The 59,423-nt window shown below is 35.9% G+C and overlaps 3 protein-coding genes and 2 pseudogenes across 3 annotated transcripts; all 5 read left to right on the forward strand.

Annotated features, from left to right (window-relative positions):
- Positions 1-7,414: 7,414 nt before the first annotated feature.
- Positions 7,415-10,771, forward strand: LOC132162328 (putative LRR receptor-like serine/threonine-protein kinase At3g47570; annotated as a pseudogene).
- A 15,784-nt stretch (positions 10,772-26,555) lies between these two features.
- Positions 26,556-27,077, forward strand: LOC148583371 (pectinesterase inhibitor-like). The gene has a single exon (XM_088511384.1). The coding sequence runs from the start codon at positions 26,556-26,558 to the stop codon at positions 27,075-27,077; it is 522 nt and encodes a 173-aa protein (XP_088367510.1).
- Positions 27,078-29,009: 1,932 nt separating this feature from the next.
- Positions 29,010-29,531, forward strand: LOC132162331 (pectinesterase inhibitor-like). Its single transcript, XM_059572576.2, has one exon. The coding sequence runs from the start codon at positions 29,010-29,012 to the stop codon at positions 29,529-29,531; it is 522 nt and encodes a 173-aa protein (XP_059428559.2).
- Positions 29,532-31,451: 1,920 nt separating this feature from the next.
- Positions 31,452-31,973, forward strand: LOC148583372 (pectinesterase inhibitor-like). Its single transcript, XM_088511385.1, has one exon. It carries the CDS (start codon positions 31,452-31,454, stop codon positions 31,971-31,973), a length of 522 nt encoding a protein of 173 aa, XP_088367511.1.
- A 1,911-nt stretch (positions 31,974-33,884) lies between these two features.
- On the forward strand, positions 33,885-41,625 carry LOC132162333 (uncharacterized; annotated as a pseudogene).
- Positions 41,626-59,423: the final 17,798 nt, after the last annotated feature.

A 59,423-nucleotide genomic window follows, 5' to 3' on the forward strand; every position in this document is an offset into this window, starting at 1 on the left:
AAGGCAAAATCACCAGAAGGAGAAACCCATGAAGAGTTATCAGCTGCAGAGAGAGAATCTGCCATAGTAATGTTGGCATTAGTTTGAGCAAATGGCAGGAATCGGTAACAGAAGAAGTAGCAAGGTAAAGAGAGTTTGAGTGAGAGCAAAAGCCATTGCCAGAAGCAATTGGGTTCATACAATTACAAGTGGGTTAATTAAGATGGATTGCCAAAAAGTCTGCAATAATTCAAAATCAAGCAAAAAAGTATGCATAATTCAAAATCATGCAAAATGCATTGATTCTTGGTTAAGCTGGGCCAAAAACAGAGAGGAAATTAAAAACCCAAAAACAGAGAGGAAGGGGTGACTATCAGGCTAATAAAAAATTAAAACGCTTACGTGGCAAAATGATGCGTTTTGAGTGGGACTAACGGGTGGTACACAAATTTGAGAAAATTTTATGGTGAGGATTTATTTGACATTTCGATTAACTCAGCGAGTAAAAACTCTAAAAAATTAAAAATTAAAAATTAAAAATGAAAAATTAAAACTTAAGGATTTTACAGTTTTAGCGGGTTGACACACGGATTTATAATATATTTAGCCTTGAAAAAAAAAAAAAAAAAAAACCAGTTTGGTAAAAAAATTCAAAGCGCTTTTGAAGGTCAGAAAGCCAAAAAAATGACAAAAACGTATTTTTGGCAAAAGAGTAAAAATGAATTTTTTCAAAAAAAACCTTTTTTACTTTAAAGCGCTACTTCTCAAACACAATCTCAAACGTCCTAGGATCGAACCTTGACTCCGTCAATTCACCTCCCACGAGTTTGAACCCACACGTGAAGTTGAATCTTAAAGTAATGATTAAGTGATTAAATTTACCTCTTCCTATTAGCTTAAGCTTTTAAAACAAGTGTTATATAGGTTGTTGGAAAAACGCTACTAGAATATAAGATCATAATAAAACATTTTACTTCATATAGTACATAGAGTCCTATCCCACTTCAGTGTATGATTGTCCATAAAATACATAGATAGACAAAATTTCCATGGAATTCATCATATTCCTTGCAAATTGATTTGCTTTTGAAAGTGGACCGACATTTGTTGGTGAATTTCAAAAACGCAATTTTTACAATTTTTTAAAGTAGCGAAATTTCAATTTTAAAATTTTTTACAATTTTTACCAAACGTTTTTACAATTTAAAAAAGTTGCGATTTTAAAAACTTAATTTTTAAAAACACAATTTTTAAAATTTCACTTTTTGAAATGGCAATCTAATACGGGCCTTTAGTCTAGTCTTCACGCGCACACAACATGATCCAACGAAGTAATCAATTAGCGGGGAGAATTTTTATTTTTATATATTTTTGTGCAATCGGTCAATGTTGAAATCTCTATTGGTATCATAGCCACCAATACATCATAAACAAAGACCACTGAAGTATGTTTGGTATAGACCGGTTGTTAGTTATAGGTTTTACAGTAATTTTGGAGAAATTGGAATGTAAACAAAGCAAAACAATTAATTCTAGAAAACAATGCAAAACAATTAATTCTAGCTACTTGAGAGAGTTGGGCTACCTCAATTTTTCATACAAGATGAAAATAGTGGAAAATACTTTCCCAAAAATATATTTCACACGTTAGGTTTCACCTATTAAAAAAGAGTTTGAGTCCACATACGAGGGTGAGTGTTTGTGAGGGAAATGATATTCACTTCATTCAAAGAAAATGGAAATGTCGGCCTAAGCCTTACAAAGATAGAGCCGTTTGCTCTAAAAAAACAACATCTGAGATACAACTAGGAGACTCCTCCAACCACACGTGAGTTTCAGAACTTCTGATTGCATATTTAGCTAGACCATGGGCTGCCTGGTTTGCCTCTCTTCTTGCGTGCCTGATCTTCCATTTATTTAGAGACCTCACTCCCCATTTTATATCGTCAATGATCTGCCCATATCGTCTCCAGCTGTTTTGTGGGTCACTTATCGCCTGTACCACTTGCAGCGAATCCCCTTCAAGGAACACATCATTTATTCCCACCTCCCTGCTAAACTCCACAGCCCGTAAAGCAGCCATAGCCTCAGCTGCGACAGGTTCGTAGAGTGCCCCAATAGGTTGGCTTAAAGCTGCCATGGTATTTCCTTTTTCATCTCTGATAATAACCCCCACCCCCATTTTTTGCTCCCCTTCTGCTAAAGCAACATCCCAATTAATTTTAAAATAACCCTCCGGTGGGGCTTCCCATTTTTGTTGAATCAACCGTGATGGGCCAGGAGCATTCTGAGAATTCTCCTCATGTTTCTCACCTACCTTACGATATAACTGGAGATGATCACTGGCCTGCTTTGCTATAAGGCTTGGGTGTGAAAAAGCCTCCCCGTGCACCACCTTATTTCGTCGATTCCAAATTCTCTTAGCAACCATAGCAAACAGCTCCAGCTCTTCCTTCTGTGCCGTCCCCATCAGATATTCCACCAGCTCGCAAAAATTGTCCCCACCCGATCTACATTTTTGGAACCTCCTACCACTAACTGACCAGACGTCCTGAGATGATGGGCAATCCCAGAGTATATGGTGGGTGGTTTCGACAGCACTGCAGCAGAAAATGCAGGTATCATCCTCAACGACTCTCCGCTGCTTTAGATTATCTTTTGTCGGAAGAATTTTGTTGCAAGCTCTCCACAGGAACACTTGTGCCGAATGTGGGATCTTCAGACCCCAAATCATCTTCCATATGGCCTGCGTTCTCACCCCCAAAGAGCAGTCTCCCTTCAGTCTTTCTTGTCTTTCCTTCTCCAGGTGGTCTTTCTTGTCTTTCCTTCTCCAGGTGGTACGCACTTTTTACTGAGAATTCTCCTGATTTCGTCGCACGCCAAATCATTTTGTCATCATGGTGATAACTACTCAGCGGGATATTACATATTGTCATTGCTTCCTCCTCGCCAAAATGTTGGAAAATGTACTGCCTATTCCATTGGACCGGGTTTTCTTCTATTAAATCAGCTACCATCGCATCCTTCCCAATGAGAGGACTACACGTCTATGTGGAGTAAGTTATCGGCAAGGGAATCCATTTATCTCCCCTGATCCGAACTGATGAACCATTACCGATGCGCCAGATTGTTCCTTCTTCAAACAGCTCCCTGCCCATGAAAATGCTCCTCCAGGCAAATGACGGCTTGCTCCCCAATTTTGCAGACAATAACGACCCAGTGGAGTAATACTTGGCTTTGATTATCTTCGCTGCCAAGCTGTTGGGGTATTGCGTTAGGCGCCAACATTGCTTTGCTAGGAGAGCCTTGTTAAAACAATTGAGATCACGGAAGCCCAAACCTCCTATATTTTTTGCACGTCCCATCCTCTTCCAACTCATCCAATGTATCTTCTTGTCATTCTCCTTGTGACCCCACCAAAATTTCTGCATCAATTTGTTGAGCTCTTTACACAATCCTGAGGGAAGCAAAAAGATGCTCATACTATACGAAGGTATGGCTTGGATCACTGCTTTGATTAGAACCTCCTTTCCCGCCTGAGATAGAAATTTTGTCTTCCAGTCTGTCACCCTCTTTTGCACCTTTTCTATCAAGCTCTAAAATTCCCAGATTCTTGACTTGCCCACCAACGCCGGAAGCCCCAGATAAGTGTCGAATCTTTGTGAATTAGGGACTCCTACAGCCACCAAAATTCTATCTTTTGTTTCTTGGCTTGTATTTCTGCTGAAAAAGACAGAAGTTTTATCATTATTAAGCCGCTGCCCCGACGCTTCCTCATACACCCCCAAAACTCCCTTCAAGCAATTCCATTCTTGTTCTGTAGCCTTACAAAAAAGAAGACTATCGTCAGCAAAAAATAAATGGTTAATCCTCAAGCCTCTTGTGGAGGTTGGGACCCCCTTCAAACGTCCAGACCTTTCTTCAAGTGATAGTATTGTACTTAAGACCTCTGCACATAAAATGAAGAGGTATGGAGATAATGGGTCACCCTGTTTGATCCCCCTGGAGGGTTTAAAAAGCCCTACAGGTTGACCATTAACAATCACAGAAAAAGAGACAATGGTAACACATTTCATTACAAGTTGGACCCATTTGCTCCCAAACCCCAATTTTCTCATCACTTTTTCTAGAAAAAGCCACTCCACCCGATCGTAGGCTTTGCTCATGTCGAGCTTCACTGCCATATATCCTACCCTTCCATACATTCAAGTGCATGGTGTGGAGAGTTTCATAGGCAGCAAGGATATTGTCATAAATTAATCGGCCCGGAATAAAAGCCGATTGATTACTAGAGATGATTAAAGGTAATACATGTTTTAATCGGTTGGCCATAACTTTAGCAACAATTTTGTAAACCACATTGCATAAGCTAATGGGTCTAAAATCAGCAACACCCATTGGATTTTTCTTTTTTGGTACAAGCGCAATGTGAGTGTAATTTATTTCTGGATCAAAATGACCAAGTTTAAAAAAATTTCTGGAGGTAGTACTGGCAGTAAGCAATTTTTCATACGAGGGTGAGTGTTAAGTATTAATTAAGTAATTAAATTTAGTTCCTATCAACTTAAAATTTTGGAATAAGTGGTGATTTAACAGAAAAAGAGAAAGATGGAAGTCATAGAGAGAAAGTCGCCTTAATTATGGTATAAAAAAAGTTAGTCATTGGTCTCTAATTAAGACACCAAATATAATTCTTCAAAAAAAAAAAAAAAAGACCACAAATATAATTAAAAGAGATTATCAATTGCGAAGATGAAAATAATTCAATAGGCAGAAAGAGAGAAAAACGAGAAATCGCAAAGATACAATAGGACCCCAATTATTGAAAAATGTTTGTCATAACCCTCTAATTAAAGACCTAATTATGTAAAATTATTTAATTTCAGGAAATTAAAATAAGGTTAACTTCATAAAGACCACATGAACTTTTACCTGTTTTGATAAGACCCCAAAATTCAAAAACTCTCAATTTCACCCATCGAATTTCTAATTTAATGCAATTTATCCCATTTCGTTAGAATTTGGCATTAAACAAATCACTCCCTTTTAATATGTGAGGTCCAACACATTAAATATTTAATTGAAATTGGAGGTACATGACAGAGTCAATGTTGGAACTCAAAACCTTTGGCTCCAATATAATGTTAAATCATCACTTATCCCAAAAGTTTAAACTAATAGGAAGAGATAAATTTAAGTGTTAAATACTCTTTTGCCCTCTAGGGTTTCAACACTTTATTTTTTTCTTCTTAGGGTTTCATTTTTATCACAGGATGTACCTGTGGTTTTCATAAAGACCAAGATGATGCATTAGTTAAAATTCCGTCCAAAACTGAACGGAATGCAACTTCAGCACTAATCAAATGTCGTCATGTGTCAGATAATTTTATTTAAAAAAATATATTAAAAAGATTAAAACATATATTTTTGAAAAAAAAAAAAAAATTGGGGGTGGCTCTTGGCCGGTTTGGGGGGTGGCTACAGGGGCGGATGCAAAGGGGCGCACTCCCCCCCAAATCTTTTTTTTTTTTTTTTTTTTTTTAAAAAAATTTAAGGTAATTTTTTTTAGTTTTTCTTTTTCCTAGCCCATACTCCTCTTTCTCCCGCCCCTCCTAATACAAATTTCTATATCCGCCACTGGGGGGCTGGCCACCACCAACTGACCGGTTTGGGGGTGGCAAGTCACCCCACCCCCACGGCCGAATGGGGGTGGGCAGGCCATCCCCATTTGGCCCGTTTGGGCACGGTGTTTTCCGATTTGGGTGATTTCTCTTTCGTTGTAGACCCATCTGGGTGTTTTCCTATTCTCCATGGAAAAGTCTTTTCATAATTTCTTCATTTTTCGCTCAGTCAAATATATACACTGTAGTTTTTGTTTCTTGCTAATTAATTATTTCCTACTTTGGCATATCATCCTCAGGGTACAGTGAGGGAAATGGTGCTGGGATCAAAGCCTTCTGGCTGCGAGAACAGGTGCTTAAATTGCAAGCCTTGCATTGCCACTCTTGTCTTTCCTTCTCACGAAAAAAAGGTAGGGTTTCAGTGCAATAATATCATCTCATGGAGAAGATGATGGCTATCTCTTCTCCTGGAAATGTAGATGTAGAAATAAGCTCTATCAACGGCTGGATGGGGGTTGGAGCCTAGGGGGTGGCCAAATCGGCAATATGGGGTGGCCAGGCCACCTCAAAACTGGCCAAAGCCACCCGTAAATTTGTTTTTTTTTTTTTTTAATACATATATTCTTTTTTATTTTTTATTTTTTAAAAATTAATTATATGACTCTTGGCAACATTAGATTGGTGCAGACGTGACGTTCTGCTAAGTTTTGGACAGAATTTTAACGAATGTATCATCTTGGTCTTTATCAAAACCACAGTTACCTCCAGTGATAAAAATAAAACCCGAAGAGGGAGAAAATAAAGTGTTGAAACCCTAGGCGGCAAAAGAGTATTTAACCTTAAATTTAATCATTTAAATCAACACTTTAACACTTATTGAAACAAGCTTTATAGATGGATGTAGCAGTAGCATCTAATTTCCTCATAGTTTTTTAGCAATTGTGACGTTTGTAAATCATAGTTTTTCAGCTTGTTTGTTAATTTATTTTCATTCATCCAATAAGAAGAAGAAAAAAAAAAGGGAAGAAGAAGAAGAAGTGAGCAAACAAGTATCAACTAAATATCACGGGTTTCCAACTAAGGGCGTGTTTGGGGTTGCGTTTGAGGACCTCAAAAGTGCATTTAACACCATAAAAGCTCGTTTGAAAAAAAAAAAAAATCGGTTTGGTCAAAAAAAATGGAAAGCGCTTTCGAAGGTCAAAAGCCTAAAAATGATCAAAACTCACTTTTAGTAAAAGCTTAGAAATGAAGCTTTTGTGAAAAAGCGCTACTTAAAAGCTCTTTTTTTCAAACGTAATCCCAAATGTCATGGGATCGAACCTTAACTTCGTTAACTCACCTCTAGGAGTTTGAGTGCACACATGAAGTGAAATGTCAAAGTAATGATTAAGTGAATAAATTTACCTCTACCTATTAGTTTAAGCTTTTGGAACAAGTGTTAAATAAGTTGTTGAAAAAACGCTACAAGAATAAAGTTCATCATAAAACATTTTACTTCATATTTCCATAACTAGGTACAAATTAGGGACGACAAAGAATGCAGCAAACAAAGCAATGAAACTGAATAGATGTTAAAGAGTAGTCGGACGAATTTCATTACCTATAGGTGGGCCAACAACTATCAAAATGAAGTTTGAATTGCATGCGTCATTACACTCTACTTAAAAGATGCTAGGCCTCGCCATCTATATTATCCCAATCGCTTGACCCACTAAAATTTGTTTCTTTTTGACTCTCATTGGAAATTTTTGATATTTTCATATCAAACAAACTCGACTTGGACCCTAGTCTTGATAAATTATATTCCCAACCAGATGAAGCACTCTTGTCTGCATTCCCAGCTGATTTTCTTCATATTCTTTCACGGAATTCTTCTCTAGGTTAAGAGCCCAACTTTGAAATCTGCAAGAATTCCAACTTTTACAGATGAGTCCGATCGATTGGCATTGCTTGCCTTCAAGAATCAGATTAGTGGAGACCCACTTCAAATCATGAGCTTGTGGTATGACTCCACCCACTTCTGCAACTGGTTTGGTGTTACTTGCACCCCCTCCAGTAAAAGAGTCATGATTCTCAACTTACAAGTTCAAAGATTGAGTGGCACCTTAGCACCTTCTATTGGAAATCTTACTCACCTTACTGGAATCGACCTGAGAAACAACAGCATCTATGGTGAAATTCCTCAAGAAGTGGGAAGACTAGGGCGCCTGCAGCATCTTAACTTGAGTTTCAATTCCTTTAGTGGGAACCTTCCAAGTAATCTAAGTCATTGTACACAACTTAGAGTGCTTGATGTTGTGTACAACAAGCTTGTTGGGCAGATTCCAGAGCAGTTCAGTACATTGTCAAAGTTGGTTTACCTGAGACTTGCTGTGAACAACCTTACAGGAAGTATCCCAGCGTGGATTGGAAACTTTTCTTCTTTGTTTGTTCTTTCCCTCCACGAGAACAATCTAAATGGGCGCATACCTAGTGTGCTTGGTCGTCTATTAGTCTTGGGATTTTTCAGTCTTGCGATGAATAATCTATCTGGTACTATCTCTCCTCTCATTTATAATATATCTTCCATATACCATTTCTCTGTTGCTAGAAACCAATTGCATGGAAGCCTTCCATCAGATGTTGGCCTTAGTCTTCCTAACCTAAAAGCATTTTTTAGCAGTCTTAATAGTTTCATAGGACATATTCTCGTGTCATTGTAAATGCGTCTAGACTTCACAAGCTTGACTTTAGTGAAAATGGTCTCATTGGGACGGTCCTCAAAATCTAGGAGGTTTGCGTGGCTTGGTTTATCTGGGTTTCGGAGAAAATAGACTTGGAAATGGGAAAGTTGGTGACCTGAATTTTCTGGATTTTTTGGCTAATTGTACAAGTTTAGAGGCCTTGACTCTCGAATTCAATCAATTTGGTGGTGTACTGCACAACTCTATAGCCAACCTTTCCTTCCAGCTGGGGCGGCTTGCTCTAGGTGGAGATAAGATACATGGAGGCATTCCCATTGGGATTGGCAACCTTGTTAACTTGACCGATCTTGAATTACAAGGTAACAATTTGGGTGGTCCTCTCCCCGATGCACTTGGGAAGCTCCAGTAGTTACAGGTACTATATTTGAACAATAACAAATTTTCATGGTCGATCTCATCCTCTTTAGGTAACTTAACTAAATTGATAAAGCTCCTCGTGGATGAGAACAAATTTGTGGGAAGTATACCCCCAAGCCTAGGAAACTGCCAAAATTTGCTTGAACTAAACCTTTCTACTAACAATCTCAATGGTGCCATACCAAAACAAGTTATTGGTCTTTCATCCCTTTCAATTTATTTGGTCATGTCTCATAATTCGTTGACAGGTACACTACCATTTGAAGTAGGTACCTTAAAAAATCTTTGGAAGTTAGATCTCTCAGATAATAAATTATCTGGTGAAATTCCAACTTCCCTTGGTAGCTGTACTAGTTTGGTGAGTTTTCATTTGGAGGGTAATTCATTTGAAGGAGCAATTCCTCCATCTTTGAAGACACTAAGAGGTTTAGAAGAAATTGATCTTTCGCGCAATAACTTGTCAGGGCAGATTCTTGAATTTCTTAGCAACTTTTTGTCACTTAAGCATCTCAATCTTTTTGATAATGATCTCTTTGGGAAAGTGCCAAGTGAAGGGATTTTTTCGAATGTAAGCGCAATTTCAATCTTTGGAAATTACAAACTATGTGGTGGTGTCCCAGAATTACATTTGCCAACATGCTACAGAAGTAGTACACGTGCATCCGTGAAACGCCTTGCACTCAAAGTAGTAATTCCTATCATATTGGAACTTGTTCTACTATGTTTTTTCATCACATGTTGTAATGTTAAAAATTGGAGAAAGAGACCTTTGGCTGCATCTTCCTTAATGAATAGGCGATTGGCTGGCATATCTTTTGCAGAACTCTCAGCATCAACTAATGGTTTCTTTGTGGACAATTTGATCAGTTCTGGTAGTTTTGGTTTTGTATACAAAGGAGTTCTTTCTAGCAATGGAGCAGTTATTGCAATTAAAGTGTTAAACCTTCAACAACGAGGAGGTTCCAAGAGTTTCGTTAATGAATGCAATGTTTTGAGAGGTTTACGACATCGTAATCTCCTTAAGGTTATCACTGCTTGCTCAAGTATTGATCATCAAGGGAACGACTTTAAGAGTCTAGTTTTTGAGTTCATGTGTAATGGAAGCTTAGAGCAGTGGCTGCATCCTATAGAGGATGAGCAACATCAATGCAAGAGATTGAGCTTTATTCAGAGACTGAACATAGCCATGGATGTTGCTTATGCATTACAATATCTTCATCTCCATTGCCAAACACCAATTGTTCATTGTGATTTAAAGCCAAGCAATGTCCTCCTCAATGAAGATATGGTGGCCCAGTTGGTGACTTTGGATTAGCAAAGTTCGTCATTGACGCATCACAAAATCCCTCCAAAAATCGAAGTATGTCAGACTTTTCAGTTGCATTGCAGGGTTCCATCGGGTACATTCCTCCAGGTTTGTTTTCAACCAATAATTCGATTCTAGCTAAAGTATGAACGAAAGTTCAAACCTAATTTTGATAGGTCCAAGTCTAATTCTTAGGTCTTTTTTTTTTTTTTTTTTTTTTTTAATATGTCTAATTCTTAGGTCTTATATATATAAATATATAACTATAAATTCTTAAGTATAGATCTATAATATCTAGTGATCATGTACTAATGTATTAATAAATTGCAGAGTATGGGATGGGTGGCCAAATTTCTATACTTGGAGATATTTATAGCTATGGTGTACTATTGCTGGAGATGTTCACTGGGAAAAAACCGACCGATGACATGTTCAAAGAAGGTTTGAGCATTCAAAAGTTTACTGCAATGGCTTTGCCGGAACGTGTCATGGATATAGTGGACTTGTCAATACCCTTTCAAGAAAATGAAGATGATGATGAGACAAATAACGTTGATATAGAAGAAAGCGCAATAATTGAAGAAGTTGATCATCATTTGAATCCTAGAAGTAGAGTTGTGGATTGCTTGATCTCGATGTTGCAGATTGGATTGTTGTGCTCTTCAACATCACCTCATGAGCGTTTGCCCACAAATGATATCGTCAACGAAATGAGGGCAATTAGAGACGCATTTTCCCGAAGTCCCGTGGGCATCACCAATTGATGACAATATATATCTTGTAGGTCGTCATAAGGCATGTGCATGTTCAGTGGGTTCGGTTTAGGTTTATCTTATATTTCCTAGGCATGCATCCCATAGATAGTTGATGTTTGGCGCGTCATTGTTATCATTTGTTTTTGTTATCTCTTATCTCTGATCAAATAAGTGCACGGTAGAATGTTATGAAGTGGTGTAATTTGAACTTATTGGGATCTATGAGAAGTATTCAGTTTATCCCAAATTCCTTGGGAATGAGACGTCTTTAACAGCTTGGTTAGACTCCATATACAGTTGTGTTGTGTTTTCTTGCATCCTGTTGTGTTTTTCGTAAGTGTTACATCAAAGTGGCCGGTACGTATAAGCAGCAAAGGCTCCTATTTGTGATTTCATTTCTAGCGCATGTTTTCATTATAATTTAATTATAATTTTATTCATTTATTTATTTATTTTGTGAAAGTGTTTTAGAAAAGAATAACAAAAAAATATTAAAAAATAATAATGAAAATAAAACAAATGTTATTGAAAAAATCATTAAATTTAAACGGCGGTTAATTTCTATCTTATGAGGACCGGCGGTTAATTACAACAAAAAATACTCTTGTTTTAGCAATCCTAAAACCATTTTGTACAATAAATTTTGGTTATGTTTTACCTAGTTTTCATTAACCGCATTGTTAATGAAATTTTTTAATATATATCTATTGAAGATATATGCACCCAAGTACGAAAGTATTGTCAAAACAATTTAAAACCCAAATACCCACTTAAAAAACGTTATAATTAAATACTAAAATCGGTATTATTTCATCCATACAAGCATGAAAAAAAAAAAAAAAAAACAATTTTGTTAATGAACAAAAATATGGATGCTCTCTATTAATCTCCAACTTGCCAATAAAATCCACAAAGAAGAAGACAGCAACATTTCAAAGCCAATCCAAGTCAAGTAGATTCCGCCTTCAGCAAACTTGTTTTAGCAAAATTTTGACCCACCCATGCACAAAATTTCGCCTTTAATGCTGCTACTATGTCAAATGATCAGGAACTGGATATTCTCCAATCCATTATGGACACGTGAGGATCCTATTCCCATTGAATGCGACAAAGGCATGATAATAAAGACTACTCAGATAATGCAATGTTAAAAATGAACTCTATGGTAGCTTGTATTAAATTTTTATGAACACAAGGTTTTGAGTTTTGACTCCCATGAATGATCAATGGGAGAAATTGTCTTCTATTTATAATAAATCTCAAGTAAACTCATTAGTTCTTATACGTTACAAACTTGTCCACTTCAAGTATATATATATATATATAGGAGTTATAATAGCGTGGAAATCTAAGAACTATGTTCTAATATATAGCTTGCTTCATTTTTGATATATTCTCAATAATATCTTCCAAATGAGTAATGAGTTGAAATGGAACAACCACTCTTAGTCTTACATTACAACAAAGGCAATGGCGAAATGGATGTCCACTTTCAAAAGGAAATCAATTTACAAGGAATTTGATTCCGTGGAAATCTAAATGCTTAATGCATTTCACACATAACTAATCATCTTCCAAATTTGTGCAAATTGGTCAAATGATGGAATTAGATTTCCATGGAATTAATTAATCATATTCCTTGCAAATTGATTTGCTTTTGAAAGTGGACGGACATTTGTGGGTTGATGACTATTAATTGGTTAGTCTTCGAGCGTGCACAACATGGTCCAACAAGGTAATCAATTAGTGGGAGAGTTTTTACTTTCATATATTTTTGGGTTTTTACTTTTATATATTTTTGGGCAATCAGTCAATGATGAAAGAAATAGTCACCACTGGGGCAAATCGTGCATTAATGATTTTTAAAATAATCTAATTATATATGTCCATTAGTAGATTATATATATATATATATATATATATATATATATATATATATGATTTCAAGGTGGATTGGAATCTCTATTGGTATCATAGCTACCACTAAATCATAAACAAAGACCACTGAAGTGTGTTTGGTATGGACCGGTAGTGAGTTATAGGTTTTAGAGTTATTTTTGGTGCAATTAATGGAATGTAAACAAAGCGAAACAATTGAGAGAGTTGGGCCTGCTTAATTTTTCATATAAGATGAAAATAGTGGAAAATACTTCCAAAAAAAAAAAAATACAAATCTTAGGTTTCACTTATTAAAAAAGAGTTTGAGTCCACATGTGAGGGTGAGTGTTAAGTATTAATTATGTGATTAAATTTAGTTATTCCTATCAACTTAAAATTTTGGGATAAGTGGTGATTTAATAGAACTCATAGAGATAAAGTGGCCTTCGTTACGGTATAAAAAAGAGGTTAGTCATTGCTCTCTAATTAAGACCCCAAATATAATTAAAAGAGATTATCAATTGCAAAGATGAAAATAATTCATGAGGCAGAGAGAGAGAAAAACAAGAAATTGCAAAGATAGAATAAGACTCCAATTATTGAAAAATGTTTGTCGGAGCTCTCCAATTAAAGACCTAATTATGGTAAAATTATTTAATTTCTGGAAATTAAAATAATGGTTAACTTCCTAAAGACCCCATGAACTTCCACCCATTTTAATAAGACCTCAAAATTCAAAAACTCTCAATTTCACTCCCGCGAACTTCTAATTTGATGCAATTTATCCCCTTTCGTTAGAATTTGGAGTTAAACAGATCACCCACTTTTAATATGTAAGACCCAACACATAAAATATTTAAATGAAATGGGAGGTAATTGACGAAGTCAAGGTTCAAACTCAAAACCTTTGGCTTTAATATCATGTTAAATCATCACATACCTCAAATGTTTAAGCTAATAGGAAAATATAAATTTAATCATTAAATCAACACTTTAACACTTGAAGGGACAAGCTTTATAGATGGATGTAAATCATAGTTTTTCAATGTTTGTTAATTTATTTTCATTCATCCAAAAAGAAGTAGGAAAAAAAAAAATGAAAAAAAAAAGTTAGCAAACAAGTATCAACTAAATATCACGGGTTTCCTACTAGGGGCATGTTTGAGGACCTCAAAAGTGCGTTTAACACCCTTAAGGCTCGTTTGAGAAAAATATAAATATATTATAAATCCCTGAGTCAACCCGCAAAAACTGTAAAATCTCTATTTTTTTTTTTTTTTTTTTTTTTTTAGAGTTTTTACTCCGTGGGTTAATCAAAATGTCAAATAAATCCCCACCATTAAATTTTCTCAAATTTGTGTAACGCCCGTTAGTCCCAATCAATATACACCATTTTTCCACGTCAAAATATTAATTTTTTTATTAATTTAATTTAAAAATTAAACCTAAAAAAAAAAAAAAAAAAAATTGAACAAGTGGCCAGAAAGCCACCCCTTCCTCTCTGTTTTTGGGTTTTAATTTTCGCATGGTTATGTGCGCATTTGTGGTCATATTGGGTTTGATTTTGACGGGTATTTCTCGTTTTGGTGATTGGTCGTTTTGCTTTCTGGGTGTTTGATATTTTTGGTATTCTCTGTTTGGTTGCTGAGAATATGCTGGGAAAAAGACCGAAGGGTATGTTTATATTGTTTTGGATTGGTCAAATGTTATACTGTATATGTGAGTGACAATTTACTGATTTTTGGTTCCTTGGGTTTCAGTGATGGTGAATTTTAGCATCCAAAATTTGAATTCCAAAATATATAGATTTACATTTTGTGTACGGAGTTGAAAATGAGTAATTTAGGAAGCAGATTCTAGAGCATGCCCGGACCGCCAGAAGCTGGGTCCGGACACAAAAACCAGAAACAATGTTTTGAAGGAGGGGTCCGGACCGCCTGAAGCAGGGTTCGGACCCCATTTCCAGAAACTATCATGTGAAGGGGAGGTCTGGACCGCCAGAAGTAGGGTCCGGACCCCATTTCCAGAAACATTGTTTTTAAGGAGAGGTCAGGACCGCCAGAAGCAGGGTTCGGACCCCAGTTCCAGAAACCATAGTTTGAAGGAGTGGTCCGGACCGCTAGAAGCCGGGTCCGGACCCCATTTCCAGAAAGCAAGCTTTTAAGTAGCATGCCTGGACACATGCCTTTGTTGTCCGAACCTCATGTGGTTACGATCATGCAACCCTAACCATGTCTGGACACCTGATTATCCATGTCCGGACATGGTTGCTTTAATTTGTTTTATTTTCTATTTAAGCAAACTAATTTTTCTATTCACGGTACGTATTTTGGTGAGAAAAATTAGAGTGCTTAGAGTGAGAGATATTGTTCAAGATTATTTGTGAAAAGAAAATACGTGAAGCCAATCGGAGTTCCGGTGAAGGGAAATCTTTTAGAAGAATTGTGCCAGATGTTCTGGAAAGGGCTACTGAGGTAAAAGTCAAGTGGGTCACTTGTCGTGTGCAAGGAAGAGTCAAAGGTTTTGTAATTCTTCTTGTATTCCTTATTCTTCTTATAGTGAATTGATTTCCTGGGTTTGGCTGCCCCGGAGAGGTTTTACATTTAGAGAGTTCTCTAAATGGTTTCCTCTTCGTAACCAAATATCTGTGTTCTTGATTGCTTAATTCATATCTATATTTGGTTGATCTTTTAACTGCTAGGTTAGATCTTTTTCGGAATAATTTTTGTGAAACACCTAGACATTTGGATAGGTGTTGTTTGGAATCGTTTTAGAATTTTCAATTGGTATCATAGCGGGTTCACTCTGTGAAGGAATTTTTTTTTCCTGAGTGTGATCCAGGACTCCATATCAAATGTCTCTTACGGTTGCTCCTAATTCTTTTCCCGTCTTTGACGGAACAATTTATACGCTTTGGAAAATTCATATGAGAGCTTACTTTAAATCCATTAATGTTTGGCATATTGTTGAATCTAGATGGACACGTCCAGACAAAGCAATAGCTGAATGGACAACGGAGGAAAAGAATAATGCTACTGCGAATGACAAAGCTATAAATGCTATTTACATCTCTGTTTCAAATGAGGAATTTTCTAGAATTTCTAGATGTGAAATAGCTAAGGAAGCTTGGGAAACTTTAGAAATCACACATAAAGGAACTAAGGTTGTTAGAACTTCAAAAATTCAAATGTTGGTTTCTCAGTTTGAGGAGATTAGAATGCAGGAAGATGAAACTTTTGATGAATTCTATTCAAAGCTTAGTGCCATTAGAAACTCTACCATTAATTTGGGAAAGAAAATGGATGATGCTAGAGTGGTGAAAAAAATCTTCAGATCTTTGCCTGAGATGTTTATTCCCCAAATTGCTGCTATACAACAGAGCAAAGACTTATATACTATGAGAGAAGAAGAACTTGTAGGTTCCCTTCAGACCTTTGAGCTAATTCTACCAAAACTCAAGAAAACTAAAAACATTGCTCTCAAAGCAAAAAATGTTAAAGTCAATTCTTGTGGGTCATCTGATGAGGATTCTAGGGATGATGAAGAATTTGCCCTGTTTGCTAAAAAATTTAGAAAATTTTTTAGACCCGTGAATGGAAGGTTTAAAAATCGTGACTCAAAAATTCCTGTGAAGCCTAAAGGTGAATTTAGAAGTAATCCACGTGAGAACTTAGAGACTGATCAGAAAGATAAGTTCACTAGTGGACGAAAATGTCATGAATGTGGGGGTTGGGGTCATATTCGAATTGAATGTGCTAATCTGAAAAAATCCAAAGATAAAGCTTTCAATGTCACTCAGAGTGATGAATCAGATGATGAAAAATCCGAAGAAGAAGTTGAAGGAGGAGTGAATTATTTAGCTTTTACTGCGTCTTATGATAATTATTATAAGACTGTTAACTCACCTCATATGATAAACGAATATGAAATTGAATCAGATGATGAGGTGAATTTACAGACTGCTTATAATAACTTGTTTGTGGAATGTGATAAATTGAACAAGCTGAATAGGAAAAATCTGAAAAATCTGAAAGAAGCTGAACTTGAAAAAGAAAGATTAATGAAATCTATGGATGAATGTTTAGCTATTCGAAACACTTTGACTTCTGAAAACCTCATGCTGATTGCTAAAGTGAAATCTCTGGAAAAGGACTTGAATGATTCGAATGATCATTTAAAGAAATTTTCTAGTGATAAACTGAATCAAATGTTAGGGAATCAGAAACATTCACATGATAGGACTGGATTGGGTTTTAATAAACATGTTCATTCTTCTTCTTCAAATGTTGCAACCACTTCTAAAATCATGTTTGTGAAACCTAAAATGAAAGATGTGGAAATTGGAAATTCTTGCTTACCTCAAGAAAGTTCAGAAGATGTGACCAAGAAAAATAAGTTGAAATTCAAAGTTCCGGTAAGGACTAACTTCATCCCTACTTGTTTTCATTGTGGTGTCAAAGGTCATACTCGACCAAACTGTTTTCAAGTCAGGGCTAAACAACCATGGTCTCAGAAGAATATCCCTAGACTAGATGAACCTGGAATTGGGAATAAACTAAAAGTTTTAACTGCTCAAGTGAAACTTATTAGTGAGAAGTTAGCTGTTTTGTAAAATTCTGTTGATATAAAAGATATGTCTAATTTGATTGACAAGGATGTGCAAATTCCTCCTCAAAAGGAACAGGTCTGGGTTAAAAAGAAAGATCATCTATGTCTTGTTGCTCATACTGCCTTAAGTGTGCTTAACTCTTGCTTGTGGTTTCTGGATAGTGGTTGTTCAAAACATATGACAGGTGATAAGTCTCTATTCAAAGAGCTTAAAGAAGGAAAAGAAGGTGGAAGCATCACTTATGGAGATGGCAGCAAATCGAAGGTGATCGGTCAAGGAATTGTGGAAATTTTCGGTGCTCCTACTCCACAAGAAGTGCTATATGTTGAAGGACTCCGGGCAAATTTATTGAGCATCAGTCAATTTTGTGATTATGATCTAGTGGTCTAGTTTTCTAAGAAAGAATGCAGCATATTTGATTCTCAAGGAAAATGGTTGATGGGAGGAGAGCGTGCTATTGTCTCTCCTCAACTTCTCCAATAAAATGCAATAAGGCAACCCTGGATACTGGAGAATTGTGGCATCAACGGTTGGGGCATCTAAATTTTCATGACCTGGTCAGAATTTCAAAGACAGAAGCCATAGCTGATTTACCCAAGATTCATCAGACTGATAAAGGAAAATGTGGCCCATGTCAATTGGGGAAACAAACTAGAACTCCTCACAAAATGATCTCAGGTATTGTTACCTCTCGAAACTTAGAGCTTCTTCACATGGATCTCATGGGCCCGACACGAATAGCTAGTTTTGGAGGCAAGAAATATATTATGGTGATCGTAGATGACTTCTCTCGATACACATGGGTAATATTGTTAAGAGAAAAATCTGAAGCCTTTGAACAAGCTTAGATCTTGTTTCATAAGATACAAAATGAACAAGATTGTCTCATCAAGCGGATCAGGAGTGATCATGGCAGAGAATTCTAGAACTCAAGTTTTGAAAATTATTGTGCTTAGCAAGGTATCAAACAAGAATTCTCATCCCCCATAACTCCTCAACAAAATGGAGTAGTTGAACGGAAAAATCGAGTCATACAAGAAATGGCTAGAGTGATGATACATGTTAAGAATTGGGCACAACATTTTTGGGGAGAAGCAGTCCATACTGTCATATTGTTAACCGAGTTTTTCTCAGACCAACAACTACCAAGTCACCATATGAGCTATGACGAGGCAAAAAACCCACTGTCAAATACTTTCGGGTTTTCGGAAGTACGTGTTACATTCTTCGTGATAGGGAGAACTTGGGGAAGTTTGATGCAAAGAGTGACGAAGGAATTTTTCTTGGATATTCCAATACAAGTCGAGCCAGTCATGTATATAACAAAAGGACCAAGTCAGTAATGGAATCAATAAATGTTGTCATCGATGATGAAATTACCAAGGAGCATTTTGCAGAAGAAGAACCTCAGGTTGAGGGGGAGCAAGTTGATATGTCTGATAAAACTCATGAACCTCCTAGTCTGAATGTTTCAGCAGTCCGTACATCAATACCTTCAGATGCAGAAGGCATGACTCATTCACCAGTTCCACACTTGGTCTCTCATGCACCATCCTCTAGAGTCAAACTTAATCATCCTAGAGAAAATTTGCTGGGAAATGTGAATGAAGGGCTACGACTGCGAAACAGGGTGGTCAATCAAGTCACTTATTCTTGTTATCTCTCTCAGTTTGAGCCAAAGAAGGTTACTGAGGTATTAGAAGATGAGAGTTGGGTTGCGGCTATGCATGATGAACTCAATCAATTTGTTAGGAATGATGTTTGGAATTTGGTTCCAAAACCAAAAGATCAGAATATCATTGGCACTAAATGGATCTTCAAGAATAAATCGGACGAGCATGGTACAGTGGTAAGAAACAAAGCTCGATTGGTTGCTCAAGGATACACTCAAGTTGAAGGAGTGGATTTTGATGAGACATTCACACCGGTAGCCAGATTGGAATCTATCAGAATTTTGTTGAGCATCTCATGTCATCTCCAGATCAAATTATATCAGATGGACATCAAGAGTGCTTTTCTCAATGGCATTCTTCAAGACGAAGTATATGTAGCTCAGCCAAAAGGATTTCAGGATCCAACTTATCCGGATCATGTTTACAAGCTGAAAAAGGCGCTTTATGGATTGAAACAAGCTCCGAGAGCTTGGTATGAACGTCTGACAACATACGTTCTTGCACATGGGTTCATCCGGACAGGCTGACCGTACATTGTTCATCCGTAGGAAAGGCAGTCAACGTCTCATTGTCCAAATTTATGTAGATGACATTATCTTTGGCTCTACGGTCGACTCACAGGCTCATCAATTTTCTACAGAAATGAAGCAAGAGTTCGAAATGAGTATGATTGGTGAATTGACCTACTTTCTAGGTTTTCAAGTTCAACAATCCAACAAAGGTATCTTTGTGTCTCAACCAAAGTATGCCAAAGATCTTGTGAAGAGATTTGGGTTGGATGGAAAAAGTCATGCTCGCACACCCATGAGCATGAGTATTAAGCTGAGTGCAGATGTGGCTGGGAAATCTGTTGACCAAACCGTATACAGAAGCATGATAGGTTGTCTCCTTTATCTTACAGCTAGTCGACCAGATATATCTTTTAGTGTGGGTGTATGTGCTCGATTCCAAGCTAATCCAAAGGAATCTCATCTGACAACAGTTAAATGGATCCTCAGGTATGTCAATGGCACAATAAATTTTGGAATTTATTTCTCTACTAATACAAATCTTGAACTTGCAGGATATTCTGATGCTGACTGGGCTAGTAATGCTGATGATCGGAAGAGTACATCAGGCGGATGCTTTTATGTGGGAACGAATTTGGTCGCCTGGATGAGTAAGAAACAAAACTCCATCTCTCTTTCTACTGCTGAGGCCGAATATATAGCTACTGGGAGCTGCTGCACACAGCTCTTCTGGATGAAGCAACTTCTTGCGGACTATGGATTTGATCAAGGAAAAATGATTGTCTACTGTGACAATACGAGTGCCATCAACATCTCAAAGAATCCTGTTCAACATTCACACACGAAACACATTGACATTCGTCATCATTTCATCCTTGACTTTGTAGAGACCCAGGTGGTATCTCTTGAATTTATGCCTACTGAACACCAATTAGCTGACTTGTTTACAAAACCTCTAGATGGATCTAGGTTTGAGTATCTCAGGAATGTTATTGGTGTATGCGATCTCTCATGATTGTATACATAGAACATGCCTAGAAATTGAACATATTGATATTTGTCTATAGCTGTTCTAGGGCATTTTTGTTTGTTTTTGATTTTTTTTGTTTGCTTTGTCTTTATTTTCTTTGATTATTTATTTATTTATTTTTAGATTGTTTTATTTGTAGGATAGTCAGTTTCTCATGTCTTGTGCTCAAATGAATATTTTACATATGAGTGGGGTCAATATTTCTGCAATTTACATCTATTGCTCCATATGTTTATGATATACCTTGTTTTTCTGAAAACTGTTAAAGGAGTAAGAGTCAGTTTTTCTGATGTTCGAAATTGTGCACTTTTTGCCCCCATTAGGTTTAGATTTTTGTTATGTGTTTGGGAATTTGGAGCAAACATTTTGCTTGGAAGATAGGTAGTGTCAGTTCTATCCACTTGACCAACTCGTTAGTTGAACCTAGCTCCTAAAAATTCCAACATCTTCTTTAAAAAAAAAAAAAAGGGGCATAAAATAAGCTCAAATGACTTAGTTTTGCTTCTGTCTGTCCCTAAAGAAAGAATCAGTGATCCAATCATTGTGGAAATAGATGATTACTAAAGGACATGGTAAAAGCGAATGATTAGTCTCAGGGGGAGTGTATCGGATGAGGGAATCTAGGTCCTAACATTATAAGGTTTTACTTGGCTTGAATCAGACTGTTTGTCTTCCTTTACAAAATGTCTGCCTAGATTTACCTTTCATTGATGAAATCTTATTTAATGGGAGTTTTCACACACTACACCATCACATGAGATTTCTGATAATTGCTTACTTGACTGAATTCACAGAATAAGGTTGTGTCTTGCATATGGTACATTTATGGTGTAAGTGTAATTTTTTTGATCACTCCGAATTGTTAAGATTTCATAAGGACACACATGGGTTATTGGATATCTAAACAAGTTCTGTTTGTTTTCTGTTCCTTTTATAAAAAAAATAATAATAATAAAAAAAAGATTAATTTATTGTTTTTTTTTTGGTTTTTATTATTTTTTATTTTTAATTGTTGCGGTCCAGACACTGTGCCTACCTGTCCAGACACGCCCATTGCATTGGTTGTATCAACAATTTTGTTTAAAACCCCTGCATCTCTTTCCATCTCCGTCCTCTCACTCTCTCGGCTGCACCACCTCTTCCTCATATAATTTGTTGTTTTTCTTTTGATATCTCTGATTTCTTTGCGTCACTTTCCCGTATGCACAATCCATAATAGTAGGTATGGGTTCTTTTCTTTTCCTTTTTTCAATTGTGTTGTTCAAATAAAATTCTCCACGGTGACTGTTTTGGGTTTAATATTGCCATTCCGAATTACTTGATTCTTTGATTCCCATTATGCTTTCTTTCTAGTTCTTATCATTGGTGCAAAATACATATACTATCATGTGTTTAGGAATGGGATTTTCATCTTGATGTATGTTTTTTCATGCATATATATTTTTTGCACACCATGTGTTTGCTCAAATGTCTCAAAGACTCCGGTTTGCATGTGTGCTTCGTTTCCTTACATTACATTGCTCTATTCCAGTGAGTTTGATCTTTAGATGTTAGTTGAGAAGTGTCTAGGAAAGGTATGTTCATTATTCATGAAATTTTTTTCAATATGATCATCAATATCTCAATGCTTATTACTTGTTTGATAAAATGTCTAAATGAAATTGGTTTCATTTATATTTCTTCATCTTCTTGTAATAAGTTTTGTTTTGGTATATTCAACATTTAAAATTTTTTTCTGTTGCATCCATCTAATTTGTGGGATCACCTATTTCATATCAAAATGTTGTTTACAATGATGTTTCTCAAGAATAATATGTGCTTGTATTTGTTTGGGGTGTGAATGCAGAAAATGGTGTATCCAATTTCGGAATCCACACCAAGAAGAAAGCGCACTCGAGAAGAAAAATCAATCCTCCAAGACAAAATTTTGACACGCAAAATTGTGATCGAGCGTGGAGTGGAGCAAAATGATCTTAAAGTGGAACCGTTTCGATTCATTCATGACATATTCTAGGCAAATCAATGGACACCATTGTTTGTTCCTGTGAATGCCGACACTCGGTTAGTTCGGGAATTCTACTACAACATTGACGATATTGACTTGGTTGGTCCCCCATTATTGAAGACCAAGGTCTCCGGGAAAACTCTCAATATCACTACTGAGCTGATCAGTGAAGTTACTGGGATTCCATTGACGAATGAGAAGCCGCTTCCATTTCTGGAAGATGATCCACAACCAACAAAAGCTGAAATCATGGCGGTTCTTAATCCAAGTCGGCAGCTTGTATGGGATGAAGACCTGAACAAAATTCCGATTGGCTATGTACGGGCTCCAGAGAGGCTGTTAACTCGGATTGTACTGCAGAATATTTGGCCAATCTCTCGACATAGTCATGTGACTATCGAACGAGCAATGATGATTTATGGCATCATTACTTGTGTTGAGTTTTGTTTATGCACTCATCTAGTATTGACAATGATCGAGCTTCATGAAGATCACTCTATTGCATTACCTTATGGCGGTCTCATTACGAAGATTTTGCACGCCACTTTGCAAAAAATTGCTGCAAATGAACATATGGAAGCTCCTAAAGGTTACTTTGGCAAAGGAACTGTGATGAAGTAAAATGCCCAACTTCGACTTCACGCTCCAGCTGTGCAGGCGCCTCCACTTGCTCAAGATTCTCCAGCTGCGTCCTCCTCGGGATCATCAGATATTTCAAGTCAATTAACTAAAATAATTGACTTACTTCAAACTCAAGGCCAAAGCATTGAAGCCATCAACACTCGCCTAACGAATTTGGAGAAAGATGTGAAGTCTATCAAGGAAAGCTTTTGGCAAGAATAATTTTTTTTGTGTTGTTTGGTTATACTTAAGAATTCATTGGTTGTTGGTTTCCTTGTTTAAAACTCTAGATTTTTTTTGCTTCTTTTGTCCTTCCAAGACAAAAACGGGGAGTTATTTTGATGTGTCATTTTCATGTACTACAATTATTTTTGTTCCCGAATGGCCAAAGGGCGAGTTTGTTAGTTTAGGTTTTGGCTCATTCGGTTTACATGTACGGAGTTGAAAATGAGTAATTTAGGAAGCAGATTCTAGAGCATGTCCGGACCGCCAGAAGCCGTGTCCGGACACAAAAACCAAAAACAATGTTTTGAAGGAGGGGTCCGGACCGCCAGAAGCAGGGTCCGGACCCCATTTCCATAAACATTGTTTTTAAGGAGAGGTCCGTACCGCCAGAAGCAGGGTCTGGACCCCAGTTCCAGAAACCATAGTTTGAAGGAGTGGTCCGAACCGCCAAAAGCCGGGTCCGGACCCCATTTCCAAAAAGCAAGCTTTTAAGTAGCATGTCCGGACACATGCCTTTGGTGTCCGGACCTCATGTGGTTACGATCATGCAACCCTAACCATGTCCGGACACCTAATTATCCATGTCCGGACATGGCTGCTTTAATTTGTTTTATTTTCTATTTAAGCAAACTAATTTTGCTATTCACGGTACGTATTTTGGTGAGAAAAATTAAAGTGCTTAGAGTGAGAGATATTGTTCAAGATTATTTGTGAAACGAAAATACATGAAGCCAATCGGAGTTCTGGTGAAAGGAAATCTTTTAGAAGAATTGTGCCAGATGTTCTGGAAAGGGCTACTAAAGTAGAAGTCAAGTGGGTCTCTCGTCGTATGCAAGGAAGAGTCAAAGGTTTTGTAATTCTTCTTGTATTCCTTATTCTTCTTATAGTGAATTGATTTCCTGGGTTTGGCTGCCCCGTAGAGGTTTTACATTTAGAGAGTTCTCTAAATGATTTTCTCTTCATAACCAAATATTTGTTCTTGATTGCTTAATTCATATCTATATTTGGTTGATCTTTTAACTGCTAGGTTAGATCTTTTTCTGAATAATTTCTGTGAAACACCTAGACATTTGGATAGGTGTTGTTTGGAGTCATTTTAGAATTTTCAGATTGTGCGTTGAAGATTCGTTCCGGGGATGACCAGATAATGGGTGCACTCAAGAGCTTTCAGAATGCACGTTATGCGGTGGCTAGGAATCAGATGTTAGTTGCTCTCAATTCTACCCGGCGGTGCAGCACTCAGCTGCAGAAATTCAGACTCTCTCCAGCTCTTGGAAATGAATCACGTACGCTTCAGGGTTTTTGTGCAGCCGCCAACGGAGTTCTCAAACAATTCATTGATAACTACATCTCTAAAATAAAAGTTGATGTACCTACTTTTCAATAACTCTATATGTTTTTTTTTTCCTTTGGATAAGGATGAGTGTGATCTGAAACCCACGAATTATATTTGTATATCCATCGGCGGAGTTATCTAAGAAACAAATAAACATATAGAAATTGATTCAATCAACCATTTGCTTTGGTCATTAGTAAATTAATTGTTTTTTTTTTCTTCTTTTCAATGAGATTATATGATATTCTCGTAATCAAAATAATGTAGTCATGACTATGATATTGGTATAAATAGAACCACAAGCACCAAATAGTCTCTCTTAATTTTTCTATTTCATTATTTCTTTTTTTCTCCAAGCAAATGGTTAGTCTTGGTTTATAGAAAATATTCAATTCATTATAGATGCGATGAGTACCAATTAATCGAATCGTTTGGATACTTTATACCAGAGAATAAGGAGTGCAGTAGGAACAGAAATTGGAAAAGGAGAGGGAATATATAACATTTTATAAGAACAAAGAAGCATGCATTCATATTGAGAGTAAAATATGTCCTTTGAATACATTTTTTTCCGAAATGTTTTTGTAGTGAAAAAACAAAATAAAGTTAAAAACCTATTTAATAAAGTAACTTGTAAACTGAGTTAAAAAAATATGTCGTTATAATAATTGATTATCACATGCTTTTTTTATTAAGATTAAGTAATTAGACCCATACATTTTTGAATCACGTATTATAGGATTAATTTTGCCCTCAATTGAATTTAAATAGGCGCATATTCAACACGGCGTCTCCTTTAGTTCATTAGTCCAATCTATCCTCGGCGGCGCCAGAAAATGAGTTGAACGAAAGATTGTCTGCACCAAGGAGAAGGTCAGACTCAAAAATGGTTTTCGGAAAAAAAAAAATATTTATATCATTTTGTTCGGCTTAAAAGGAGGTTTCCTTAAATAATCGAAAATGCCTTTGGTTTCTCCAAGATTGTTGATCGCACCAAATACTGGAAAATAAGTAAAAGCTTTTACGTCAAAATAAATGAAGCATTTTCAGTTGACTACAAAATATGTCTTTAATTTCCATAAAGTGGGTTCCTTTTTTCTAAACCGCAGTTTATTTTTTGCCACAGCAGAAGTTTACTAGAAGTTACGAGAATCGTTCGACGGTGGTCATCCGTCGCTTACAGAGTTCGCCGAAATCCATCTTTGAAGTTCGCTAGACTTTACTGTAGACATTTGCAAGAATCCACCGCCGGAGTTCGCCAACCGCCCCACAAGAGGGTGCCAAAATTTTTCGATGGAACTGGCTGAAATCTGCTAGCGTAGGTCGTCAGCCGTAACCCACCGTTGTTGATTTTCCGTACGAACAAACTGCCAAAAAAAGGTTTCACTAAAAACATTTTCTAACAAAAAAAAAAAAATTTATTATTCGGAAAGAAACGTAGCCTAAATGAAAAATTTGACAAAATGTCGTTTTGCCACGAAGTCCAAACTCATATATAAAATTGAGCTCCTTATTTGTTGCTCGAAGAAAATAAATTTTTAGGTAATTTCTCATTGGATGGACAAAAGAGCTGCTAATCAATTAAACGAAAAAGATTGTTTGTTAAAGTTTTTTTTCTAGAACAGAAAACAAAAGAAGCGTTTTTGTGAGTGTTTTAGGTTATTTGTTAATATTTTTGTTTTGAGAATAATAGAAAATAAAAGGCCAAAACGGCCTGCATATGCGAGCAACCCTTGCAGCAATACCAACTGGCCTAAATATAGACTACTTCCCCCCTTTATTGATGGACTTCAAGGAGCCTTGTAAGCTATAAAATGGCAAGTTCATGACTCATAATAACATCCTTGAGTTAATTCATTGTACTTGTTCTTAATTAATTTGCATTAAATAGATCTATATATTCTCAAATGGCTTCCGCTTGCAAATTTGTTCTCGTTGTTGTGGCCATGCTTGTTGGCCTCATTGCATTTGTGAGTGGAGATGCAGCACTAATAAACAACGTGTGCCGCAAAACTAGAGACCCAGTGTATTGCCACAAGTGCTACAACATGTACAGCCGAAGCTCCCATGAGGACGTCAAAGCCCTCGGCCGAACATCCCTCGATTGTGCTAGCCTCGAGTCAATAACTGTGATGGGTCTCGTGGATAAATTTGTGGTCAATGCCACAGACAAGGCCACGAAGAATTCGTACATTGATTGTGCGTTGAAGCTTCGTTCCGGGGATGACCAGATAACGGGTGCACTCAAGAGCTTTCAGAATGCACGTTATGCGGTGGCTAGCAATCAGATGTTAGTTGCTCTCAATTCTGCCCGGCAGTGCAGCACTCAACTGCAGAAATTCAGACTCTCTCCAGCTCTTGCAAATGAATTACGTACGCTTCAGGGTTTCTGTGCAGCCGCCAACGGAGTACTCAAAGAAATTCATTGATAACTACATCTCTGAAACAAAAGTTGATATACCTACCTTTCAGTAACTCCATATGTTTTTTTATTTTTTTTTATTTTTTTTTTATTTTTTATTTTTTATAGATGAGGATGAGTGTGATCTGAAACCCACGAATTATATTTGTATATCCAATGGCGGAGTTATCTAACAAACAAATAAACGTATAGAAATTGATTCAATCAACCATTTGCTTTGGTCTTTAGTAAATTAATTGTTTTTTTTTTCTTCTTCTTTTCAATGAGATTATATGATATTCTCGTAATCAAAGTAATGCAGCCATGACTATGATATTGGTATAAATAGAACCACATGCACCAAATAGTCTCTTTTGATTTTCTATTTCATTATTTCTTTTTTTCTCCAAGCAAATGGTTGGTCTTGGTTTATGGAATATATTAAGTTCATTATAGATGCAACGTGTACCAATTAATCAAATCATTTGGATACTTTATACCATAGAATAAGGAGTGCAGAAGAAACGGAAATTGAAAAAGGAGAGGGAATATATAACATTTAATAAGAACAAACAAGCATGCGTTCATTTTAAGAGTAAAATATGTCCTTTGAATACATTTTTTCCTAGATGTTTTAGTAGTGAAAAGACAAACTAAAGTTAACAACCTATTTAATAAGGTAACTTGTAAACTGAGTTAAAAAAATATGTCGTTATAATAATTGATTATCACATGCTTTTTTTATTAAGATTAAGTAATTAGACTCATACATTTTTGAATCACTTATTATAGGATTAATTTTACCCTCAATTGAATTTAAATAGGCGCATATTCAACATGGCATCTCCTTGGGTGCATTAGTACGATCTATCCACTGTGGCGCCTGAAAATGAGTTAAGCGAAAGATTGTCCGCAACAACGAGAAAGTCAGACTCAAAAATGGTTTTCAGAAAAAAAAAAATATATATTTATATCCTTTTGTGCGGCTTAAAAGGAGGTTTCCTTAAATAATCGAAAATGTCTTCAGTTTCTCCAAGATTGTTGATTGCACCAAATAGTGGAAAATAAGTAAAAGCTTTTTGTCAAAACAAATGAAGCATTTTCGGTTGACTAGAAAATCTGTCTTTAATTTCCATAAAGGGGGTTCCTTTTTTCTAAACCGCAGTTTATTTTCGGCCACAGCAGAAGTTTACCAGTAGTTGCAAGAATCGTTCGACGGTGGTCATCTGTCGCTTACAGAGTTCGCCGAAATCCATTGTTGAAGTTCGCTAGACTTTGCTGTCGACATTCGCAAGAATCCACCGCCGGAGTTCGCCAACCGCCCAACAGGAGGGTGCCAAATTTTTCCGATGGAACTGGCTGAAATCTGCTAGTGTAGGTCGTCAGCCGTAACCCACCATTGTTGATTTTCTGTACAAACAAACTGCCAATAACAGGTTTTACTAAAAACATTTTCTAAGAAAAAAAATATCTATTATTCGGAAAGAAACGTAGCCTAAATGAAAAATTTGACAAAATGTCGTTTTGCCACGAAGTCAAAACCCATATATAAAATTGAGCTCCTTATTTGTTGCTAGAAGAAAATAAATTTTCAGGCAATTTCTTATTGGTTGGAAAAAGGAGCTGCTAATCAATTAAACGCGAAAGATTGTTTGTTGAAGTTTTTTTTTTAGAACGGAAAACAAAAGAAGCGTTTTTGTGAGTGTTTTAGGTTATTTGTTAATATTTTTGTTTTGAGAATAATAGAAAATAAAAGGCCAAAACGGCCTGCATAGGCGAGCAACCCTTTCAGCAATACCAAATGGCCTAATTATAGCCTACTTTCCCCCTTTATTGAGGGACTTCAAGGAGCCTTGTAAGCTATAAAATGGCAAGTTCATGACTCATAATAACATCCTTGAGTTAATTCGTTGTACTTGTTCTTAATTAATTTGCATTAAATAGATCTATATATTCTCAAATGGTTTCCGCTTGCAAATTTGTTCTCGTTGTTGTGGCCATGCTTGTTGGCCTCATTGCATTTGTGAGTGGAGATGCAGCACTAATAAACAACGTGTGCCGCAAAACTAGAGACCCAGTGTATTGCCACAAGTGCTACAACATGTACAGCCGAAGCTCCCATGAGGACGTCAAAGCCCTCGGCCGAACATCCCTCGATTGTGCTAGCCTCGAGTCAATAACTGTGATGGGTCTCGTGGATAAATTTGTGGTCAATGCCACAGACAAGGCCACGAAGAATTCGTACATTGATTGTGCGTTGAAGCTTCGTTCCGGGGATGACCAGATAACGGGTGCACTCAAGAGCTTTCAGAATGCACGTTATGCGGTGGCTAGCAATCAGATGTTAGTTGCTCTCAATTCTGCCCGGCAGTGCAGCACTCAACTGCAGAAATTCAGACTCTCTCCAGCTCTTGCAAATGAATTACGTACGCTTCAGGGTTTCTGTGCAGCCGCCAACGGAGTTCTCAAACAAATTCATTGATAACTACATCTCTGAAACAAAAGTTGATATACCTACCTTTCAGTAACTCTATATGTTTTTTTTTTTTTTTTTCTTTTTTGTTTTCTATAGATGAGGATGAGTGTGATCTGAAACCCACGAATTATATTTGTATATCCAATGGCGGAGTTATCTAAGAAACAAATAAACGTATAGAAATTGATTCAATCAACCATTTGCTTTGGTCATTAGTAAATTAATTGTTTTTTTTTTCTTCTTCTTTTCAATGAGATTATATGATATTCTCGTAATCAAAATAATGCGGCCATGACTATGATATTGGTATAAATAGAACCACATGCACCAAATAGTCTCTCTTGATTTTCTATTTCATTATTTCTTTTTTTCTCCAAGCAAATGGTTGGTCTTGGTTTATGGAATATATTAAGTTCATTATAGATGCGACGTGTACCAATTAATCAAATCATTTGGATACTTTATACCATAGAATAAGGAGTGCAGAAGAAACGGAAATTGAAAAAGGAGAGGGAATATATAACATTTAATAAGAACAAACAAGCATGCGTTCATTTTAAGAGTAAAATATGTCCTTTGAATACATTTTTTCCTAGATGTTTTAGTAGTGAAAAGACAAACTAAAGTTAACAACCTATTTAATAAGGTAACTTGTAAACTGAGTTAAAAAAATATGTCGTTATAATAATTGATTATCACATGTTTTTTTTATTAAGATTAAGTAATTAGACTCATACATTTTTGAATCACTTATTATAGGATTAATTTTACCCTCAATTGAATTTAAATAGGCGCATATTCAACATGGCGTCTCCTTGGGTGCATTAGTACGATCTATCCACTGTGGTGCCTGAAAATGAGTTAAGCGAAAGATTGTCTGCAACAACGAGAAAGTCAGACTCAAAAATGGTTTTCGGAAAAAAAAAATATATATTTATATCCTTTTGTGCGGCTTAAAAGGAGGTTTCCTTAAATAATCGAAAATGTCTTCAGTTTCTCCAAGATTGTTGATTGCACCAAATAGTGGAAAATAAGTAAAAGCTTTTTGTCAAAACAAATGAAGCCTTTTCGGTTGACTAGAAAATCTGTCTTTAATTTCCATAAAGGGGGTTCCTTTTTTCTAAACAGCAGTTTATTTTCGGCCACAGCAGAAGTTTACCAGTAGTTGCAAGAATCGTTCGACGGTGGTCATCTGTCGCTTACAGAGTTCGCCGAAATCCATTGTTCAAGTTTGCTAGACTTTGCTGTCGACATTCGCAAGAATCCACCGCCGGAGTTCGCCAACCGCCCCACAGGAGGGTGCCAAATTTTTCCGATGGAACTGGCTGAAATCTGCTAGTGTAGGTCGTCAGCCGTAACCCACCATTGTTGATTTTCTGTACAAACAAACTGCCAAAAACAGGTTTTACTAAAAACATTTTCTAAGAAAAAAAATATCTATTATTCGGAAAGAAACGTAGCCTAAATGAAAAATTTGACAAAATGTCGTTTTGCCACGAAGTCAAAACCCATATATAAAATTGAGCTCCTTATTTGTTGCTAGAAGAAAATAAATTTTCAGGCAATTTCTTATTGGTTGGAAAAAGGAGCTGCTAATCAATTAAACGCGAAAGATTGTTTGTTGAAGGTTTTTTTTTAGAACGGAAAACAAAAGAAGCGTTTTTGTGAGTGTTTTAGGTTATTTGTTAATATTTTTGTTTTGAGAATAATAGAAAATAAAAGGCCAAAACGGCCTGCATAGGCGAGCAACCCTTGCAGCAATACCAAATGGCCTAATTATAGCCTACTTTCCCCCTTTATTGAGGGACTTCAAGGAGCCTTGTAAGCTATAAAATGGCAAGTTCATGACTCATAATAACATCCTTGAGTTAATTCGTTGTACTTGTTCTTAATTAATTTGCATTAAATAGATCTATATATTCTCAAATGGCTTCCGCTTGCAAATTTGTTCTCGTTGTTGTGGCCATGCTTGTTGGCCTCATTGCATTTGTGAGTGGAGATGCAGCACTAATAAACAACGTGTGCCGCAAAACTAGAGACCCAGTGTATTGCCACAAGTGCTACAACATGTACAGCCGAAGCTCCCATGAGGACGTCAAAGCCCTCGGCCGAACATCCCTCGATTGTGCTAGCCTCGAGTCAATAACTGTGATGGGTCTCGTGGATAAATTTGTGGTCAATGCCACAGACAAGGCCACGAAGAATTCGTACATTGATTGTGCGTTGAAGCTTCGTTCCGGGGATGACCAGATAACGGGTGCACTCAAGAGCTTTCAGAATGCACGTTATGCGGTGGCTAGCAATCAGATGTTAGTTGCTCTCAATTCTGCCCGGCAGTGCAGCACTCAACTGCAGAAATTCAGACTCTCTCCAGCTCTTGCAAATGAATTACGTACGCTTCAGGGTTTCTGTGCAGCCGCCAACGGAGTTCTCAAACAAATTCATTGATAACTACATCTCTGAAACAAAAGTTGATATACCTACCTTTCAGTAACTCTATATGTTTTTTTTTTTTCTTTTTTTTTTTCTATAGATGAGGATGAGTGTGATCTGAAACCCACGAATTATATTTGTATATCCAATGGCGGAGTTATCTAAGAAACAAATAAACGTATAGAAATTGATTCAATCAACCATTTGCTTTGGTCATTAGTAAATTAATTGTTTTTTTTTTCTTCTTCTTTTCAATGAGATTATATGATATTCTCGTAATCAAAATAATGCAGCCATGACTATGATATTGGTATAAATAGAACCACATGCACCAAATAGTCTCTCTTGATTTTCTATTTCATTATTTTTTTTTTCTCCAAGCAAATGGTTGGTCTTGGTTTATGGAATATATTAAGTTCATTATAGATGCGACGTGTACCAATTAATCAAATCATTTGGATACTTTATACCATAGAATAAGGAGTGCAGAAGGAACGGAAATTGAAAAAGGAGAGGGAATATATAACATTTAATAAGAACAAACAAGCATGCGTTCATTTTAAGAGTAAAATATGTCCTTTGAATACATTTTTTCCTAGATGTTTTAGTAGTGAAAAGACAAAATAAAGTTAACAACCTATTCAATAAGGTAACTTGTAAACTGAGTTAAAAAAATATGTCGTTATAATAATTGATTATCACATGCTTTTTTTATTAAGATTAAGTAATTAGACTCATACATTTTTGAATCACTTATTATAGGATTAATTTTACCCTCAATTGAATTTAAATAGGCGCATATTCAACACGGCGTCTCCATGGGTGCATTAGTACAATCTATCCACTGTGGCGCCTGAAAATGAGTTAAGCGAAAGATTGTCTGCAACAAGGAGAAAGTCAGACTCAAAAATGGTTTTTAGAAAAAAAAAAAATATTTATATCCCTTTGTGCGGCTTAAAAGGAGGTTTCCTTAAATAATCGAAAATGTCTTCAATTTCTCCAAGATTGTTGATTGCACCAAATAGTGGAAAATAAGTAAAAGCTTTTTGTCAAAATAAATGAAGCATTTTCGGTTGACTAGAAAATCTGTCTTTAATTTCCATAAAGGGGGTTCCTTTTTTCTAAACCGCAGTTTATTTTCTGCCACAGCAGAAGTTTACCAGAAGTTGCAAGAATCGTTCGACGGTGGTCATCTGTCGCTTACAGAGTTCGCCGAAATCCATTGTTGAAGTTCGCTAGACTTTGCTGTCGACATTCGCAAGAATCCACCACCGGAGTTCGCCAACCGCCCCACAGGAGGGTGCCAAATTTTTCCGATGGAACTGGCTGAAATCTGCTAGTGTAGGTCGTCAGCCGTAACCCACCATTGTTGATTTTCTGTACAAACAAACTGCCAAAAACACGTTTCACTAAAAACATTTTCTAAGAAAAAAAATATGTATTATTCGGAAAGAAACGTAGCCTAATGAAAAATTTGACAAAATGTCGTTTTGCCACGAAGTCAAAACCCATATATAAAATTGAGCTCCTTATTTGTTGCTAGAAGAAAATAAATTTTTAGGCAATTTCTTATTGGTTGGAAAAAGGAGCTGCTAATCAATTAAACGCGAAAGATTGTTTGTTGAAGTTTTTTTTTTAGAACGGAAAACAAAAGAAGCGTTTTTGTGAGTGTTTTAGGTTATTTGTTAATATTTTTGTTTTGAGAATAATAGAAAATAAAAGGCCAAAACGGCCTGCATAGGCGAGCAACCCTTGCAGCAATACCAAATGGCCTAATTATAGCCTACTTTCCCCCTTTATTGAGGGACTTCAAGGAGCCTTGTAAGCTATAAAATGGCAAGTTCATGACTCATAATAACATCCTTGAGTTAATTCATTGTACTTGTTCTTAATTAATTTGCATTAAATAGATCTATATATTCTCAAATGGCTTCCGCTTGCAAATTTGTTCTCGTTGTTGTGGCCATGCTTGTTGGCCTCATTGCATTTGTGAGTGGAGATGCAGCACTAATAAACAACGTGTGCCGCAAAACTGGAGTCCCAGTGTATTGCCACAAGTGCTACAACATGTACAGCCGAAGCTCCCATGAGGACGTCAAAGCCCTCGGCCGAACATCCCTCGATTGTGCTAGCCTCGAGTCAATAACTGTGATGGGTCTCGTGGATAAATTTGTGGTCAATGCCACAGACAAGGCCACGAAGAATTCGTACATTGATTGTGCGTTGAAGCTTCGTTCCGGGGATGACCAGATAACGGGTGCACTCAAGAGCTTTCAGAATGCACGTTATGCGGTGGCTAGCAATCAGATGTTAGTTGCTCTCAATTCTGCCCGGCAGTGCAGCACTCAACTGCAGAAATTCAGACTCTCTCCAGCTCTTGCAAATGAATTACGTACGCTTCAGGGTTTCTGTGCAGCCGCCAACGGAGTTCTCAAACAAATTCATTGATAACTACATCTCTGAAACAAAAGTTGATATACCTACCTTTCAGTAACTCTATATGTTTTTTTTTTTTTTTCTCTATAGATGAGGATGAGTGTGATCTGAAACCCACGAATTATATTTGTATATCCAATGGCTGAGTTATCTAAGAAACAAATAAACGTATATAGATTGATTGAATCAACCATTTGCTTTGGTCATTAGCAAATTAATTGTTTTTTTTTTCTTCTTTTCAATGAGATTATATGATATTCTCGTAATCAAAATAATGCAGCCATGACTATAATATTGGTATAAATAGAAGCACATGCACCAAATAGTCTCGCTTGATTTTCTATTTCATTATTTCTTTTTTTCTCCAAGGAAATGGTTGGTCTTGGTTTATAGAAAATATTAAGTTCATTGTAGATGCGACGTGTACCAATTAATCAAATCATTTGGATACTTTATACCATAGAATAAGGAGTGCAGAAGGAACGGAAATTGAAAAAGGAGAGGGAATATATAGCATTTTATAAGAACAAACAAGCATGCGTTCATTTTAAGAGTAAAATATGTCCTTTGGATACATTTTTTCCTAAATGTTTTTGGAGTGAAAAAACAAAATAAAGTTAAAAACCTATTTAATAAAGTAACTTCTAAACTGAGTTAAAAAATATGTCGTTATAATAATTGATTATCACATGCTTTTTTTATTAAGATTAAGTAATTAGACTCGTACATTTTTGAATCACGTATTATAGGATTAATTTTACCCTCAATTGAATTTAAATAGGCGCATATTCAACACGGCGTCTCCATGGGTGCATTAGTACAATCTATCCACGGCGGCGCCTGAAAATGAGTTGAGCGAAAGATTGTGGGCAACAAGGAGAAGGTCAGACTCAAAAATGGTTTTCGGAAAAAGAAAAATATTTATATCATTTTGTGCGGCTTAAAAGGAGGTTTCCTTCAACCTTGTTAACTTGACCGATCTGGAATTACAACGTAACTATTTGGGTGGTCCTCTCCCCAATGCACTCGGGAAGCTCCAGCAGTTACAGGTACTATATTTAAACAATAACAAATTTTCAGGGTCGATCCCATCCTCTTTAGGTAACTTAACTAAATTGATACAGCTCCTCATGGATGAGAACAAATTTGAGGGAAGTGTACCCTCAAGGCTAGGAAACTGCCAAAATTTGCTTGAACTAAACCTTTCTACTAACAATCTCAATGGTACCATACCAAAACAAGTTATTGGTCTTTCATCCCTTTCAATTTATTTGGTCATGTCTCATAATTCTTTGACATGTGCACTACCATTTGAAGTAGGCAACTTAAAAAATCTTTGGAAGTTAGATCTCTCAAATAATATATTATCTGGTGAAATTCCAACTTCCCTTGGTAGTTCTACTAGTTTGGTGAGTTTGCATTTGGAGGGTAATTCATTTTGAAGAAGCAATTCCTCCATCTTTGAAGATATTAAGAGGTATAGAAGAAATTGATCTTTCACGCAATAACTTGTCAGGGCAGATTTCAGAATTTCTTAGCAAGTTTTTATCACTTAAGCATCTCAATCTTTCTCATAATGATCTCTTTGGGAAAGTACCAAGTGAAGGGATTTTTTCTAATGTAAGCACAATTTCAATCTTTGGAAATTACAAACTATGTGGTGCTATCCCAGAATTACACTTGCCAACATGCTACAGAAATAGAACACGTGCATCCGTGAAACGTCTTGCACTCAAAGTAGTAATTCCTGTCATATTGGGACTTGTTCTATTGTGTTTTTTAATCACATGTTGTAATGTTAAAAAATGGAGAAAGAGACCTTTGGCTGCGTCTTCTTTAAAGAATAGGCGATTGGCCTGTATATCTTATGCAGAACTCTTAGCATCAACTAATGGTTTCTGAGTGGACAATTTGATCGGTTATGGTAGTTTTGGTTCTGTTTACAAAAGAGTTCTTTCTAGCAATGGAGCAATTATTGCAGTTAAAGTGTTAAACCTTCAACAACGAGGAGGTTCCAAGAGTTTCATTAATGAATGCAATGTTTTGAGAAGTTTACGACATCGTAATCTCCTTAAGGTTATCACTGCTTGCTCAAGTATCGATCATCAAGGGAACAACTTTAAGAGTCTAGTTTTTGAGTTCATGTCTAATGGAAGCCTAGACGAGTGGCTGCATGCTCTAGAGGATGAGCAACATCAATGCAAGAGATTGAGCTTTATTCAAAGACTGGAGATAGCCATGGATGTTCCTTATGCATTACAATATCTTCATCTCCATTGCCAAACACCGATTATTCACTGTGATTTAAAGCCAAGCAATGTCCTGTTAGGAAATTAATCCTATTTCCCAAGACCCGTGAGATGCGAAAAATAAGAAGAATGCGGAATAACAAAGATAAGCAATCACACACGACACAAAGATTTAAGTGGTTCGGCTTAACAAGCCTACATCTACTGGCGGAGACGACCCGGAGAAAATCCACTATCAAAAGATGGAGTACAAAAATAGTAGAGAGAAAATCACTCAGATCCCAAAGCCCCAATACACCCAAATCTCACTATCACACAAGAAAGATTATTGCTAAAATAGAATACAAAAGACAGATGTACAAACTCTTCTTTTGCTGGAACAGATGGCGGCTGATCTCTATTTTCTTCTCTCACTCTGCAGCACCCTTTTTCTTCTAATCACTTGTTTTTGGCTCCTCCAAAAACCACCAAGAAGAAAACACCCTTGCTGCCCTTGTACCTCCTTCTCTCAAATTCTCTCTATTTTCTCCTCCCTTTGGTGCTTCACGTTTTTGGCACACACAAATTCACCTTGTGCTTTGTTCCTTATATAGAAGCTTAACTCTCATTTTACATGTTGGTCTAGGACTTCTACTATAAGTCAAACAAGGAGTCCAATTACACATAGGAGAATGACTCCAAAACAAACTTGGACAAAAGTCTCCTAAACCCAAAAGGAGTAGAGAACTAGTGGGGCCCACGTGTGATGGGTGGCAAGTCACACCTAACAATCTCCACCTTGACTTGAATCCCATTAAGTCTACCAAAAGGTGTCTCCTCCAGATGTCTCCGCCTCAGCCCCCAAGGGCAATCACACTCTACAAGTGTCCCTCAAGTCCAAGCGCCTCTTGAACTTGAGCATAGGACTTGATTTAGACATTACACCATGCCTCCCTAACAGCCCCGTCGACCATACAGCTTTATCCTATGACTCTTTCTTCCTGTAGACCCATCTGCACCCTTTAGCCTTCTTTCCTTTGGGTAATTCTCCAGATTCCCAAGTTTTACCTCTCCGTAGTAACTCCACCTCTTTCAGTGTACTATTCTGAGTAGACGATGGATCTCCACTACAAGCCGTTAGAGCAAAAGAAACCATATCTTCAAAGCCATACCTCTTTGTTGCTTTTCGATCCTGTTTCTCTTTGCCTCTTGCTAAAGAATAAGACTCTTCCCGGTGCTGTAAGTTTCTTGAAGATTTTCTGTCATCACATTCATCCGTGAGTGAACACTGTTTATCAAGCTCCACCTCCACGAATTGCTTCTCTTTCTGCACTGTACTTTCAGAAAGGTCATCTAAGTTGACAAACTCAGACTTCTTCGGTTCCTGCTCTGTAACTTCAGATTCTGCACTTGACCCATCCTTGTACATAGCACACTCATTAAAAGTCACATTCCGACTTCTAATAATCTTCTGATTTTGATCATCCCAAAATCGATAACCAAAGGCCTCATCTCCATATCCAATGAAGAAACACTTACTAGATTTACTATCTAGCTTACTCATGGTATCAGACAAAACATGGACATACGAAGCACAACCAAAAACTTTCAGATGTGAAAGATTTACCTCTTTTCCACTCCAGACTTCTTCTGGTAGTCTATGGCTCAGGGGAACGGAAGACCCCCTATTTATCAGGTATGCAGCAGTGCTCACTGCATCAGCCCAGAAAGTCTTTGGTAACCCAGCATGCAACCTCATACTCTTAGCACGGTCATTGAGAGTTCTGTTCATGCACTTAGCCACGCCATTACGCTGCGGCATTCCCGGGATAGTTTTCTCCATTCTAATCCCATTCACTGCGCAAAACTGTTTAAACCCCCTGTCTTCGTATTCTCCTCCATTGTCTGATCTCAAACGCTTGAGCTTCAAGCTCGTTTCAATTTCAACCATGGCCTTCCATTTCTTAAAAGTCTCAAATACATCAGATTTACTTTTCAAGAAATAAACCCATACCTTCCTGCTTGAGTCATCAATAAATGTGATGTAATACCGCGAGCCTCCAAGAGATGCCATTGGTGCGGGACCCCACAAATCCGTGTGTACCAGCTCCAGCTTTCCAAGCTTAGGTGCTTTGCCAACTTCCGCGAAACTCACCTTCTTTTGCTTCCCTAGGATGCAGCCTTTACACAAATCAGAATCAACTGACTTCAACCCCAGTAGTTTCCCTTTTGACATAAGTACCTTCATCGCTTTCTCGCTCATGTGCCCAAGCCTTAGGTGCCATAGTTTTGAGTCAGCAGTCGTATATACAACAGCATCTGTATCCTTGCTGTTCGTGGTCATATAGAGAGTACTCGTCTTATGACCACGAGCCAAAATCCTAGCTCCCTTGCTGACCTTCCACTTTCCACCGTGGAAATGAATTGAATGCCCTTCCTCATCAAGCTGTCCCACTGAAATCAGATTCTTCCTTAGCTCCGGAACATGCCTGACCTTCTGTAGCTTCCATACCGAGTCATTATGAACTCTAATGCGAACATCACCTAAGCCCACAACATCCAGCGCCGTTCCGTTAGCCAAATACACCTTCCCAAAATCTCCACCAACATAGTTTTCAAGAATTTCACAGATCGCTGTCGTATGAAAAGATACTCCTGAGTCTAAGACCCAAGAATCAAGGGGACTGTCAACAGAAAGAAGTAGGGCGTCATATACTTCTTCTGTCACTACGTTTGCATAATCGTTCTCAGTCTCCTTCCGCAATTCCCTGCAATTCTTCTTGTAGTGGCCAGTCTTGCCACAGTTCCAACACTCAGGTTGTCGGTCGAATCTGAATTTGCTTCTCCCTTTTCTGGAATTTGATCTGCCTTGACCAGAGTTTCTATCTTGTCCTCTGCCCCGAGTCTCGAGGTTTAAAGCAGCACCAGAACAAGAGGCTTCACCCGCATCTCTTCTGCGAACCTCTTCACTGAGAATCAAATCTCTGACGTCTTCATAGCTCAGTTTACTCTTTCCTACAGAGTTACTCACAGCCATCCTCACTGCTTCCCAGCTATTTGGCAAAGATGCCAAGACGATCAACGCGCGAACCTCATCATCAAAATTAATTTCCACCGTGGACAATTGATTTGTGATGGTGTTGAACTCATTAAGATGATGTGCCACCGAAGCTCCTTCCGCCATCTTTAGGTTGAACAATTTCTTCATCAGATGCACCTTGTTGTTAGCCGACGGCTTCTCATACATGCTTGACAAGGCCGCCATTAGACCTGCTGTGGTCTTCTCCTTGACAACGTTGTGCGCAACTGATTTTGACAATGATAACCTGATAACTGCCAGGGCTTTACGATCAAGAAGAGCCCACTCGCTATCATCCATGTCGTCGGGTTGTTCTTCCAAAAGAGGTTGATGAAGATCCTTCCCATAAAGAATATCTTCAATCTGTACCTTCCAAAACCCAAAATCTTTGCCGTTGAACTTCTCGATTCCCATCTTTCCTTCTTCACTTGCCATTGCTCCCACTCGAACCAACAGCTCTGATACCAGTTGTTAGGAAATTAATCCTATTTCCCAAGACCCGTGAGATGCGAAAAATAAGAAGAATGCGGAATAACAAAGATAAGCAATCACACACGACACAAAGATTTAAGTGGTTCGGCTTAACAAGCCTACATCCACTGGCGGAGACGACCCGGAGAAAATCCACTATCAAAAGATGGAGTATAAAAATAGTAGAGAGAAAATCACTCAGATCTCAAAGCCCCAATACACCCAAATCTCACTATCACACAAGAAAGATTATTCCTAAAATAGAATACAAAAGACAGATGTACAAACTCTTCTTTTGCTGGAACAGATGGCGGCTGATCTCTATTTTCTTCTCTCACTCTGCAGCACCCTTTTTCTTCTAATCACTTGTTTTTGGCTCCTCCAAAAACCACCAAGAAGAAAACACCCTTGCTACCCTTGTACCTCCTTCTCTCAAATTCTCTCTATTTTCTCCTCCCGTTGGTGCTTCACGTTTTTGGCACACACAAATTCACCTTGTGCTTTGTTCCTTATATAAAAGCTTAACTCTCATTGTACATGTTGGTCTAGGACTTCTACTATAAGTCAAACAAGGAGTCCAATTACACATAGGAGAATGACTCCAAAACAAACTTGGACAAAAGTCTCCTAAACCCAAAAGGAGTAGAGAACTAGTGGGGCCCACGTGTGATGGGTGGCAAGTCACACCTAACATGTCCTCCTCAATGAAGATATGGTAGCCCATGTTGCTGACTTTGGATTAGCAAAGTTCATCATTGAGGCATCACATAATCCCTCCAAAACTCAAAGTATGTCAAACTTTTCAGTTGCATTGAAGGGTTCCATCGGGTACATTCCTCTAGGTTTGTTTTCAACCAATAATTCAATTCAGGCTAAAGTATGAACGAAAGTTCAAACCTAATTCTTATAAGTCCAAGTCTGATTCTTAGGTCTTATATATATAAATATATAACTATAAATTCTTAAGTATAGAACTATAATATCTACTGATCATGTATTAATGTATTAATAAATTGCAGAGTATGGGATGGGTGGCCAAATTTCCATACTTGGAGATATTTATAGCTATGGTGTACTCTTGCTGAAGATGTTCACTGGGAAAAGACCCACCGATGACATGTTCAACAAAGGTCTGAGCATTCAAAAGTTTACTGCAATGACTTTGCCGGAACGTGTCATGGATATAATGGACTTGTCAATGCCCTTTGAAGAAAATGAAGATGATGATGAAACAAATAACGCTGACATAGTAGAAAGAGTAATAATCAAAGAAGTTGATCATCATTTTAATACCAGAAGCAGAGTGGTGGATTGCTTGATCTCAATGTTGTAGATTGGACTATTGTGCTCTATAACATCACCTCATGAGCATTTGCCCACAAATGATGTCGTCAACAAAATGAGGGGAATTAGAGACGCATTTTTCCCAAGTTCGACGCGCATCACCAGATGATGACAATATATATCTTGTAGGTTATAAGGTATGTCATGTTCAATGGGTTCGGTCATCGGTGCAGGTTTAGCGTATATATCCTAGGAATGCACCCTATAGATAGTTCATGTTTTATGTGTCATTGTTATCATCTGTTTTTGTTATCTCATATTTCTTATCAAATAAGTGCGTGGTAGAATGTTTTGAAGTGGTGTAATTTGAAATTATTGGGATTTATGAGAATTATTCAGTTGATCCCAGATTCCTTGGGAATGAGACGTTTTGATAGCTTGGTGAGACGCCATAGACAGTTGTGTTGTATTTTCTTAAATCTTGTTGTGTTTTTCATCAGTGCTACATCAAAGTGGTATAAGTGGCAAAAAAATGTTATTGAAAAATTCATTAAATTTAAGAGGTGGTTAATTTCTGCCTTATGATGACAGTGTGGTGAATCGAAATAAACCAACATTAAACAACCAAAAATAGTCATAAAATGTTATTGTCATATATTTAGCAATCCTAAAACCATTTTATACAATAAATTTTGGTTCTTTTTTAACCTACTTTTCATTATCCATTATTAATGAAGTTTCTTAATATCTATTGAGGATATATGCACCCAATTAGTACGAAAGTATTGTCAAAACAATTTAAAACCCAAATACCCTCTCAAACATAAAGCTTATAAATACTAAAATCGGTATTATTTCATCCATACAAGCGTGGAAAAACAAAAACAAAACAAAACAAATTTGTTCATGAACAGAAATAAGTGGATGCTCTCTATTAATCTCCAACTTGCCAATAAAATCCATAAAGAAGACCATGGTAGCTTTTCAAAGTCAATCCAAGTCGAGTAGATTCTGCCTTCAGTAAACTTGTTTTAGCTTAATTTTAACCCACCCATACACAAAATTTCGCCATTAATGCTACTAGTATGTCAAATGATTAGGTAACATTTTTTAAATGTTTCAATTCTTAAAAACGACCTTAATTACGTAATTTGAGAATATATAATTTTAAAGAAATTGTAAGGGATCCTAATCCCTTTCTATTTCTTCCCTTACTATTTATGTGAACATTTATTTGAAAGAATAATTAAATGGTATAGGGAAATGATGAGGAAGTTATTGTGAGTTTATTTGAATATGGAAGCAAAAAGCAACTTGATTTCCTAAATTTAAAGAAAATGGATGCTAGCACTCTTAGAGATTTGCTCAATTATTTAAGACATTTTGATACGTGCTCGGAATTATTTTGTGTAGCTTCTTCTAAGTGATCTTTGGCCTCACAACAAGGAACTTATTGATAAAAATTTTCGAAAATAAATAATTATAAAAAAAGATAAAATAATCATCATACTAAAAAGATAATTGAACATACTTTGAATTATTTCTTATAATCTTACCACCTATCTCTAATTGAATTATTAGTCCTAATTTTATGACTAGGCTAAGCACATAACACATTCATAGAGGCCTATCCCACTTCAATGTATGGTTGTCCATAAAGTACATAGATCAACAAACATTGCCACCCATAATGTAGCCGAATGGGCCTGACGAAATACATATATTGACAAATACGAAAAAGACATAAAAATAAAAAAAATTAAAAAAAATAAAAAACCTCATAATGAATAAGTTATACTTGTAAACACATTCGAGTTCGTTAAAAAATAAATTATTAACTGGCTTGATGAGAAATTCAAGCTCAACTTGTGATCGAAACAAAATTAAACAAACCGAACTTAAAAATTTAATACTAGTTTGATTCCAGTCCAATGCATGATCATGGTTGGGTCAGGCTCGAGCTACATGCCTTATACTCAAGCTCAGCTCGGCCTGGGAACAAGAGCACCAGGGGCCCTGCTTGGGCTCGAATACCAGGCCTCATTGAGACACGGCTAGGGGTGTCAATGCGGACGGTTAGAAACCGTTTGTTAACTGCTAACCGCTTAACCGCTTAACCATATTAACCGCTAGCCGCCTAATCGTTATAACCACCTAGCGATTAGCGGTTAGCGGTTATTGAGTTTACTAACCGTAATTGCTAACCGCCTTTTTATATAATATATTTTTATAATTATAATTATAATAATATTTATACATATAACATAATCACTTGATCATTAAATCACAATTTTTTTTTTAGATAATTAAATCACAATTTGAGTATTAATATATTATCACTATAATTTATATGATTATATCACATGATGAATTGATCATTAAATCATTTGATTATATAATAACAAATTATACATATATAATATGTCATAACTCATAAGTATACCAATTCATACTAATACAACAATTAAATATCTAGAGACTTAGTTTCAATGTATGTTATAAACTTATAACTCTATATATATATATAAGATCAATACTTAATCATATGATTCAATGACAATTCAAATACTTTATTCAAGTTAATTATATTATTAATGTACAATGATAATGTGATTCGTATAATATCAAATTAAATAATTGACATTAGATTCAATAATGTGTTACTTATAACCACAATTAAAGTATTAATTTATTATCATTCTAATTTATATGATTATATAATAACAAATTATACATATATAATATGACATAAGCCATAAGAATACCAATTCATACTAATACAACAATTAAGTACCTAGAGACTTAGTTCCAATGTATGTTATAAACTTATAAGTCTATATATGTTATAAATTATAATTATACATATATGCATATAATAATATAAATGTATAATATCAATACTTAATCATATGATTCAATCACAATTCAAATACTTTATTCATGTGAATCATAATATTAATGTACAATGATAATATGATTCGTATAATATCAAATTAAGTAACTGGCATTGGTTTTCCAAAAAAAAAAGTAATTGACATTGGATTAAACAATGTGTTACTTATAAACACAATTGAAGCATTAATGCATTATCATTCTAATTTTAGTAATGTTATTACTATAATTGATATGATTATATCACATGATGAATTGATCATTAAATTATATGATTATATAATAACAAATAATACATATAATCATATATAATTTGACATATAATCATACATATCATATGTTTTATTTGAACTTCCTTTATATGTTGTGTTGAAGTATTTTTATATGTTGTGTGTGTGTGTGTGTGTTTGGTTGTTTGTTTTTTTTTTTTTTTTTTTTTTAAAGTTAACCGGTTATGATTTAATATTTAAAGTTTTTTTTTTTTTTTAAAGTACAAGTAAATGTAAATTTGGGGTCAAATATTTTTGATTTTTCAATATGGGCTCTTTTTATAGTAATTGGGCCTAAAAAGACACTAAAAATACAAAAAACAAATGAGGATAAAAAATGCTACAGTAATTAAAAAGCCCAAAAAGGCCCAAAAAGCCAAAAAAAAAAAAAAAAACAAAAAAAAAAAACCCAATTTGGAAAAGCTGTTAGCAGGCGGTCACCTATTTTACTAATCACTAACCGGTGGTTAGTAACTAACTGCTAACTGCCTACTAACTGCTAAGGCGGTTACGGTTAGCGGTTATTGGGAATAACCGCTAACCATAACCGTATTGACACCCCTAGACACGGCAAAGGCATGATAATAAAGACTACTGGGATGGGACACGTGACACCGTCCTACTTTTACATCCAATGATGTAGATTAATCTCCCTGACCATCGATTGTGATCCTTAATTGCTCCGCATGTTATTCTATTTTATCCTATTTTTATTTCTTTTTTTTTTTTTTTTTTTGAATTTGTCTATCCGAGAGCCAACAGTAGTTAGTTGAGACTCTCACGTAAAAGTGAGAGGCAAATTCAACCCAGGGTGATATGTGTCAACACGCCACGTGGAATAGGACCTGCTCATTTTATATCGCTATTTGGCCCCACCATTTATATAACCCATTAACCCCAACATTGACTCACAGCAATAACAGCCACTAGAAACATATTACATTGACTCACCACAAACAAACAAAAACCCTACCGAGTTACATCGAGTGAGTGAGCGAGTGATGAACACCCTACTGAGTTCGTCCTCCAAGATCGTCGTCGACAAGTTTGTTGTTTCACTGAAAGAGTTGTTTCTTAATAGACCCAAACCTCGTGTTTTACAGTCACATAAAGATGCTGATTTCAGATTATTTCATTTGATACATGTGCAACACAAGGCCATACACCCGGTGGTTGCTCGTCTCTCATCGGAAACCCAGGTCTTGTCTGTCTCTGTAGGATCTTGTAAATTCTTCAGAAAGGATTTCTCCCGTTAGGGTGGAAATCCGGTGGAGAATAACAGACTTTAGAATGCAGAAAAACCAAGAGAAAATTGGACAAAAGATTTAACGTTAAAAATAGAATAGATAATCTGCATTCTCATGGGACTCTATTTATAGAGTCCCAATACAACTCTTGGTCAAGAGTTACCACTCTTGACCTGCTACCTCCACCTAGAAGTAATTTTACCTTCCTATAATCTACATGATCTGGTGTGGGGATGACCACACTAATAATAACGTGATCATCCTGTGCACCATCATCTCCCACTTGATCATACTATTATAATTAGTAATGAAACCTTAGTTGTACATGTTTATCTTTAGTATCACAAAAAACATGTCAACTCCTTGTCTACCATATAATCTAGACAATTAACATTAATTATCCATTGTTGAGAATACAGTTCACACTCAATACTATAATTAATGGTTTTTTTATATAATAACCATATGTAAATTGAATTGAAAATTTGTATTCAATTTCTTATCTTCAAGGTTACCCTATTTGAGATAAATAGTTATACTATCAGTATACAGATAAATGAAAAAGAAATACATACCATCACTCATTCAGGTGTCCCTAAATCCTTCTGATTATGCTATTTTTACCATGTAGCTTTTTCTTAAGTTTTCCTTAATCCCATTTTTACTACATGCTCTATAAATTTATCTAGAGTTAACCCTTTGGTCATGGGTTCAGCTACCATCTCTGTTCAGAGAATAAATTCAACTTTTATTTCACCTCTTTCCACTATATCTTGAATATAGTGATAACCTATGTCAATGTGTTTGCCTTTGGAACTTTGAACTCCACTTTTTATTAAAGAGATGGCGGACTTATTATCACAAAATACATTAACAGGTCCATCTTGCATTCCAAGATTTAAACTTTTAATGAAACGCTTAATCCAAATAGCATTGCTTACCGTTGTGCTGTATGATATATATTCAGCTTCCATTGTGGATTTTGCAACATAATTTTGTTTCTTACTCAACCAAGAAACAACTGTTCCCCTAAATAAGAATATATAACCACTTGTAGATTTTCTGTCATCTACATCTCCTACAAAATCTGCGTCAGTGTATCCTACAATGTTTAGATCTTCTAATCGAAAATATAAACCCATGTTTTTAGTTCCTTGCAGATACCTAAATATTCTTTTAACTGCTTGCCAATGCTCTTTTCCAGGATTGGATTGATATCTACTAACCAATCCTACAGCATGACAAATGTCAGGTCTTGTGCTTGTCATAGCATACATAAGACTGCCCACAGCTTGAACATAGGGGACAATTTCCATTTCAAGAATTTTTGTTTGGTCTCAAGGACACATTGTTTTGCTCAAATGTTGATCCTTTGAAATAGGTGTATTTAGAGGTTTACATTTATCCATATTAAACCTTCTAAGTACCTTTTCTATATATTTCTCTTGATCTAAGTATAATAATTTCGAGGTTCTATCCCTTGAAATTTTTATTCCCAAGACATAAGTTGCTTCACCCATGTCTTTCATTTCAAATTTAGATGCTAAGAAATTCTTTGTATTTTGAATCATTTTCGAGCAATTTCCAGTTAATAATATGTCATCTACATATAGTGATAAAATAGTCAACTTATCATTGTCATAATGTATGTAAACACAATAATCTAGTGGACTTACCAAGAAACCGATTTCCATGATGGCCTCATGAAATTTTAAGTACTATTGTCTTGAAGATTGCTTTAGCCCGTACAATGACCTCTTTAATTTATAAACTTTTTCTTCATGTCCATTCACATTGAATCCTTCAGGTTGAACCATATAGATGTCTTCTTTTAATTCTCCATTTAAAAATGTTGTTTTTACATCTAATTGGTGCAATTCTAAATCCATCTTAGCTATTATGGGCATGATTATTCTTATTGAGGTAAATTTTGCTACGGGCGAATAAGTATCAACAAAGTCCACACCTGGTTGTTGAGTGAATCCTTTGGCTACCAACCTAGCCTTGTATTTATCAAGACTTCCATTTTCTTTGAATTTCTTCTTTAGTACCCATTTACATCCAATAGCTTTTCTTTGTTGTGGCAGATCCGTGAGTTCCCAGATGTCATTTTTGTTGATGGAGTTTAGTTCATCATTCATTGCATCTATCCATTTGTCAACATCATCACCTTTCACAGCTTCTTTGTAATTGGCAGGATCATCTTGAAGATTTATGTCATCTATACTTAGTACATAATGATCTTTAAGTATGACTGATGGTCGTCTTTGTCTTTTAACTCTCCTACTGTTTTCATGATTGGGGATATTGAGATCCAATCTTCTTTTACTCCCATTGTCCTAGAGATTTGTAATATCTTCATGTGCAGATTCATCATCTTCTAATAGACTGGTATCTTTCATAGAAGTGATATGATTTGAATTTTCTTGTGTGGATTGTTAATCTTCTAATAGTCTGATATCTTCCATAGGAGTTATTTGATCTGAATTTTCAAGAAAAACAGCATCTCTGCTTTCTATTAATCCTTTTTTAGAATGGTAGAATCGATTTTATCTTTTAATTATCCCTTAAAGGTTTTAGGATAAGTACATGGGCTTTGCATCCCCATACTTTTATATTTTCTAAGTTGGGGTTTCAGACCTGTCCAGATCTCATAGGGGGTTAAAGGTTTAGATTTTGTCTTAACGCTGTTGAGTATATAAGTTGATGTGGATAAGGCTTCTCCCCAAAATGGATAGACAAGTCAGCGAATGCCATCATTGACCTATCATTTCCATTAAAGTTCTATTTCTTCTTTCTGCAATACCATTTTGTTGAGGCTTATATGGCATTGTGTACAAATGTTTTATACCATTCTCTTTTCAGAAAGTATCCATAGCTTCATATGCTCCCCCTATCATTATTCAAGGTTTTGATAGATCTTCCTAATTGTTTTTCTACCTCTAATTTGAATTCTTTGAATTTATCAATAGCTTCAAATTTGTTTTTGATGAGGTAGATATATCCATACCTTGAATAATCATCGATGAAGGTAATAAAGTATTCCATTCCTCTATGTGTCTTAGTTCTGAATGGTTCGCAAATATCTGAGTGAATTACTTCTAATAATTCTGATGATTTCTAGTGTTTAGAAAAAGACTTGTTAGGCATTTTTCCTTTAATACATGATTCACATATATTAAAATCTCCAAAATTAATATGAGGTAGTAATCCACTTTTGCTCATTCTTATCAATTTATTTTTGTTAATGTGGCATAATCTTAAATGCCATAGGTAAGAACTACTTTCAGACACATGTGAATAATGTGAAATGGGAACTTTATTATTAACTTTAATGGAATACATATTGTCCATTTTTGTACCCTTTACAGAGGTGTTTCCTTTCCTAATATAGACCTTCCCAGATTTAAATTTTATCATGTATCCTTTGTTATCTAATATGGGAATTGATATTAGATTTCTCCGGATACTAGGAACATACAAAACATCATGCAAAACAATAACTGAACCTTTGACAGAAATCTTACATTTTCCTTCTCCTAACACGTCACTATAGGTGTTATAGCCCATGTAAACTTTATGCTCTCCAACAGCTTTCTCTTTGAAGTCCACAAAAAATTCCCTACTTTTTGTGATGTGTCTAGTTGCTACTAAATATATCCACCATGAGTTTGAAGTTGGTTCTGCCATCATTGCTTCAGTGATCGTCATTGCAATCTCCTTTTGTGTTTTAACGCCATTGAGTTTTGGACAATTCTTTTTGAAGTGTCCAACTTTTCCACATTTGAAACATGCTCCTTTAGCTTTGGCTTTACTGTTTGGCTTACTCTTCCATTTTCTTTTGAACTTTTTTGGCTTGCTTTTGAGTGTAGGAGGTCGAACAGTCTGATTTGAGTTTTGAGCCATCATCAAATTGCTAGATGTTCCTTCTCGCCTTCTTCTTTTCATTCTCTCTTCTTCGAGTACTAGTATCGCTGGTAAAGAAATCATGGAGACTTCTTTTTTCACTAAGTGTTAAAGAAGTCACCACATGTTCCCATGATAAAGGAAGGCCATTAAGTATGGTGGTTACCTGCATTTTGTCTGATACAACATGACCAGCATTTGCAAGCTCATTTGCAATTAATTCCATTTGATTAACAAATTCGCTTACATAGTCATTGTCACTCATACGTGCACAGTTGTATTTTTTTAATAGCAACTGTACATGTGTATCAGATCTAGGGCCATACTTTGCCTCCGGTGCTTCCGTCATTTCTTTAGCAGACTCATGACTTTCGAATAGAGGAATGATATTGTCTTTCATGTTGTGGAGAAGTGTGGCTCTCGCCATTAAGTCGGCTTCCATCCATTTTTCATGCTTCTGTTTGGCTTCGCTATCATTTAGGTAAGCTAGATCGGGCTTCAAAGATGTCAGGGTATACTATGTTTTGTCATGTGTGAGAACAAAAGTAATGTGTCGTTTCCACATTCTAAAATTCATTCCATTAAGACTCTTGAGTCTAGAGGAATCAATGCTACTTTTAATAGCTATTTTTAGAAAGTAGATTTAACAACACAATAATAATAATAATATTTATATTTATTATTTTTCAGTACAATTTTTACAGTTGTTTGAATAACTATACTAATTATTACAAGCTAAATAATTTTTTTGTGTTTCTAATTATTATTACAAACCAATAATGTCTGTAAAAATAAAAATAAAAATAAGAACAATAAATAATAATAACAACATCAGCTCAATAATCTTCGGGATAAGTCAGACACGCCTTGTATTTGTTAAGATGACCCCTATAATATCCAAGAGCTAGATTTGGTGGACTGACCCATTCACCCGTCCTTGGAGGAGTGTAGCGGTGCATGCCAATAGGCCACGGGTCCCTGGGGTTCTGCTTGATGGTCCTAACAATCCATAAATGATGTGGACCCCTTAGGCGCCTGTCAGATGAGATCTCCTCTCTAGCCAAATCTGAAACAGTGAAAGCAACCTCCTTCTGTTGACTTGGAGCCAACCAGCAGGGTCGAATAAACCTCTGGTTCAAACTTTGATGGCTTTGATTAGAAGTCTCACCTCTTCCCCAATTATTTCTAGGATTATAATGCTGAAATGTATTGAAATTATTGTAAATAGAACCTGTAGAATTGTAGCCCTTCGAATCAGCTTTCCAATAGTTTTTGAATGGAGGGTTGAAACGAGCTAGAATGGTTGAAATTACTGAAATTGCCTTGAACCTGTCGGGTCTACTGAAACCGGGTTGCCTGAACCGGGTCTGCTGAAACCGGATTGCCTAAACCACGGGTTGAAACGAGGGTTAAATCCCTATTTGGATGTTGGATACGGGCGGAATGGCGGGGCAGGCTTTAGCGGTTCGAACTGTGATGCAACGGGTCGTGCTTCAGCGGGTCGAGTTTAAGAGGGTCAGGCATCAGTGTTGACAGGTTTCTGGTATTTTTTATCTGGGCTTGGGCTCAAAACACGGACTTTCGAGCCATGTATTTCCACTTTGGGCCGGAGCAGAACGGTTGGCGAATTGGGTCGGGATCAGTTTTTTGGGAGTGCTCCAGAAGACGTGGAGCGGGTCAGTTGACCCGATCTGGTACTGAAATGGCATTGTTCCTATTTATTGGAACGGTGTCGTCTAGATAATAGGCACAGGAAGGCGCTTGTTTGAGGAGGCCCAAACGGTGTCGTTCTGGTTATCCAAAACGGCGTCGTTTGAAATAAAACCGAATTGACTAACCTTCTGCTGTAGGACGACGTCGTTTGATGCAAATGCTTCCTTACTTTGTGAAACGGCGTCGTCTGGGGTTGGGGAATTGTCAGTTTTCCTCAACCTGTCGTCTTCTTCCTCCAGATGTCCTCTCTTTTTTTAATTTTCTTCCTCTGCTTTAAGATGTGAGATTTTGTCTTCTGGGTTTTCTTCTGGGTCTTCTTTTGGATCTTCTTCTAGATCTTCTTCCTCTATTTCTTCTTCATCCCATGGAGTAGGATATGTGTAGAAATCTTCAGATGAAGACACATACGAAGTTCCTTCTTTTTTCTCACAGTTTCCCGAAGCAAAATTGTAGATGGAGAGGCATTATTAGAAATGTCATGAGTAAATTTTTGGGGAAAAATTTTCTCAGAATCATGTAAAGGAAGACTGAGAAATTTTCTCCAATATTTTTGTTCTAAAAAATACGTTCTCCTCAAAGCATCAATATTACCTTTATAATGTAATCCACCGACAATGATGATAAGGGGTTTTTCCTCTGGCTTTTGCAAGGATTGATGCAAATTGTAGAAAGCCACAGAAGAGGCTAAACCGATGACTTGTCTATGGATTGTCTGATAAATTTCAGACAAAAGTGTTTGAGGATCTTCAATTGTTTCTTCTGGTTCTTCAATCTTCTCATTTTCTTCCATATTACTGTGCTCTGATACAACTGTAGGATTCTAAATTGTAGGATCTTGTAAATTCTTCAGAAAGGATTTCTCCCATTAGGGTGGAAATCCGATGGGGAATAAAAGACTTTAGAATGCAGAAAAACCAAGAGAAAACTGGACAAAAGATTTAACGTAAAAAATAGAATAGATAATCTGCATTCTCATGGGACTCTATAAATAGAGTCCCAATACAACTCTTGGTCAAGAGTTACCGCTCTTGACCTGCTACCTCCACCTGGAAGTAATTTTACCTTCCTGTAAAATCTATATGATTTGGTGTGGGGATGACCATACTAATAATAGTGTGGTCATCCTGTGCACTGTTGTGCAAATTTATTTAACTCACAAGTGCACGAATCGATTGTAGTTTAATGGATTGCAAGTGTGAGGTCGATCCCACAGAGAATTGTATTCTTGAAAGAGCAATTTAAATCTAAACTAATTAAATCCTAACCTAGTTCCAAAAAGGTTTTGAATTTTGATTTTTGAAATTAAAAGACAAACATAAACTAACTAATTAAAATAAACTAAGAGATAAAAGACTAAGGTTTGGGAATTCACACTCATCGAATCATAACAATATACTTCTATGGTTATCAATATTAATATGAAGTTCTCACAATTAAAATTTTAGATATGCTTCACTATGCTTCAACAGTTAATCAAATCCATCACATATATCCATTCATTGCACAAATTATAAAAGATATCCAATTAGTTAGGCAAATAAAATCAAGCAATCAATTATGTTAAATTATCTTAAATCATCAAGTGTATCCTTGAATCACAACAAGATATCCAAGAATCATGCCACATATTAAAAGAAGTAAAACAATTGAAATATTAAACCCAATAAAATCAGATAAATAAAGACTTACATGAAAGTATTGATGTTCTTCATCGGTGAGGCTTCATCCCCAACCTTAGCTGAGAATTTTGCTCCACATAAAAATAAAACATAAATCTAAAGAAAACCTAAATTGAAAAGAGAAAAACTGTAGAATTTTTCTCTCTGAAATTCTATCCCTTTTCTTGAATGCAAAGAAGTCCATTTATAGGCTTAGGAAAGTCCTAGAAGCCCAAGTAAACCTAAATAATTTGGAGGTCTGTTTCTCAGTCAAAATAGAAGTCTGAAATCGGAATAGGATTCGTCCAAATTTGTGTCCTTTAATTGCGGGGCAATTTTGGCATAGTAACCGTCCGAATTATTAAAATACTATTTCAAAACGAATTGTAGTATTTTGAGTCAGCTTTCCAATGTCGCTTGAATCACTTCAATCCAATATTTGAGCAGAAAGTTATGGTTAAAATAATGAGACATGTGCAGAATCTGAATTTGAATCCAATCCGAAATTTTATCCAATCTGAACTTTAATCCAATCTGATCTTTAATCCGATTTAACCTTTTCTTGGATTTGGTTAAACTTAACCACATTATTTAGGTCTTCTCAAAGTATGCTTTCTTCCAAACTTTGCATTTCTTCCTTTAAAGCTGTAGTTTTTCTTCAACGAGCTACAAAATACTAAAAACACAAAACTCACATAAAACATTAAATAACGACACAACTAAAGGATTAACTAATGTAAATAAAGGGGTCCAAATATGCAATATTTGGCACTTATCAAACACCCCCAAACTTACATTTTGCTAGTCCCTTAGCAAAACAAAATAAAAAATAAACTGAAAGCAAGAAACATAAATCCTCTTTCGTTGGAGAGACGATTGCATTTAGCATATGCAACAAACCTTTTAAACCCCTAGGCATTCTTAGTGGATGAGTGAAGTCTCGTGAGGGCTTAACAGAAATAATACCCACAAACATTGAAGCTCTATGTTGTTAACAAGAAAGAAGTTTCACATAAACCATGGTTCTTATTCATGAGCAAACTTAAAAAGACAAACACCATTATCACAGCCAAAAGGAAATCCAGAGTCAAATCACTCACAAATGGACAATTTAGACCTCATATGTTCTGAAAAGTGTAAAGTGTAATTAGCATACAATGATGAAGCTTTTAGTTTAAACTCAAGAGAAATTCCATAAAATTTGTTAAAATCTCTATCAAATGAAGCAACCAAGGCAAGATATGCATTTTCTTTTTCTTTTTTCTTTTTTTTTTTTCTTTTTTACAGGCTCTGCAATGTCTAACTCCCTTAAACTTTCTAATTGACTCATGTAACAAGTGTTAGGCCAATGACTCCCAAGCCAGGTGGCTTTAGGGCACTAGATGTAGAACATCCCTAAGGGCTGATTAACTTAAGTCAAAAAGGCTATGAAGTCAGATTAGCCATATCATAAATCAACACTGAACTTCACATATTTTAACGCGAACACTCAATGCTTAATGAGGTAAGAGGTCCAGTTACTCAACAGAAAATTCAACATGATCTTTCTTTTCTTTTTCCTTCTCTTATTTATTTATTTATTTTTCTTTATTATTATTATTATTATTTTTATATCTTACAAGCCAATGGTTATTCATCAATAGGTCATCCAACAAATCTCAAGAGAACAAGCTTAAGCTCAAACATCATGCCTCACAGAAAACATGCTAATGTGCTCATAAAAAATTATTTAAAAACAAGTGAAATCTCTTTATCCAAAAATAAGTCAGGACTCAGACTCCTAATGACATAATGATGTGTTCAACCCTTTAAGCAAGCTAATGAATGCAAATCACAGTTACAATTTAACTCAAACTTGTCAACAACATAGCACAATTTTTTTTTTTTCAAAATTTTTAACATAAAATGACAAATAAAAGTAAACAAATAAGAACAAAAATAAACAATGAGAACAAAAATTAATAGACAAAGTGTTTTTCCATACCCCCAAACTTGAATTACACATTGCCCTCAATGTGTAGTATAGAAATACATTACCGAAAGTAAGGAAACATCAAGGTGTGAAAAAGGGGCAGGGCATCCTCCAAACTCAAACACCAAAACACCTGTCATCAAAACTAATAGCCAATTTTCATAGAAACAAATATCAAAAGATTAATTGCTGTTAGAAACAAAAACAAATAATAATAATAATAATAAAACAAAAATGTAATGAAAAAGGAAAGAATGAATTTGTGGAGTGAAGTGAAGAAAATAAATTAGAGGAGAAAACTTTACAGCGCTTCCCCCTATTATGTGGATGTCCAACCCATCCCTTCCACCCCTTCTTCTTCAAAACTTCATACCGTGGAGCACGGTAGGCTAGCATGTGGCTAAGCGAAACCAATTGAGGAGACTAGATCTAGTTTTTGAAATCTAGATCTAAAGCTTAACCAATTTCGGGGAAGCAAAGAGCGGAGCAGGACGATGGAGGGCGGATAGAGTCAGCGCAGTATAAGTAAAGGGATGGCTGGAGCAACTGAACTGGTTGAAAAAATCAAAAAAACAAACGGATAGAAAAGAAAGAAAAAAACAAGAAAGAGAAGGGGAGGAAAGAAGAGGGGAGTAGGGGGGAGGGGAAAGAAGGAGGGAGCTGCTCCCTCCTGCCTAGAAGCCACTGAGCCTACACAATTGGAAGTATAATTATATGGACATATTTTACATTTCTTTCCTTTTTTTTTTAGTTATATATATATATATATATATGATGAGCAACCATGGGAAGAAATTGATCTTCCCAAAGATTGGCTCTTGGAGAATGTATCTAAGCCTGCCAGAGTAGTAGACGATACCAGTAATCTTGATTATATCCAGCAGTATTTAGATGGATCTGTAAAAATTAATTTTTCTGACCTTAACTGTACTAACAAAATTGAAAGGCCTCCTTTATTAATCAATGAAAGAATAAATTCTTTTGCTGGCTCAACCACTTCAGAAGGTCTCAGACGAAGAGACCAAGATATTGACAAATTTCTTGCTCACCCTGATTTAAAATTAAAAGGTGTCTCTGATGATTCTCAAGTATCTTCTACTTTTTACACTACCAAACAAACTCCTCCTCCCACTCAAGCTGATGATGATGGAGTTTCTCTTTCTCCTTCCGCCTCAGATTTTAATGCACCTCTTCCTCCCCCTCATCAATTAAATGTCCTTTACGCTCCTGTTAAAGATTTCTTTTCCCAAATTGATTGGCCTGCTTTGCAAAAAGATTTTTCTTCAAAAGAAAATCAACCATTAAGGCATGCTTACCGTTTTAAATTTTCTGAGAAAGAAAGATCTATTATCAAGGTTTGTTGGACTGAAAAAATGATTGAAGAACGAAGACATATTTTATTCTTTGATTTTCTTCAAAACCATTACCCTGACAATAATGCTTTAAATGTTGTTAAAAAATCTTTTGTTAAAGAAGATAAAACCACTGTCAAGGCTTCTCACCCACCTCTTGAAAATCTATCAATCAAGACTTATGGAACTGACACAACTGTTAAGGCTTCCCCTTTTAAAAATCCTAATTCTGCTACTGCTCATAATGAAACCAGAAAAATTATTGAGCAAAACAATTTTATAAACCAATCCCTTCATGTCATTGGCCAACAATTAGATCATATTGAGGATAAAATAGACTCCCCCACTTCCTCTAGTTGTAAAACTGAAAAACCAATCATTTCTCTTCCAGAAGAAAGAAAAAATCTTGGATTGAAAACCACTAACCAAAAAAATGTTGACAGAATTGACAAGATGTTGAAAGATCTAAAAACTAGCCAAGCTTTTGGCTCGGGACAAGCCTATGTTGTCCAAAAAATCAAGGAAACATCTAATTCTGACCATTCTGAATATTCTCAATATCCTTCTGATTTCAACATTAAAATGATTGAAGAAAATTTTGGTCCAGATCAAAGACTCCAAAGAATTTTTGATAAAACCAAACCCATTAATCTAAAAAAAAATTGGTATTCAAAACCCACTCCTCCTGATTTACAGTTTGAAGAAAGATTTTTTCAATCTCAGATTTCTATTTTTGCTGATAAACTTTATGAATGGAACATTGATGGTTTGTTTGAGCAAGAAATATTGAACAAAATGAATCACATGTCCATGGTTGCCAATGCTTATGTTACTAATCATAATTTAAGCCAATCAGAGATTGTTGATTTGCTTTCGACGGGTTTCTCTGGAATTCTTCTAAATTGGTGGGACAAACACCTCACTGAAGAATCTTGAGAAACAATTAGAAAAGCTGTCAAAAAAGATGAAGATGGCTTACCAATATTTGATGAGCAACATGGTACCGGTGAGCCGAACAGCGTTAACACATTGATTTACAGTATCATTAAACACTTTATTGGAACACCTTCTAACATCACTTCGCGCATTTCTGATTTCTTGAATAATCTTCGCTGTCCTACTGTGTCTGATTATAGATGGTATCAAGATGTTTTTCTTTCTCGTGTTATGGTTAGATCTGATTATTTGCTCACAAAGTTAAAGATGAACTCATTAACTCAAACACTGGGTTAATCGAATATGAAATATTAACTTATGGTGATTTGTTTTCTACCGTTAAAAAACTCGGCATAAAAACGTGCATTGATCAAAAAATGATAAGACAACAGCTAAAAAACGAAAAGAAAGCTAAATATGAAATGGGTAATTTCTGCGAACAATTTGGGTTACCTCCTATGGCTCCCTCCCGGAGAAATAGAAAGAAACCCTATAGAGTTTTCAAGAAAAGACCTGCTCCATATTACAATAATTACAAGAAAATAAAATTAAATAAACCAATTAAAAAAATTTTAGTACCTAATAAATCCAAAAAGAATAATTCAAAATTTGATAAATATTTTTCCAAAGGAAAATGCTTTAATTGTGGAAAATCAAGACATTTTGCTGACAAGTGCCCCGAACCACCCAAAAAATTGAAAAAAGAAATTAATGCTTTGAAAATTGATGACAATGAAAAAGAAAATCTTTTTAGAATCCTACAATCAGTAAGTTCTTCTGATTCTTCTGATTGTGAATTTTTATCTACTTCAAGTGACTCCGATTATGATTCTGCCAGTGAATTTTCTGATAATGATTTCAAAATTGGCTGTAATGATTCTTGCTGCAAAACTGTTAAAACCTGCAATGTCCTCACAAAAACTGAAGAACAAGAAAACTTGCTAATTACTTTGATTTCAAAAATTGAAAATCCTAATTTAAAAGAAGACTATCTTAAAAAACTCAAGAGTACAATGATTAAAAATACTAATACACTTAACAATACAAAAATTTCTCTTGATGAAACTTTGGAAAGATTTTCTCAACAAAAATCCAAAGAAGTTACTATCTCAGATTTGTAGCATGAGATCAGTAATATCAAGAAAGAAATTGCAGAATTAAAAAATGATCTTTTTACTGTTAAAACTGATCATAATGATTTAAAACAGAACTATTAATACTGAAAATCCAAAATTGTTTCCAAGATCACAATTCTGATAATGAAAATGATAAGCAATCTGAGCATTCTGATGAAGCTAAATCCAACAATAAAGTGACTTCCAATGAGGTCAACAATGAAGTCAAGATTATTAGCCTTATTAACAAGATTGTTCCTCCCAAATGGTACTCTAAAGTTCATATTGTCATTGCCCTTGATTATGCTTTTGATACCATTGCTTTGATTGACTCTGGTGCTGATTTAAATTGTATTCAAGAAGGAATAGTGCCCAGCAAATATTTTGAAAAATCCACTAAAAAGCTGAATTCTGCCAGTGGCAGCCGTTTGCAAATCAAATATGAACTAAATAGTACACATGTTTGCCAGGGTGATATATGTTTTGACACTAATGCTGTTCTTGTTAAAAACATGTCTGAAAAAGTCATTCTTGGTCTTCCTTTCATCTGTATGCTTTATCCTTTTTCTGTTGATGAAACGGGTGTTTAAACTATTAAAATGGGTGTTAAAGTAAAATTTTATTTTGCCAATAAATTTGAAATTGATATTGGTCATTTTAATACTATCTCTACTAAAACTAAACATTTAAATTTTTTAAAACAAGAAGTTAAATACAAAAGGATTGCTGAACAACTCTCTGATAAATTATTACAATCCAAAATTGCCTCTTTCAATAAGCGTATCATTGACCTTGTTTGCTCTGATCTTCCTACTGCTTTTTGGCACAGGAAAAAACACATTGTTTCTTTACCTTATATTAAAAAAATTTCTGAAAACAAAATTCCCATTAAAGCTAGACCCATTCA

This window comes from Corylus avellana, chromosome 10 (assembly GCF_965113065.1).
Source record: "Corylus avellana chromosome 10, dhCorAvel1.hap1.2, whole genome shotgun sequence".
NCBI classification, from domain to species: Eukaryota; Viridiplantae; Streptophyta; class Magnoliopsida; order Fagales; family Betulaceae; genus Corylus; species Corylus avellana.

Excerpts from the sequence above, each read along its gene's own strand:
- LOC148583372 (XM_088511385.1), top strand. The coding sequence starts at position 31,452 with ATGGCTTCCGCTTGCAAATTTGTTCTCGTTGTTGTGGCCATGCTTGTT.
- LOC132162331 (XM_059572576.2), top strand. The coding sequence starts at position 29,010 with ATGGTTTCCGCTTGCAAATTTGTTCTCGTTGTTGTGGCCATGCTTGTT.
- LOC148583371 (XM_088511384.1), top strand. The coding sequence starts at position 26,556 with ATGGCTTCCGCTTGCAAATTTGTTCTCGTTGTTGTGGCCATGCTTGTT.